Source organism: Pelodiscus sinensis, chromosome 9, assembly GCF_052426305.1.
Source record: "Pelodiscus sinensis isolate ZL-2025 chromosome 9, ASM5242630v1, whole genome shotgun sequence".
NCBI classification, from domain to species: Eukaryota; Metazoa; Chordata; order Testudines; family Trionychidae; genus Pelodiscus; species Pelodiscus sinensis.
Genome location: NC_143060.1, coordinates 28,932,112 through 29,004,200, shown reverse-complemented (window position 1 = coordinate 29,004,200; position 72,089 = coordinate 28,932,112).

Sequence of the window (72,089 nt, the reverse complement as noted above, 5' to 3'; positions counted from 1 at the left end):
TGCTCATGCTGACCATTAGACTCTGGCCGGGATAAGAATGGTAAAAACGGTCCCCACGGAGAGTTTGGGGCATATGAGGGTAGCAGGATTAACCTGCTGGTGACTAATACACCTTTGTGTGAGGATTGATACCACATACTGATTAATTTGTTACTAAATATGGACAGATGGAATAATTTATCATATAAGGAGAGACATTTTTAATTGAGCTGCTTGGTCCTGTTTTCCACATGAAGGAAACTTGATTGCATTTCAAATTCTACTGCAGCAGAAAGATGCACTGTTTTTTAACAAACAGTTCAATCCCACAAATCTGCATGGGAAGAAAAAAAAAAACTTAAAAAAACATTGCAAGTGATCTACTTATTCAGGGACTGTTTGCTGACCTTCTTATCAGACTAGAAATACTGATATTGATTACTCCAGAGGTTTTTTTTAAATATTCCCTTAAAATCCTTTTATGTTTTAGAGTTTTTATTGTCCTGGCCTGGATGAAAATATTATTAATAGATAGTATGCCACATAGGAATGTAACTTTTCAATGCATTTTTCTGACATAGCTTTTAGCTTCTTAACAGTTATTTTAATCTACATATTCAGTGCCAAGGTCAGTCCATTACTCAGTAAAATAGACAGGGATTATCAGTGACTTAGTCATATTATTGGGATCTGTACTACATCATAGATCTTTATAAAGAGGTTTGACCCAATAAAATATTACATTATTTTTTGGGTTCATATATAATGGACTCATGGAGAGTGAACTTTTCCCCCCTTTTCCTCCAACAACCTCTATGCATTCAGCTACTCAGCCTCTGAAGTAGTACGCTGGAGCAAGCAAATATCTTTTTTATTTCAAATAAGGCCTGACATTAGATCCCTTATTTTACTTCCCACTGACATGGACATTTTAGATGTCATTGAAAGAACTGCCTGAAGAAAAAAATGCTGAGATTTTCTGAATATATTCGGAAATGTACAGATTTAGAATTTTCCCATCCCCTGATAACCATAAAACTATTCTAATATTTTCTAACATGCACATTTCTGCCTGCTAGTACACACAAGCTTTCAGTGCCAGTGCAGCTGCTCCAGCCAGACATTTGCTCCTAGAAAATCAATAGGACTCTGCATAGTGAGGCAGGTAGGGATCTGCTAGCATAATTGAGGCCCGTAAAACCAATCAAGAACTGCCCACAGCCATACCTCATGGGAGACATAATCCAGATGTACACCCTTGTCCATGGAGGAGAAAGGGATAGGAGGTAACCAAATTATAAGTTCCATGTGGTACCACAGGAACATGGCCAATTCAAAATATTCCATTGTTTGGCTGAAATGATTTTAGTTTAACCAAACTTCTAATGTTTGGGGGAGGGGTTGTTTGTTTTGTTTCTTTTCCAGAAAGCAGGCACTTCTCACAAAAATGGTGACAAACTAATTGTTTATCAATAAAAAGTCTGTATGTGAAATTTTCAGCCAGCCTTGACAGAAATACCTTTATATAAAGGAATAATATGTTGTCAACTAAATTCCATATTCTCCCACCATGCAATATTCTCAATCAGTGTTTACATTCAGGCCAATCAATGAAGGAGAGGGGGAACAAAGGGAACAACTGCCCTAGGGTCCAGCAATTCAAAAGGGTCTCAAGCTCCTAGCCGCTGCTACTGCTAATTCAGCAGCAGTAGTATCTAGAGCCCCAGGCCCTTTAAATTGTCACTGGAATTCTGCATAGTGCACTCTGGGTGGTTCTAAGGGCTGGGGGGCATGCCACAGTTGAGGTGGCACTGTGACCTGGCTGCCACAGCTTGCCCCTTCTGCCCAAAGCCATGTCCCTTCTTGTAGCACAGAGTCACTCCCCCAACCTTGCCCAGGGGTCTGGTGAGCCTGTCAGCAACCATGTTTACTCTGTAAGGGTGTGTCTAAACAGAACTCTGAATTCAAAATAAGATACACAATTTGCACGATGTAATTTGCGTATCTTATTTTGATTCTATTTCAAAATAGCTTATTTAAAAAATTGGCACATCTACACAGTGCCAAATTTCTAAATAATGCACTATTTCTAGAGATCCCTTAACCCTCGTGGAACGAGGTTTACAGGATTGCTGAAATATCGTGCCCTTTATTTTAAAAAATATTGTTAAGATGTGGGGTAGCTATTCCTGGATACCTCTGGTACCCCAAAATAGCTTTGCTATGTAGACGTACTCTAAACTCTGAAGGGTAGAAGTATCTTGCTTCTCTTCTATAAAGCACTGACACGTTGCCTGGCCAGGAACGTTTCTTGTTATTTATTAATGCTTTGATATGGAATGTTTTCCAATGAACAGCAGAAATTCTGTGCCTCATCCTGAACTTTTTTACTCAGGTATAAATCAAGAGTAACCTGCTAAAGTTAATAGAGTTATACCAGTGTAAAGCAAGCATGAGATCAGAATCTGCATATTTGGCTCTGCTCTTTCTTGTTGCCAAGACTGTATCTGAAACCACCATGTAAATTAATAATGTAAATTGATTCTGAATAGATTAATCTACTGTCTCATGTCAGATTTTCATGTAAACTATTTATTAGCAAGAGATCTATTATAGCACTAAGTGCATCACATGGTAATGCTGAACTTCTTAAAAAAGGAGCTTCCTTTTTAAAGAATATTCCACCCATATGGGCATATCCTGCTCAAGTTACTCAAGTGAAGGAAGTAGACTACAGTCCCTGTAGCTGTAAAAAAGAACAAGATTTGGCTTACAAATAAATAGGTTATGTGGAAATCACTTGCTGATGGCAGAGTGCATAGTAAATATCAGTATAAGGATGCAGTTGGCACTGGGGACTTGAACTAAGGTAATGCTATTTTATTCCAGGCTGTGATACTGCTTCATTCAGTGCACTTGAGCAAGTCACTTGTCCACAGATCAGCTTTCCTATCTGTAAAATTGGTATAATAACTCTAAATATTTGTATTAAGTACTTTGAAACCTATGGATGAAAAGCACTTTTTGAGTCTTAGGTAATATCAAGTGCTAAGTCACTCTCAGTTTGGTTGCATTATTTCTTTAAGTTTATAAGTTTGCAAAATCTTAGTGTTATTGAAATGAATGTTATTTGTTTTGCCAGAAGAGAAACATCATGGTATGTTAATAAATCAAGTAGGATGTTTAGCTTTCCTAAAAGCACTGGTTAATTGAGAATAGAATTTGGGTGTTCTGCAGCTGTATACCATCATAATATTTACTGGTAACATATGGTTGGCTTTTATTCTCTGCATTAATTTTATCAGTGTAAGATAGCAAATGATTAAGGCAACTAACTCAAAACTGTGCTGGAAAGTCAACATTTTAGCATAACTTTTGACTGACCTCATAAACAAAGCAGCATTTCTCCCTGGGTAGAGCATGAGCACATTTCCCTTCAATCTGAGGCTGTTGATCACTACAAAAATCTTTTACTTTCATTGTTTATTTCAATCAAGAAGTTAAGATGCAAAGGATTCCTATGGGAGACAAGTTTGAGGGACAACATTCACTTTAAAATATTCCTAAAGGGTATCAGATCACCCAGAGGGGCATGTGCCACTCCTCACTCATCCCAAGGGAAATCTACTTAGAAGATAATACTATTTAGAATCATAGAACTGTAGGGTTAGAAGAGACCCCAAGGGTCATCTAGTCTAATCCCGCATTAGGATTTTATGTAAGGGGATCTGTGAGCTCCCCTATCCCCTTCCCTTTTACCAATGAATTCCAGGGGCAAGTCTGGCAATAGATTTTTTGTCAGCCCAGCTGCCATTGGAACATTGATGAAGTAGCAAAGGTGCCTGGAGTATGAAGATGCTCTGCTTTCAGTTCGGTTGGCACATAAATGGGGCTTGGAGATTGAACATACTTGGGAGTATGTAGGTAGTAACATCCTCTTCATCTATGTCCCTGAGGGTATGTCTACACTATCCCCCTAGATCAATCTAGGGAGGCTAATGAGGGCGACCAAAATTGCAAATCAAGCCCAGGATTTAAATATCCTGTGCTTGATTTGCATGTTCCCGGCTGATCGCCATATTTAGAAATTGACTACCCCGAAGTAACTGCTCGCATCTACACGCGGCAGTGAAATGGGATTCCGATTTAAAGCCCCTAAATCCAATTAGCTGGTAAATCTCATTGCAGGAGGAATACCAGCTAATTCGAGTTAGGGCTTTAAATCGGAATCCCGTTTCGCTGCCGTGTGTAGACGTGGGCAATTACTTCGGGCTAGTCAATTTCTAAAATGGCGAACGGCCGAGAACATGCAAATCATGGGATATTTAAATCACGGGCTTGATTCGCAATTTTGGTCACCCTAAGGGGATAGTGTAGACGTACCCTGACTGGGGAAATGAGCTGGAGAAACTCCCCAAGTCAAGAGACTCTCCCGGGATTTCCCTCTCTCTGACTCTCTCTGGGTATAACTCCATCCCACAGATTCTCTGCATCAGAGCAGGTAGCTCTGTTACATAAAATATATTTACTGTACAGCTTACCCTTTATTTATCTATAATAAAAAGACAGCACAAAGTGTGATTATCATTGATTTTGCTCAGAATCTAAATAAACTAATCCTTTCAATAACCAATCAGGGTAAATTTAAACAAGAAGTAACATATAAAGGGAGTTAAACAAATAACAAACATTCCCCAGGTTTTTACTTCTATTCATGTGTAATTAAAATCAAACAATAGTTCAAGAATAATTTTACAATATTATACTATGTAACTCTGGAGAATCCCTGGGGGGAGTTATAAATATTTCCAGCAAACAAAATAAAGAGAAACATTAGTCAGTTTCAAGCCTCATTTACCCAATGATGGGAGGTAACAATGCCATAAATCACTAGTTACCTTAAGTCATATGATCTTTTGTGCCATAGGCTTTTCAATAATCTTTACATTTACCATCATGAGATATTTGACAAATATTTAGCATCCCAAACACACTTTGTATGCTAGGCCATTTTTGTAAACAGCCTTGAAAAATGACCCAAGCACATAAGGGACCCTCAGTGAAATAACATTTACTATGGAAATATTTATCCAATAATTTTTTTCATACACTGGATGTATGAGTTGACATGTCTATCTTAAAAGTGTTTAAGATGTTTACTACAATGACTTAAAGCTCATGTCAATATTTTGACAGTGCAGTGCACCTGTTGTTTAGATAAGGAATGTTTTATAATGCAGTTGATTAAGACCATACACCCAGTTCACTCTTTAAAAATGACATTCCCTTTACCAGTGCTGTGGCTGGAGAACTCTGGAGGAACTGGAGCATTGAACTGACTCCGTCCAACTTGTTGGCAAGCAGCTGGGGGGCAGTCTGTGGCCACTAATGCAGCCTAAACAATCAATGAAGAGACATAGGAATTATTTTCTTAATATCCCCAAATATTTACATGGCAGGAAGCGTCATTTTAATTCTCAGGTAATTTCAGAGCATAGTACAGTTCAAGGGATTTGATTATAAACTCTTTACTCTGCCAAAACTGCCACTAAAATGGTATGAGCTTTTGCCTTAGTAAGGAATGGCAGATCAGACTCACACTAATAATTACCAGCATCCTAAATTATCTTACCTATACCCAGGGCTTGACAAATAATACAATCTACTCACCTGTGGCAAGTAGATTGCAACCCAGAAGAGCTGGGTTCGGGCAATCTGTGCATGTGCAGAACGATCTGCGCATGCGCAGATCGCAGGACAGCGCAGCAGGCAAGTGGGGCTCGCTGCAGTTCGGCGAGCCCTGCCTATACCTATAAAAAAAGTTTTTCCGTGGGATGATAGAGTGACGTCATCATGTCACTCTGTGTCCTGCAGCCTCTCCCCCCAGCCACCTGGTCTCCTCTCTTTCTCCTCCCTGCTGCTAACCCCATAATGGGGTTGGCAACTTGTCTTGGGAGATTTCTAAATATGGCTCTTCGAATCCTCAACAGCAGCACTCACCTTCCTTGTACCTTGAAAGTAAGCTGCTGCTGAGCTTGGTGTGTCTAGACTACAGGGTTTTAGACAAAACTATACCTGCGTCTACACTAGCGCCGAGTTCTGTCGACATAATGTTGACAGAACTCGGCAGTTTTGTCAATGGCGGTAAACCTCATTCTACGAGGAATAACTCTTTTTGTCGACAGAGTTCTGTCAACAGAAAGCGTTATTGCATCTATACTGTCCATTGCGTTTACACTCTCATGTCGACAAAGCGCCTTGCTTTGTCGACAGAACTGGATATAGTCTAGACACTCTTTATCGACGGAAGCTTTGTCAACAGTATCTGTCGACAAAGACTCTGCCAACAAAAGCCTGTAGTCTAGATGTACCCCTTGTGGAGGAAAGCTGGGGGGCAGGACTACTTGGAAAGTGGGTGAACAGTGATAAGGCCCATGGGGTGGGGTCGGACCTGGGGTACACCTCGGCCCCAAGCTGCTGCAAGGCAGCTGGCTGAAGGTCTGGCAGGCACCATGTGGAAGGCAACTCCTGGTGGTTTAAAAACAGCTACTCTGTTGTGCTGGTGGCAAGTCCCACATAATGGTGGGCGTGTGGGGGGAGAGGGAGAAAATACCTGGCTGATGGAAGGGGAAAGGAAGAAGGGACCAGTGGCCAAGGGGAGAGCCAGGATTGCCTATTCCCCATGATGGGGGGAGGTGTAGGCAAGTGGAGTGGGGAGGAATAATGGGCCCGGGCTGGTGCTGCCACAGTCTGGCCCTCCCTAGTGAATGCTTAAATAGGTATGAGATCAACTGTAACCATGCCCTCTGAGTGGCTCTGTTAGCTGGATAGATATTTTTTCACCCAAGCCCCAGTGCAGAACTATCTAATTCAGAGCCCAGAGTTTGGTTTATTGATTCATAGAAAGATTTAGATCTCAGGGCTTAATTTGATTTACTTGGATGGGAGAATCTAACCTCAACTCTATGTTTTGGGAATTCTAGAGACATTTTATGTACATTCGGTTCTGTCCTATGTGGGAAAAGTTATGACATTTCATAACCCTGCAGTGTTTATAGGTACATTCCAAATGACATCAGAAACAATATCGAAACTGGATCTCAGAAATGGTAAACTAATTTTGTTTTTTTCTGTGACACTTGTATGCAGTCAGAAGAGAAATATTGATGTTTAACAAAGAAATATTTTATTTATATATATATATTCTAGAAAACTCCAGATTAAACTTGTAGACCAGTGTTTCTTAAACTTTTTCAGATCAAGGAGCACCAAACAATAATTTTTTTTTAATGAGGAACACCAAGGAATTTTGTCGAGCAAAAAAAGAAAGGGGGAAGGGAGTTATTGACCGCCCCCCAAAAAAGGGTCATGGGGAAAGTTATTGAGCGAAAAAAAATGTCACCTGCCCCCTTAAAGGACCACCATTTTGAACTCTGTTAGTCTCCGCAGTACCCCTATGACTGCCTCACGGCACACCGGTGTGCCGTGGAACACAATTTAAGAAACACTGTTGTAGACTGTGAAGCACCACAAACTAAAAGTCAGACACAAAGATGAAATACCAGATTACCCATGGCATATTCATGGAACAGACTTGTTCATTTAGGCTTAGTCTACACTGCAGAGTTTTTGTGCAATAAGCCTTTTGCAGAAGAGATCTTCCTCAAAAACTTCTTGTGCAAAAGAATGTCCAGACATCGAAGCGCATCACAAAAGCAATGTGCTTTTGCGCAAGAGAGCGTCCACACTGCATGGACACTCGTGTGCAAGAAAGCTCCGATGCTTTGGCCAATAAGGGTTTCTGGAGTGTCCACACCTGCCTTTTTTTGTTCAAGAGCTGTAGCGCAAAAAGTAGTTAATCCTCGTGGGGAGAGGAGTAACTCTACCAGCAAAAGCCCTCTGATCTGCCAATTTACTTGCACCAAAACATGCTTGAGGTATGGAAGCTCTGTCTGTTTTTGCGCAAAAACAACTGTTTTTGAGCAAAAACCTTATAGTGTAGACGTAGCCATAGAGTGGGAATACAGCATTATGATAGGATAGGCCATGTTTTACTGGCATCAGGTGAATTCTGAGACATGAGACCACAGGCTGTTACTGAAGACATTTGATATAAAACAGCTTTGGAAAAATTAAACCACAATAAACCCTAATATAGTTCTCTGTTCCCCTACAACCTGGAACTGGCTTTATCAGCTGTGGAAGTAGCTATTTGTCCTGCCCCCTCTCAGCAATGTGCAGAAATGAAGGAAGAAACAAAAGGTATGTTCAAAGCAGGAAAGTATTGTACTAAGCATATGTTACATAAATTGGGGTATAAAGGGAAAACACAAATATATTATTAAGCAAAAGTTCAAACAGTGACTGCAGCAAAGGAGCTTGAAGTTCAGGTTCAGAATACCCAGGATCTTCTACCATTGGTAGAAGTGATAGCCTCTGGACCTGGAACTGCTTTGGATGGACACTCAGGATACTTGCATGGCAGGTAAATGGAGGGTATTAGTAGCTGGTATCACAGGATTCTTCAGTTCTTGATGTGAGGACCACGCAAAACCTGTCTGCACACTTGTGCCTCCTGAATGGACAGCCCAGCATAATGTCATCCAGTCCCTTATAAAGATTCCATGCTGGGCAATTCTGAGGTGGTGGCAGCTTATTTTGAAATTTGGCACTATTTACACAGCTCCCAATTTCATAATAAAGCACTGTTCCGACAAGTCCCTTAACCCTTGTGGAACAAGGATTACAGGGACATCGGAATAGTGCACTCATTATTTTGAATTGCTATTTTGGGACCTTAAAAATGGACACTAAAATAATGATTGAGCAAAGCACTAAAATACATACTTCATTTTAAGCATGTCAGTAGCCCCATTTTGAAGGAATATTCATGTGTTTAAGCACTTTGTTGGATTGTGGCCAACAGTCAATATAGAAATGTGGCAGTAGTTTATACCTCCATTGTCACACTATACATACACAAAGCGTATGCTATTGGTGAATGCAGGCTTGGATAGATTCCCTCAGAGCTGATATACTTGTAATCAATCCTTCCTTTCCACTGGGAAGATACAGCTTCTATGTGTTTTGTGATGAATGACCAGAACTACCCAACTCACTTTGATAAAACAATTTATAGTAAATACTAGCTCTCTTGAAATCATTTCATCCAAAATATCCTTCCCCCTTCTGTTTGCCATTCTGTATGAATAGCTAACATAAGAAAAGGTTGGTTTTGTCCATAAGTGACAAAACCAATGTGTCACTAATGAAAGAACCCTTTAGTCACATTTCACCCCCTCAAATAGTGTTTTTGCTTGACAGTAGTGAAGATGAAATCATGGACTAGTTCTCAGTCCTAGATCATGCAGTCCAATTTATGTGTAGGATCACTGGGACCTTTGGGAAACATCACCGACTTCTGCAGATTTTTTAAAAGAAAGAATATTTTAAACAAATTAAATCAAAACTGATTTAAAAATGAAAATACACCATGCTCACAGACACACACCTACTTAAACACTAAAGTAAGTGCTGTCAACTCCAGCAACTTTATCATGAGTCACACAATAGGCCATATTTTGTTTAAATTTCTAGTTCCTGAAAACAAGCAGTAACTAAAATCCTCTCTCAGCTTTCATTCAGAGAACAGGGGGAAAAGTTTCCAGTCTCCATAGCTGCAGAGAAAAGACTGAAGAGCATGATTTCAGCAATACATCATATGAAAAACTGTCTTGCCTATAATGGTTTCATTTTTGTCAGACTGTTGCTGTCATCTTCCAAGTTCCCCTGGATCTCTGGATTCTTCAAAGGCTGCCTGTTATCATAATTCTCAGAAAACTTTCATGGGTGATATTCTAGGTTCACTGAGGGTGGCCTGAATCTCCTAGAAAACAATGAATATAGGCTACACTAAGGCTTTTTTCCTCCAAAAAATAATTAGCAGATACCCTCTGACAGATCAGTAATACAAGGCATAAGCCTTTGCCAAGCTGCTTTTACAGGAGTTTAATTGGGGTTGGGTGCATGGGCCTCCCCCTGAGGTTTGAAAGCAGGTTAAAATTCTCTTCTTCCCTGAGGTAGGGGCCACATCTGCATACCCTGTGGGCAAGGATTGTCCATGAGGAAAGGCTGGCTAGGTCCAGATGTTGTGAATTAAAAAATTCTTCCAGCATGCTCCCATGTATTATCAGAGTAAAGGGTGTTCAGTCATAGGTAGTGAAACTTCCTTCAGAGGCAAAGGAAATGCTAGCTGAAAAGGCTAATTGTATGGGATCTATAGAGCTACCCTCATAATTAGAACAGATTAGGAAAACAGGCTACAAATAACTTTTTGGGAACTCTCCATTCTGATTCTGACTCAGTTTTGACCAAGAAATAAAAGGCCAATTTATGTAAGTTGTTGAACTTCATATTGTGGTATAGGTTCCAGATTCTAGTTAACCTGAGTTGTCCTAACTTTTCCATCTCATTTTGCTGGAGTTAATTAAAAGCAAAAATTCTGTATGACAGTATGCCTGATTGGGGAAATTTTCATTCCCCCGAACATTTTCCAAAGAGAATCCTGTTTAATTGATTGCTCCTTCTAGAGAAATCTCAGCTAAATTAAAAATACCTTCTACCAACAAATAGCTTTTTTTATAAGAAGCTCCTCAGTAGGTGATGTTTTTCCCAAATTCTGCCTCTGACAGGAAATTAACAAGCACATTCCATTTATGCTCATGGACTTAAGTTTTCTCCTGAAAAGGTGTGTGTTTGGGGGGGAGGGGAATTTAATCTTCTGTATGCAGGTGGATACTGAACCAAAAGTCTCATTTGGTGAGTTATGTCACATCACATTAGGCTTAGTGCATCAACAAAGAAAATCAGACCACGATTAACACATCTCAGCACATTCCTTCATGATATGCTCCTTTAGCTCCTCCAATTCAACCCCTTGGCCTCCAAAGTCTGTATGTGGTCTCTGAGGGACAGGAGCTCCTCACACCAAATGCATATATACTCCACCTGTTCATGGGGTAGGTAATCATACATGCTACTTTGGGTGCAATAAACAGGAAAACCTTCACTTTGCTGCTGGGCTTCTGCTTGCATTCTCTCCTATAGATAATTAGATTCTTGATAGGGTTTTTATTTAAATTACGCAGTTTTGATTTTAGTATAAAGAATGTCAAGTGTATCTAGCCTCCCTTCAAACTTCCCCTCTAAACTAATTCATTAAACTCCCTGTTTACTGCTCCTGTTCACTAAGGTCCCCCCAGTCACTTACTAGTGTGTTTTATATATACTCGCCTTCCTGACAGCCCTGCCCCTGGCTAAGGCTTGACCAATGAACAAAGGATTATGCTTTCAAGCCTCATTAAGAAGCTTACAGCTTCCAACTGCTAGCCTCAGCACGTGGTCCTTCAAACAAACAGCTTAGCACATGGACCTCCTAACAGACAAACACAAGCTCATCACATAGCATCTTTCAGGCAACCAGCAAGTACCCCCCAAATACACACACTACGGACAACCACTTACCCAAAGGATCCCGTAATCACTCCTCCTTAGCTGGGGAATTCCCTCATGAAACTCCATTAGCTGCGCCTGTTCACTAAGCTCTCAGATAAGCACTATGAAATTTAAACATTGTTTCCTTTTCATAGCTTAGAGCCTACACAGGAATCATCTATAAGTGAAGCTCTTTCAAGGATCATAGAAAGTTGGCTCTTGGGAAAGGAAGGAAGTATGAGGAGAAGGACTTATGGGTTAAAGGTGAAGGGACTGAACAGGAAGGGGTGAACTAAACTAGAGAACAAAGATTGAAGGATAGGTTGTGAGCAGGGATTGATTTTAAGAAAAGGCTGGAAACAGTGGATGGGAGAAGCTTGGATCAATGAATGAACAGAAAAAAAAGGGAAGGGAGAATGGAATGGAATCTGCAGGAATAACTAAAACTCAACACATTGGCCTCTAGGAGCAAACAATTACATGGTGGAGACCCCTAATCCTGTGTCCAGACAGTTTTGGACTTTTCAAAGTCCCAGGCTGACAAGGTGAGACTAAGAAGGGTATGAACAAAATAAATATTTGAAAAAAAATCTACAGAAATCATGACTATTACATATATTCATACATAATCTCAGTCACTTATTTTGTATGATGCTTCCCTCCCATGCACTCTCACAATGTATTAGCTGACATTTATCAACCTAGCTCTCTTTCATCTCTACTGCTTTCTCTGCTCCATTTACTACTCATAATTTAAATTACTTTCCCCAGATGTATTACACTTTATATTTTTCTCTAGTTGATTTTGTTGATTTCTATCTATGTCAAATATTTCCTCTATATTGCTAGGCGTTATTTCTCTTCCCTCATTCATGTTTGCAATGGCATCTAACTTAGCATCATGTACAAATCTCATCATTATGCTAGGTATCCTTCTTTCAGATTGTGAGGGGGTCACTCACCACCGTAGCGGGGGTCCGTCATCTGTCCCCGGAATCAGTCCATTCCGCCCGCACAGGCCTCCGCTCACGGGGCGTTTCCCCTCTGGAATCTTCTAGTCGCGTTGCTCTCTTCGCCACACTGCCCTCCGGCAGTGCCCAAGTCACTCGCTCTGAGCCCCCCCTTCCGGGGGATTGGTGTCTCTCCAGCAGGCCTGTCCACAGGCCTAGCAGGCTGGCTGGCTGGCTGGCTGTCTGTCTGTCTGTCCGAGCGTCCTGGCCCAGCCTGACTCTCTAGCCCTGCCCTAGCTCCAGAGAGCGTCCTGCTCCCTCGGCAGCCAGGCTCACACTGCCTTGGCTGAAGCAGCCCTGCCCTTTTATAGCCCCCAGCTGGGCCTTAATTGGCCAATGCCGCCCACCTGGGCTGAACTCCCCGGGCCTGCTCCAGGCTGGGGTTTGGCTCTTAAGGGGCCAGTACAGGGCAGCTGCCCTGTTACACAGATAATTAAAGATAGTGTTAATTAAGATGGGAACTACTACCCATTTCTAGCTGGGCACTTCCTTCCAGCTCAACATCTTAATTCTTTTCTTTTTTTGACCCCTTACTTAGTTCTATAGCCAGTTTTCAGTTCATGTGAACTTTACTATCCAAGCCAATTTGAATTAATTTTTGAGTGTAAGGTTTAGTGACACTGCATTAAATAATATAAATTACTTCTACAGTCTTTCCTTCACATACTAATTTGAGAATTTTATCCACAAAAGCAAGATTTGATCTTTATGAACCTATGTACCTTATTACTTATAGCTAGAATAGACTCCTTTTGCTTTCTTGATGTCCTTATTTTTCCATAAAAGCCTTAGCTGACTTTTTATTCTTGACTGGTTCCTTTCCTCTGGTTAGATTATATATTTTCTAATTCATGATTTTTAAGCTGTAACCTAGGAATTTCTTTGATAAAGCATTTTTAGACGCAGTTATGACCCAATACATATATGACTTCTTAAATTTACGCATTGGTACAGTATCCTGTAATGTATGTTCAACAACCTGAGTGTTGATGCAGAAATCTTTGTGGGGTCCTCATCTCCTTTGGCCCTATATTAGCTACATTGCTTTTTTGTTTCCTTCAGTTTTCAATTTTTGTATCCCAAACTAAAAGAATGTCACTATTTCAATGCTGAATTGAAGTTTTCTTATCTTTTGATTTAAAATACCACTCAATTGTAAATAGAACATTTTAAACCTTTGGGACTGGGAAAATTTCATAAGGTATGACTACACTAGAGCATTAATTTGAGTTATCTTAAATCGAAATAGTTCATTCAAATTAAGCTAATTTGAATTAACGCCTTTACACACAAAATGCAGTTTGAATTAGCATTTTGCTAATTCAAAATACTGCATCCACACTTACTGGACACAGACTTGGATTTAAGGCCAGCCAGACCCAGGTCAGGCAGGGCATCAGGTAAGGAGTGTCTGTGTGTGGGGGGCTGCTGCCTGAGGCTATCTGATGCCTGTGCTTAAAGGGACACCACCCTGCCCCCCACTCCCTGGGCAGCCGGTTCTCAGGTGACCCTGCTTGCTTACCTGCCTTGATGAGGGACAGAAAAGCATTTGTGTCTCTGTGTGCTCTGGTTGAACCTCACTTGGAACATCATAGCACTCTGCAACACAGAGCCAGAGCTGCCCCTGGGCACTCTGATGCTTCTTGTAGATATGTTGCTCCGAGCTTGGCTGCACTTTCTGAAGGCTGCCATCCCGGAGGTCCATCGGGGGGCTGTCAGTATCTAGGAGACCCTGCAGGACAGCATCCACCCTGAGGAGCACTAACAGCCTCCCTAGTGTGCCCCACTGGGGGCTTGTGCCTCATTCTTCCCTCCTTCCACTTACCCCTCCCTAACCCCCCTTCCTGATGTCACATAAAAACACATTTCTTGCCAAAAACAAACTTTCTTTATTAACCAAAACTAGGGTGGGAATGAGGGTGGGAGAGGGGAAGGGGAAACCTGGGAGGAGGAAGATGGAAGGGGGAGGCAAGGGGAGGAAAGGGGACGAAAGGAGAGGAGAAGCTCAGGGTTGGGAGTCTTGCCAGACCAACTTGATTTTCATGCAAACCTGCTCCTGGGTTTGCATGTGGCCTTTGGTGGCCAGGCTGGCAGCTTTCCTGCCATAGACGGCTGTGTTCCTCTGTCTAGTGTGGAGATCATGGACTTTGGGGGTATCCAAACCTGAGTATGGTCCACCCTGATCTTCACCCTGGACCAGGAAGATGTCTGCCTTCTCCAGGTCCTGGCAGGCTCCAGGGAGCTGGCAGACTGCTCCTGGGTCACAGTGGAGGGCTGGCTGCCAGTGGCTTGCTGGCTCATGCTTTGGGGTCACTGGGTCGGGGCAGTGACTGTTGGCTCTGGGCTGGCAGACTTGGACCTGGAACAGGCACTGTGGCCAGAGTCTGCTCCTTTAACGGCTCTGGGGCTAGTGGGAGGGAGAAGAGTTTTCCTGGTTTGGATCAGAATGGCCACCAGGGGAAACTGGGAAGGCTGGAGGCCTGCTAATTCAGAATAAGCATCTACACAGCACTCATTCTGAATTAGCTAATTCAAGTTTGACATTACTCCTCGTAGAATCAGGTTTACCAAACTCGAATTAAGCGCCCCGCTATTTTGAATTTAATTCGAAATAGTGGTTTGCTTGTGTAGATACTATGGAAGTTAATTCGGAATAATGGCTGTTATTCCAAATTAACTTTGCAGTGTAGACATACTCATATAGAATAATGTGGTTTTATTGACAATTAAAATTTGTTCAAGGAAAATTTCAAACTTTACAAAAGATACTTTATAGGAAATTTTGAAAACAAAATAAAGAAGCATTTCATTTAGTAATGAATTGCATTTTTCATTTTGGTTTAGTTTTTTAAAAACCAAAACAATATTTTGTATACGATTTGAAAATTTTATTCTAGTAAAGGATACTTTAAACAATCTCTAATTATATCCCAGTAATTCACAGCCATTTAGTAACATGTGATTCCTATATTCCTTTTATTTGTACAGATATTTCAGCACATTAGTTCTTCTCTTATTCTTCATATTCATATAAAATATTTCCAACTCTTGTTTGAAGCAATTGGCAGCTTTTTAAAGTTAAATAAACTGCACATTTTCAATTTGAAGTACTAATTTACATGAAGAACACTTGTTTCCAATGTGCGCATATTTATATTGATTTGAGATTTATGGTTTCCCGAATAAAAGTTTATGAAACAGCACTGTACAAAGTGCAGGAAAGCAGTTTTTACATCCAAATAGCTCATCTTCCCTTTCCCAGTGACCCCTTTATGTGGACTTTGTTACATGAATCACTTTGAGAACTTACATTTTTCTCTGCTACTTGGAACTATTTGTCAACAATGAAATTCATTTTTAGCCCATACATCATGTTTCATTGCAGCCTTCAAAATGTTATTTCAATAGAGAATGTTCATTCACTCTGTTAAATATTTTCCTTATAATTTTCAGATAACAAAAACAGGCATTAAAAAGGATTCTGGTGTGCTTATTTTAGAAAATACATAAAAAGCAATTAATCAGAAAAAGGAGTTATCTTTGAAATAATAACAAAATAAAATTATTATTAAGTATCTACTTGCCTTGTTTCCATGGTTTATTGTGGTCTTCTTGCAAACAAAGTCTTTCCATAGGTCTATGGTCTTAGTTGGAGATTTATATGATGAAAGATAGTGAAATGCCCTTCTCCATCACCAAGACGGACTATGTATCCTCTGTAATGTGTCAAAGACATAAATACAATACACTTATGGTTCTCAATAGACAATTACTATTTTAACATACATTGGAATGAATCCTTTAGAAAACTTCTCAGCATAGATGCACTTTTAAAACATAAGAACTATAGTCAGTTAGTTAAGCTGTTTTTAAGGCCTTGATCCAGACAAACTGAAGAACTATAGTCAGTTAGTTAAGCTGTTTTTAAGGCCTTGATCCAGACAAACTGACCTTCTACAGATGCTGAGCTGCAGATATTCCACACATTTTCAGCACTTGACATCTGAAGGTTGCATCCCATTTCTAGTCCACTTTCCTAACAAGTGGTTGAATACTGGGGTGCAAACTAGATCAAATCACATTATCCTGAAAACTAAATAAGGGTAGTGTGGCAGCCATTTACCACCAGGAGAGCATTGGAAACAAGGTTAGATTGAGCAATGTCAGTACTGAAGAGTCCCTGACGATTAAAGACTCCAGGATTACCAACATTATTTATGGACAATCTGATTCCATCTTTTTTTCTGTCTATTTTTTGTGGGCATAAGGGGTCCTGGGAGCTTATTTTCCATTGCTCTGCATTTTGTATAGTTTATATCAATGCCAAGTGAGAAAAAATGCTATCATATTAGAATAAAGTAATTTTGCAATGAAGTAAATGAATGTACAAAGTGTGGTCGGTAGAGAATCTTTTTCTATTGTATTATGGACCTAAAGAATGACTCACTCTATCACAGCCAAAGACCTTTATAAAGAAAAAGTTATGCTTTTCTCTTTTTCTTTATCTACCTACCTAGGAAAAACATGATGATGGCTTTGATTAATAGTACTTTTGTGGGCTATTAGGCTCTCATAGAAAATACTTTATAACACACGCGGATGTCTGCTAACCTTCCATTATCCTATAACTGCAAAGGTGTTTATTGCTTACTTTCTTTAAAATGGTCTCCTTCAACATATAAGAATAATCCCTTATGCTTAACAATGTGTCCGCCTTGTACTTATCTTGGATACTCAAGTTTCTTACTTCAGACTTGAAGAAGAACTCTGTGAAAGTTGAAAGTTGGTCCAATAAAAGATATTACCTCACCTACTTTCTATGTCTTAGAAAAGACTACATTGCTTTTGACTCTCAGGAACAAAACTTTTTCTCTTGAGTTGTTTCTCTACAGAAACAGCCCTGAAGAAGCTGTTATCACATGACCACAAAAACATAATGCTAGAAGGAAATTTGGGATGTCATTAGTCTTGTGCCTTGTGCTGCAATGAGACGAATGAACTTAAACCATCCATGGCAGATGTTTTTTCAACATGTTCTTAAAACCCTCCAATGATGGCAATTCCACAGTCTTTCTTAGAAGGTAATTTCAGATCTTAATTTCCCTTATAGTTTAGAAAGTTTTTCCTAATGTAGCATCTCTCTGGTTTCAGATTAAGCCTGTTTCTTCTTGTTCTACCCTTCATGAACCTGAGGAACAATTTATTACCATCCTCTTTACTAAGCCCATTACATATTTGAAGACTTATCAGCTGTCCCCACTTCCGTCTATCCCCTACATCCTTGGACTTCTTTTATCAAGATTGGATATGCCCAGAATTAGGTACATTTTTGTAAACTTTTTTATCATTTTTATTGGTGTTTTCAGAGCTCTCTATTCGATCCACATTTTCCCTATAGTGGGGGTGAGGAACCTTTTTTGGGTCAGGGGTCACTGACCCACAGAAAAATCAGTCACGGGCTGGGGACTGTGGGGAAGTGGTAGGGGTTCTGGAGTGCCAGTGTGGCCTTCACAATGCTGGGGAAGGCCTTAAGTCTCAGGGGCCAGATCCCAGCAATTCAATGGCCACTTCTGGCCCCAGAGGCCTTAGGTTCTGCACCCCTGCCATAAAGCATAGTGCTTAAATGCAGTACTTCAACTGAGGCCACCAAGTAGAGAGATACAACTACTTCCCATGTCTTGCATATTGATGTCCTGTTAAAACACCCCAAAATATTAGCCATTTTTGCAAATTTTTCCCACTGTTGACCAATATTCGATTTGTGATCTAATATCACCCCAGATCTTTTACATCATTCCTACTACCCCTTTTTGAAGTCTTACATCTGATTTTTTCTTCCTAAGTGAAGTACTTTGCACTTGTTTTTAATTAAATTTCATATTGCTGATTTCAGACCAATTCTCTAATTTGTCAATGTCATTTGTGAATTCTAATTCTGTTCTCCACAGTTCTTGTATTCCCTCCCAGCTTGCTGTCATCCCCCATTTTATAAGTATACTCTCCACTCCATTATTCAAGTCATAAATGACACTACTGACTAATACTGGACCCAAGATTGAGCCTTATAGGAGCCTACTACACATGCCATCCCAGTCTGAGGGCAAATCGCTGATAAGTACTCTGAGCATGGACTTTCAACTAGGTTTGCAACCATTTTACAATAATTGCATGTAGACCACATACCCCTAGTTTCCTTATGAAAATATTACATAGAATGGTTTTGAAAGTCTTACTAATATGTAAGCAGGGGCTGAACTGCTGCTTGCTATCAGCCAGCTAAAAGGAGGGGTGGGTGTGCCCACTACAGTTGTTTAGATCTGCAAGGTAATTAACTGTTAACTGTTGACATGTAAATACTGCTCAGGAGAGAATCCGAGGTGTGGCTATGTAAATCCCAATCAGCCAGGGCTGATGGAAGGTCAGTGTTGGAATGGAATGTGGAGAATTGTATATAATTTGGGCCTGTTGTGGGGGTCACTAATCATGCTACCCCTAAATGTGGGAACTGTAAAACATGCCACCAGTGCTTGCAGGAGAGACACCACCATCATGGTAAAAGGTCTCGGAAGAACAAGCCTCCCCCCTTCCAGAGTTGAGTGAACAGAGCTGGGGGAAAGGGTTAAAGGACTTGAATCAGCCTACTTCACACCTGCCAGGAGTGAGCTATAAGACTGGCCCAGCCTGCCACTTTCCCCCTTTGTTTTAAGGACAGACCTAAAGCAGACTCCCTGGGGAGTCTTTTCTTTTGCTAGTCTAGTGAAAGCTGGATTCATTTGCCAGTCCAGCTGGTGGCTAAAGAGTTGAAATCACTGAGGGTATGTCTACACTACCACCCTAGTTTGAACTAGGGTGGTTAATGTAGTCAATCGAAGTTGCAAATGAAGCCCGGGATTTAAATATCCCGGGCTTCATTTGCATCTTGCCGGGCGCCGCCATTTTTAAATCCCCGGTAGTTCGGACTCCGTGCCCGTAGCTACACGTGGCACGGAGTAGGTAGTTCAAATTAGGCTTTCTAATTCGAACTACTGTTACTTCTCGTTGAATGAGGTGAATCCAGGCAAATGAATCAAGCTCCTCATGGAACGAGGTGTAACAGTAGTTTGAATTAGAAAGCCTAATTTGAACTACCTACTCTGTGCCACGTGTAGCCGCGGGCACGGAGTCCAAACTACTGGGGATTTTAAAATGGCGGTACCCGGCAAGATGCAAATGAAGCCCGGGGTATTTAAATCCCAGGCTTCATTTGCAACTTTGATTGACTACATTAACCACCCTAGTTCAAACTAGGGTGGTAGTATAGACATACCCTTAGTGATTTCAACTCTTTAGCCACCAGCTGGACTGGCAAATGAATCCAGCTTTCAAAGTTAGAATGACTAGTCTGTAGTTTCCTGAATCATGTTTAAAAAGGAGATCAGAAAGAAGTCCAGATTGCACCTCTAAAATCTAGGACTCTCTGGTGGTCCGGTAGGACCAGGTATATTACTGGACCAGAGAGCCCTGGCTGGCCTAGTGCAGAAGTACAGCCAGGACTGGACTGGTGGCACGATTGAAAGCATGGCTCTGGTTGGGGCTTGGGTTGGGGAGTGCAGCCCCAGCCTGGGCTGGAAGTAGCAGGGGTGGCAACTGGGCTTACAGCCCCAGCCAGGGCTGGAGGCAGCGGGGCAGGATCCTGGCCAGGGCTGGCACAGTGAGGGGCTTGAGGTAATGGCAGGGAGTGCAGCCTTGGCCAGGAGCAGAGCCTACAGCCAGGTGGAGGGCCTTGACCTCCCCTGTTCTGGCAAACTCTGTAGTTGAGGATCACTCAGGTCCCAAGGGTACCAGACCAGGGAAGTCCCACCTATACAATGTGTGACTTTCTCCCGCCTTCTGGGTCCTTACCCATTCTCTACTAGTTCTCTAATAAAATAGCTAATGGTTCTTAATTTGCTTCAGTTTGTTCCTTAAGTAGCTAGGATGAATTTTAATAAGCCCTGTTAACCTGAATACACCTGAATTCTCTAAATATTGTTTATCCTGTTCTTTCCCATTTTTGCTTTGATTCCTTCCTCTTGTTATTATGTATGTTTAGCATTTTGTTAGTGAAGGCAATAAAAATGTTAGGTACCAATAAAATAGACCACATTCTATGCAATGTCAAACAGGATTCCGTTACATAACCTTCCCCCCTTGACATGATTATTATTAACTAGGATACAATACCTAAATTTCTGGTTAAGATCAAAACATTGCCATAAAGTCCAAATTATCTGCATATCTTCTGTTTCTAGCCAAAATGTTATTAAGTTATAAGGATTGCTAGAAATCAAGAGGTTAGGTGCCTTAGAAGTATCTCAGATGGGTATATATAACTTCCATCATATAGTATGCAAAATAGATCTAGTGGAATCAGCTGCTTGATGGAATCAAAAGCTGACATATGATCATCTGCTGTTACCAGTAAAGGAGATGACTCAGAAATGGAACTTTTTTTGACACAAAAGTGCTTCTCCATATATTCACAGGCTGAAATATTTGACATGATTCATCTAGTGAGGTGGTCATACATGCTGCTTAAACTGACTAACGTGTGTCTGCCATATGAAACTACTTCCCACCTAGTAACCCATTTAGCTCTTGAGCATAGTTAATACCAGCTGACTTGGTTCAAAAATTCTGTTTTTGACTCATATCCCTTATTTTATCTGTGTTTATACATTCTATTTTATGTATCTATTTCCATTTCTAAAATAAATATGGGAAGCTTTCATCTCGAGCTCTAGGCACCTATATAATATGTATCACTCACTATAATAAAAATTACATTATGCTGAGTAAATACACTGGTAGTTGTCCATAGAGCCATAATCTAATCAAACCCCACAATTTAATTATAAATAATTGAGAAATTCCCTTCCAACTCTGACACTGTTAAAATGCCACAAGTATCTTCACTGAGGGTTTTCTCTGACCATCAGAGTGTATGATGTAGAACCACAAGCTGTCTTTCAAGTAATTAAGTACATGTATACAATCTTCTGGGTGAAGAACATCAGCCTTGTTTCTTTGCTTGACAATAATCTTTCTGGCAAATCACTGATGAGGAACATGGTACAATGATGATTTAATATGACACAAAGCATTCAGCTTCTAATGAATGAGGTCCATCCTCACTTACTACCACTTCTGTCAGATTTTGATAGATTAAAATTCTGTGCAGTTGCTGGAACGTATGTTCAAGTAGATCTGGAGGTTAACACACAGATCTCCAGCTACTTAGAGTACAGATAAATTACCTCCAAGGATATATGTCCTTCAGAGGTACCAAAAAAAGCCATACAATGCCGTGCCAAGAATTCTAAGGCAATATTCATGGAAATACAGGTGACAGATATATTCGTCATACTCAGACACAAGAACAGTGTATATAACTTAAAATATAACTGATAAGTTAAATAATTTCAATACTCAGCCAGTGGCAGATTTAGAGTTAGTGGGGCCTTGTGCTCAGCTTCCCTTTTGGGGACCTCTTGGGGACCCAGCCAAGAAAAAGAACATTCACTCTTCCTGCCCTTCCCAGTTTTCGTTCTTTTTTCTTCATCTTCCTTCTATATTATAACTAAGAAGAAGATCACTTAATGATCTTTCCAAATATTGTTTGTACCATTAGCCAACTACTATAAAGTGCTTTGGATACAAGTGCTTTATTAAAAAAAAAACCATAATCTCCATGGCTGCAGAGGACAGCTTCAGGTGCCCCAGTATCCCTGTATTGGCTGGCCTTGAGAAGTGGGCAGAGACCCACATGTGCTTTACCTAAAGGTGAGGAGGGAGCACAGTTCCATCAGCCCCCTTTGCCACCCCGGGATCTCCATCCCCCAGCTGCTATCTCCCTTGCCTGCGGGCAGCCACCACTCACCAGGTGGCAGCCAAAAGCAGCACAAACAATGGTTGGAAGATCTCAGAAGAGCACTGGGTAGCTGCACAACTGGCTGCTGGAGAGAAGTGGCACTTTTCCGCTTCAAAGCACTGCTTTTCTCCAGCCAGCTGTGCAGCTGCCCCATGCTCCTATGAATTCTTCCAGCCCATGTGTGCACTGCTCACTGCCTCCTGATGGCTCATCTGAGGCTGCAGACTGCAGATAACCCTCCCTGCTTTCCTGCATTCCCCAGCCCTCTTTGCAGAGGGACTGTCCCCCCTGCAGAGCGGCCACTCCCTGCACGAGGGTGGGGGTGTGTGTTGAACCCGGTGCTGGACTGCCCGGGCCCATGTCATTGTGGGAGTGGTGCCAGGGCACAGTATGTTTCATTGTAAATCTACCTGTATATTAAGCAATTATTTAACATTAAAAAAATCCTGTAAGTAAGTAACATATACCAAAGTTATAGGCAACAATAAATCTTAAACATTTTGTGTTTGTCTACAGACATTTTTGTACTGCTTAATGTGCAGTAAACTAGTTTAAAATTGGTATGGCTACAGCAGTATAACTCCATAGTGTAAATTAAGTTATATTGGCATAAATGTGTTTGTACGGTGTGTTATTTTCATAAGATTAGGGGAATATACAATATTAACACAATACATTTACACTAGGGGTACGTCTACACTACATGCCTCTGTCGGCAGAGGCATGTAGATTTGTTTGTTCAGCAAAGGTAAATGAAGCCGCGATTTAAATGATCGCGGCTTCATTTACATTTACATGGCTGCTGCGCTGAGCCGACAAACAGCTGATCAGCTGTTTGTCGGCTCGCCGCTAGTCTGGACGTTCCCCCTGTCGACATCAAAGCCCTTTGTCGGCAGCCCCGGTAAACCTCATTCCATGAGGAATAACGGGGCTGTCAACAAAGGGCTTTGATGTCGACAGGGGGAACGTCCAGACTAGCGGCAAGCCGACAAACAGCTAATCAGCTGTTTGTCGGCTCAGCGCTGCAGCCATGTAAATGTAAATGAAGCCGCGATCATTTAAATCGCGGCTTCATTTACCTTTGCCTACAACCTTAATCTACATGCCTCTGCCGACAGAGGCATGTAGTGTAGACACAGCCTAGGAGTTGCTTCAATTTAATTATTTCAGTAAACTGAACTGATACAGTTAAACTGATACAAAATCCACATGTAGATCAGACCTTGTGTTTTGCTTGTCTGGCTAAAACCTAGCTAAAACACATGACTATAGTGAATGGTTGATTACAACTATGCCAAATCTTTTCTTTTTCTGTCATTAACCTTCCTCCCAAAATGGTCTATTTATAAATAAAAAGTACCATAATTATTGCTTAACAGAATTTTGAGAGCATGCAAACTTAATAAAAAAAATTATTTGAAAAAAGCACTTTATAAGTTTTTGGTTCCTTCTTATACTGTTAGTGGTAAAGTAATCTAATAGTTTTAAATGGCTCAATTTACAGTTTTTACCTCTTCTAGTGGTAATGTGTCAGAGTAATTACAATGCAACTACTGTAATTTAAACAACAGATTGTGGCATTAGCAGACTATTAATAATCTCGGCCACAATTATTATATCCAAGAAAAAAATAAGTTGTTTTTCCAGGCATCTGATTATTTTAAAAAAAAATACAGTTATCCAGTGCTACTAACTTTACTAATGAACACCTTTAATGCAGTTAAATGAATGTTTTAACACAAACAAAGCAATTCAACAAGTATTATAAATTTGCATCTAGGCTGAATGGGCAAAGTTAATTTAAACTAAGGAATGTAAAGGAATATAAAGCACTTGTAAATACCTAAATGAGAGAACTGATCAGCAGACCCGGACATATCTCACATATATCTATAACAGATTGTTTTCTGAGTGTGAATGTGCTAGAAACAGAACATTCATTTCTTAATTAGAATCTAGTTCCTCTTTGCTGCCATTTATTGTCCTTTACATAGAAACAGCATTATGAAAGATGTGAATTATGTAAATGTCTCGAAAATATAAATAATCAATTAACCTGCCTTCTTTTCTAATGGGACCACTTACTTTTTTATGTCGCTTTTCACATTGTACCTTGTTCTCAGATTACTGCATGGTCAAATTTCAGGGTATAATTATAAACAAAGCTTTCTTTGATAAATTTTAATCATTTTTTTTCATTAGCCTGAGTCCTCAGAATAATAAATAACATACTACCAGTAAGATTAGCCTAGTACTGTATATAATCTGGGCTTACTATATACATGAAAGTACATTCAGCAGGATTATCATCATGGCTATCTTCTCTCATTCATCAAACTCTTGTCAACAATAGAAGAGAAAAACATCATCAAAAAAATTTGACGCACTTGCGCTCACACACATTTCTGCCAGTCAAGGTAATCCTACAGATAAGTGCAGCAGTAAGAAGGGACCCAATTTCTTTATTCACTACTAATTCATCATACTTTAACAGCAGGATCTCAAGAGAGATGACACTGTGTTGACCTTTAAATCCTAGCTGGACTACATTTGATACTAGCTCTCACAGGTAAAGCCAATCTTTCTCCTTACCCTTTTCCCATAATTTGACTTTGATTTATCTTTTAAGTATCAGCAGTCAACATTAGCACATTGAGCTGTGGGTGTGAAAATCAAGTATGGAACATTATCAGACCTGTAATCATTTATGTCTATTCAATACAGCTCTATTAACATTGAGGCAAAATGCAAACTGATTTCATTGATTTAACAGCAGAATACATTTGCACAGTTAGTTATAACAACAAGAGATAACTATCTCTGCCTTGGATTTCTGTTCTGCCATCTTTTAAACATGTGAACAGGTTTGCATGGACCCAAATAGTTCAGAATAACTTCAGCTGGCACTGTTTTTTAAAATGCCTCTATTCCTTTTACGCTAGAGCTCTCACAATTGCTACTGTTAAAACAAAAGGGAAAACTATGTAGTACTTTAAAGATTAACAAGACGGTTTAATAGGCGATGAGCTTTTGTGGGCCAGACCCACTTCCTCAGGTCATATTCTGGAAGAGAATTGGCACGACCATATATACCAAAGAACAGGACTGTGTAGCACTTTAAAGACTAATAAGTTGGTTTATTAGGTGATGAGCTTTCGTGGGTCAGACATCTTTTTAGTCTTTAAAGTGCTACACAGTCCTGTTTTTTGTTCCAGCTACGCCAGACTAACACGGCTACATTTCTATCACTATATATACCAAAAGAATACAATGAACACATTATTAAACTGACAAATCAGATTTAGCACAGAAGGTGGGGTAAGGGAGAGGAAGGAAGGGAATAGCTATTTATGAGTCAATGAATAGCTAATCAGGGGTGATAAGTGGGGAAGCTATCTTTGTAATGGGTAAGGTAATTATCATCTTTGTTAAGGCCCATTCGTAAAGTGTCAAAAATTTAAGCATGAATGAAAGTTCTGAAGTTTCCCTCTGTAATCTGGTGTTAAAGTCTCTCTGAAGTAAAATGCATGTAGTAAGGTCATTAAGACTATGGCCAGGTAGAGTGAAGGGAAAATCTACTGGTTTTTCCTCGTGAAGATGTCTGATGTCTGATTTGTGGGCATTAATTCTTTGGCGAAGTGTCTGAGAAGTCTGTCCAATATACATAGCAGAAGGACAGTGTTGGCACATGATGGAATGAATTATATTTCTGGATGAACATGAATATGTGTTCTTGATCATATAACCTGTTCATCCAGAAATATAATTTATGTCATCATGTGCCTTTCCCATTACAAAGATAGCTTCCCCACTTATCACCCCTGATTAGCCATTCATTGACTCATAAATACTATTTCCTCCCTTCCTCTCCCTCACCCCGCCTTCTGTACTAAATCTGATTTGTCAGTTTAATAATGTGTTCACTTTTTTCATTGTATTCCTTTGGTGTATATGGTCATACTAATTCTCTTCCAGAATATGATCTGAGGAAGTGGGTCTGGCCCACGAAAACTCATCACCTATTAAACCATCTTGTTAGTCTTTAAAGTGCTACATAGTTTTCCCTTTTGTTTTAGCAAGAGCAGACTAACACGGCTACCTCTCTATTACAATTGCTACTATTGGTGGAGTTACTTTACACACAGCCTTAGTGAACAAGTTATGGACATAGGAAATAGCTGCTCTTTAGCATTTGCCTATATGAGAGGAAAACCTTTTCTATACCTGTGAGAATACTTATGGCATTCCAGGGCAAATGATGTGTTCAATATATCTGTTTTATGTTTTTATTATCCTATAATTAAGGGCTCCAAATATATTAAATACAGATCTTCAAAGGAGTTCAATGATCTTTAATAGGCCAAAATCATTATAAAAATGGCCAGATTTGTAATTATTTTCTTTAGAGGCATTATTCTTGGCAATAGAAACAATTTGGATCTATATATAAGATTCTATTTACTCATTATCAATCATTTAATCCAAGCTAACTAATAAAACTGAATACGTGCTCTACTGAATATAGGAACAGTAATGTTGTTTTGTCTTAGAAGATATAGTATCTTCCAGCTCAGGATCTCCAAGTACATTTCTGACAAGGATGAATCTTTCCTAAAACCCTCCTCTGAGGCAGAAAAGAATTGTTACCACCAAGAACTGACAGATGGGAAAACTGAGAAATAAAGTGATAATGATAATCCCAGCCCTTCGTGTCCTAAATCCTGCCTTGCCCTTACCTGACTTCAGTAGTATTACTCTAATGCTTAAATTTAAGCACTGAATGCTTCTTTGCAAAATCAGAACACAAGTTTGTATCAGAATTGTAATAAGGAACCAACCTTTCTGTCCTGACACCTAGTCCTATGCCTTATCCACAAGATCACTTTTTCTGTAATAATTTAATGAAATTCATAAGGTTTAAATAAGGCCTATACTATTTTATAATTTTCACATTACACATAATAGAGGTTTGTTTTATTAATTATATTTTCAGGAAAAAAATTAACTTTTCTGTGTTACAGACCTATGTAAATAAGTTTACAATGGTTCTTAATATTTATGAAACTGTGAGACTGCAATGGGCCAAACTGTGAGCAGAAAGTCAAACGTTTGATCTTGTATATATAGGAAGAGGACTGGATGGATCAGAGGTTTAGTAATGGTAAAAGAGAAGCTTTGTATACAGATCCAAATCCTCCGATGGAGAAAATCAGCGTAGCTCTGTGGACATCAATATAGCTGAGCTGATATAATCTTGCCAAGGATCTGTCCCACAGAGACTATGTCTATATTGGCAAGATCTTGCCACCTGTCTGCACTGGCCATGAGTACTTGCGCAAGAACACTGATGTTCTAATGTATAAAATCAGTGCTTCTTGTGCAAATACTCTGACGCTCCCGCTCAGAGATAAGCCCTCTTGCGCAACTGTTTTTGCTCAAGAGGCCAGTGTAGATAAGCAACATCAATTTCTTGCGCAAGAAAGCCTGATGTTTAAAATGGCCATTGGAGCTTTCTTGCACAAGAGAGCATCTACACTGGTATGGATGCTCTTGCGTAAAAGAACATGACAGTGTAGATGCTCCCTTACTCAAATACTCTAACGCAAAAACTCTTGCATTAAAGAGTATTTGCGCAAAATCTTCCCAATATAGATGTAGCCAGAATGTATGTATTTTTTCAGCCTTAACAATGAGGTGCTGTTTTACAAAGGTTAAAAAAATAGTCTGGTTTAGATGCAATGGGATGTTTAAAATGACTGCTTCTGCTTTCCAGAACATAGACAGGCTCTGAGAATCAAATAGATAGATAGATTCCCTATTTATTTATCTATCTATCAGGAGAGAAACCAAACTGTTGTGCCTTTCTCCTCTAGATTATCTTTTTTGGTGCCCCTTTGTAACATTACATGGTTTCAATCCATTTCATAGTTGGCAAAGAGCCACAAACCAAAATGTACAATCAGATTTGGCAATAGTCATCATTCTGATTATTAGTCCCAGCAGGGAAGCCAAAAAATTACTGGCTGCAGAGATTGACCTGACCTATAGGTATTTATTCCTACCATGTCAGAGAGATCAATAGCATATCTGCTTTATGACAAAATAGAGGAGCTCTTTCCCTGAGCCTACCAGGCATCATTCAGGACTACTACATTTATTTCTAATATAATACGTTAAAAGTAAGCTACGTATCAGATGAAGAATTGTTTTAATTACAATGATTTATATTCATAATGCACATTTTATCGAGAAAGATCTCAAAGCACTCTACTAAGGTAGTATGGAGAGATTGTTAATTCCATAGTTCAAATTATGTTGACTGACTTGTTCTTATCACAGGAAGTCAGTCTATTATATAATCTTCCCCCAGATCACTAGACTTCTATTCTCAGAATATAGAATGGATTTGCTGTGAAATCTGTTAGTTTTAGTAAATGTTTATTTGATATAGGCCCTTTACAAAAAGTTATGTTAAGACTGTTTTTTTTTATGCCTCTAGCTAACAAATGTTCAGCAAAAGCTCTTGGATAGAACTATATACTATTTTACTTTGTAAGACATTTGAAATTAAAAAAAAGTTATTCATGAATATAGCTAAATCAAGGCCAGGCCAATAGTTGAAGTCATTCTTAAGTAGCGTCATCAGAGATTCCCCCCTCTCCATGTTGCATATTGAAAGTCTTTTGATTGACAGGATGGGAGGGTAATTTACCATCCAAGAGTTCTCATTAGTAGATTACTTGGTTATCTAGACATATACCAAAAAGAGTGTCTCCTTGCTTCTGTTTGTTTTGGTGAGCCATTTGTATATATGTATGATGTACACGGTGCCATGAAAAATCTGCCATCTATACGTTGTTATTCACTTGTTTATGAATAGTGTGTTTGGCTTTATTTAATATTTTAAAATTAGGATTTTGACACTTTGAGTGGATAGTGTCTGTACCTGAATAATCTTAACTGCTATACAACGTAGTGCTTTTGTTTTGGAATACATATATGGAATCATAGAATCACATAACTGGAAGGAACCTCCAGAGATCATCAAGTCCTGCACTCATGGTTCCCTTACTCATGGTTGGACAACATCTAGACCATCCTTGACAGATGTTTGTCTAACCTGCCCTTAAAAGTCTCCAGTGATAGAGATTCAACAACCTCCCTAAGCTATTTATTCCAGTGCTTATGTAAAAAATAAGTAAGTCATTATTTGTATGTATATTTAAGAATTACTAATCTTTTACTCCTCCAGGAAAAAGAACGAGACAGCTTCTTCAAAAGGCAAATCATTACTATGCAGTGGTTTAGGACAGGAAGTGAAGAATGCTTAATCCAGCTCATAATGTTGAGAGTTTTTTGTATGGAGAATGTTAAATTTAAAGTGGCATTGATGAGTTATTGCATCTCTATTCTTTCTCTATACCTGTCATGTTTATTTATGCTTTGTGGCATGCTCCCTTCATATTCAACCAACGCACCTGCAACATGTATTATTGTCTCATGGGAAAATTCAGACAGATGGAGCAATAAAGTAACCTCTGAATTACAGAGGGAGGCCTGCTGTGGTGTTTGAAAAATCTGTATGAAAGGTAAGAGCTTTCTTAATCAGTAGATTCATTCTATTAGTCATATAAAATGCAGGAAAAAATTGAAGGTAACAATAAAAATTTTATTGTGTGCAAAAGAATCAATTACCTGTGAACACATACCACCCCTGTTGCTATGTAGAAACATTGGTATTGAGAATATAATTCCAGCAAGGATTAGCATTGATTACTGGAAAAATAATTGCCTGTCATCCACAAAGGCAATTTTTTAGCTCAGTTAGTATTATTTGAACTTGAACCAATGATCCAATGATTTGGTTTGGTTTTCAGTACAGATATTCCCTTTGACTGCCTTTTTTTGTTGTATAATTAATTGTATATGACATTTCAATTAGTAAACACTAGGTTCAGTGCAGAATGGAAAAGTAAATTACATTGTCTGTACCATTTACTTCTCTTTAGAATCAAGCAATAAGTCATCACACAAGACATTATTTGAAAAAAATGGTATGTATATATGCATGTATGTATATACTGAGCCATAGACTGATTTCATCTTCTATGATACTGCTGGTGAGCAACTAAGCCAATCCTTGATCGGCAAATCTAATTACAGCTGTCGCATAAAAATACTCCATCTGTGGATGTTGTACACCTTTTAGGGGCCTACACTTTTCTTGTAATGTCTGGATATAGAATACTAGAATCATAGAATACTAGAACTGGAAGGGACCATGAGAGATCATCAAGTCCATTCCTCTGCCCACATAGCAGGACAAAGTATAGTCTATATCATCACAGATAGATGTCTTTCTAACCTGCTCTTAAATAGCTCCAGTGATGGAGATTCTACAACCTCCCTAGTCAATTTATTCCAGTGTTTAACCACCCTGACAGTTAAAAAGTTTTTCCTAATGTCCAACCTAAGCCTCCCTTGCAGCAGTTTAAGCCCGTTGCTTCTTGTCCTATCCTCAGAGGCCAAAAAGAACAATTTTCTCCTTCCTCCTTATAACACCAGGGGAGTCCAAACTTTTTTCAAAGAGGGCCAGATTTGATGAAGTGAACATGCGTGAGGGCCGATCATTTTGCCTGACATTCTTTGAACCATTAATATTAAATACAAATTAACTATTTTATGCAAAGTTTATTGCAAACGGCATACTTTTCATTTCGTCACATGGATCACAAATCTAAACAGGTATTAAATCACTCTGCCTTTCATATCTGAAGGCCAGATGAAAAAAAAATCCAGGAAGCTGAAATATATGTCAGGAACATTGTAAAGTACATTACATATTATTGGTAATAAAGGTTGTCTGTCAACTTTTAAGTTAAAAAAATATGAACAGGAACATAACACCAAGTATACATGTTGTGTCCAAATATATTTATAACTGATTTAGACCAACTGACATTAACTGAGATTTTACAATGTATTCATCTCAATACATTTGGATTTGTTGGGGGCCTTAAAAGATAGATATTGCCAAATTACCTGTGGGGCCGTATTAAACTGGAACACGGGCCGCAATTGGCCCGCACGCCAGACTTTGGACATGCCTGTTATAACACCCTTTTAGATACCTGAAAATCACTATCATGTCCCCTCTCATTGTTCTCTTTTCCAAACTAACCAACCCTAGTTCCTTCAGCCTTCCCTCCATAGCTCATGTTTTCTAGACCTTTAATCATTTTTGTTGCTCTTCTCTGCACCTTCTCAAATTTCTCCACATTTTTCTTGAAATGTGGTGCTTGGAACTGGACACAATACTCCAACTGAGGCCTAATCAGCACAGAGTAGAGTGGAAGAATGACTTCTCACGTCTTGCTCACATCATCCCTGTTAATACATCCCAGAATCATGTTTGTTTCTTTTGCAAGTGTCACACTAATGATTCATAATATTTAGCAAGTGGTCCACTATGACCCCTAGATCCATTTCTGCAGTACTCCTTCCTAGACAGTCACTTCCAATTCTGTATATGTGAAATGGATTGTTCCTCCCTAAGTGGCGTACTTTGCATTTGTCCTTATTAAACTTCATCCTATTTACATCAGATCATTTCTCTAATTTGTCAAGATCATTTTGAATTATGACCCTATCCTCCAAAGCAGTAGCAAATCCTTCCCAGCTTGGTATCATCTGCAAACTTAATAAGCGTATTCTCTATGCCATCATCTAAAGCACTGATGAAGATGTTGAACAGAGCTGGTCCCAAAACTGACACTTGCGGAACCCCACTTGTTATGCCCTTCCAGCAGGATTGTGAACTGTTAATAAATACTCTGAGAACAGTTTTCCAGCCAGTTCTGTGCCCACCTTATAGTAGCCTCATCTAGATTGTATTTTATTTGCCTAGTTTATTGATAAAAAGGTCATGCAAGACAGTATCAAATGCTTTACCAAAGTCTAAGTATGTCACATCTACCACTTCTCCCTTATTCACAAGACTTGTTATCCTATCGAAGAAAGCTGTCAGATTGGTTTGGCATGATTTGTTCTTTACAAATCCATGTTGGCTGTTACCTATCACTTTATTTTCTTCCAGATGTTTGCAGATGAATTCCTTAATTATCTGCTCCATTATCTTTCCTAGCAGAGAATTTAAACACAATTTTCTGTAGTTTCCTGTGTTGTTCTTGGAGAATTTGAGTGCCTGTATAATAGTTTTGCCACCAGAACAATGTGCTGAGCTATGATTTCCAGGGCACTGTCAGATATGCTATATGGCTACGTCTAGACTGGCATGATTTTGCGCATCTAGATTGGTACAGATGCTTTTGCGCAAAAAGTGCTTTTGCGCAAAAGCATCCGTGGTAAGTCTAGACACGATTTTGCGCAAGAAAGCCCCAATCGCCATTTTAGCCATCGGGGCTTTTTTGCGCAAAACAGTTCTTCCCTGTCTACACTGGCCCTCTTGAGCAAGTATTCTTGCACAAGAGGGCTTTTTCCTGAGCAGGAGCATGAAAGTATTTGCACAAGAAGCACTGACTTTGTAATGTACAAAGTCAGTGCTCTTGCACAAATTCAGGAGGTCAGTGTAGACAGCTGGCAAATTTTTGCACAAAATCTTGCCAGTCTAGATGTACCCTATGACTTCACGTTGGTCTTAACGATATCTTTATAATGCTTATACTGAACACCAATAGAGTACTTTCTGTTCACAAACTGGCTCAGAAGATCATCTTTGGTATCCATGTATCATCTATCCTCATAACATGACCAATGCGGTGCAACTGTTTGTTCATAAGCATTGCTTCCATGACCATGACTCCATACATGTTAAGGGCATCAGTGTTAGGATTTTTGTCCCACTAATTCACATGGGAAATCTTTCTGAGGCAGCGCATGTGGAATTGATCAAGTTTCAAAATGTGACAGTGATATATGGACCATGACTCCAAACCATATAGCAGGATATTCCAGACAACTGCCTGATACGCTTTACATGAAGGTAACAGTTTAACACCATGGTCATTCTATAAGTGCTTGGTCAATTTTCCAAAGGTAGTACTAGCTTTGGCTAGTCAAGCAGATACTTCATCATCACCAGCATTTATTCCAGGTGATGGATAGTTGCAGTGATCATTTTGGTGAAAGCCTGATGTCTTCAGAGGTTTAAAATGCTACCATCAATTTGGAGCTCAATAAGAATGTGCAATCCTTGAAAACTACTAATAGCATCATGAAAAAGTAGATGCTGAACAGGAGAGGAGCAAGGACACATCCTTGCTTTGTACCAAGGAAGAAGGCCAAAGTGCAATTGGAATTGCAGCTAGCAAAGGATGTGAAGGGTCACAAGAGAGGTTTCTACAGGCATGTTAGCAAGAAGAGGTTGATCAGGGAATATGTGGGACTGTTACAGCATGAGGGAGATAACCTTGTGACAGATGACGTGGGAAAAGAAGTACTCAATTCTTTTTTTGCCTCTGTCTTAATAGCTAAGGTCAGCTCCCACACTGCTGTATTAGGCGACACAGTATGGCAAGGAGGTGAGTAGCTCTTGGTGGAGAAAGAACAGGTGGAGAAAGATCAATGGGTCTGGATTTGATACATCCAAGGATGCTGAGGGAGTTGGCAGATGTCATTGCAGAGCCATTGGCCATTATCTTTGAAAACTCATGTAGATCAGGGGAGGTCCTTGATTGGAAAAAGGCAAATGTAATGTTCTTCTTAAAAAAAGGGAAAAAGGACAATCCAGGGAATTACAGACTGGTCAGCCTCACCTCAGTCCCCAGAAAAATCATGGAAGGGATTCTTAAGGAATCCATTTTGAAGCACTTGGAAGAGAGGAAAGTGATCAGGAATAGTCAACATAGATTCACCAAGGACAAGTCAGAGAATCTTAAGGCAGTAAGAGACCTCAGGAGGTCATCGAGTCTAGCCCCCTCCCCAAAGCAGGAGCAACCCTAAGTCAATCATCCCAGCCAGGACTTAGTCAAATTGGGACTTAAAATCCTGATGTTGCTCTCTACATTTTTTTTGGTTCTGCTTGACTGAATATCATGTTGGCAATGCCTCAACTAGCACAAAATCCACACTGGCTTTCAGCAGTGATGCCATTTGTGAGCATATGAAATGATAGGAGGTTGTAGAGGATATAGGCCAGGATCTTACCAGCTAAAGACAGCAGTGGCCATCACAGCATGCACAATCTCTTTTTCTCTTGTATTTATACCATCTGCAGCAGGAGAAATGTTGAATATACATTAACAAGTATTAGATGCTATCCTTGCCTGTCTAAGATTTTCAGTCATGAGGCAAGGACTGATGGCATGTGGCTGGGATTCAAGTTGGGAAACTAGTGACATCTTGATGGCGAAGCCAATTCCCACTTGTCTTGAATCCACTCAAGATAGCCCACACAATAATATGGATAGCCTCCTCCAACCTATGTGAACTATGTGGTACCAGAGATGTGTGTTTCACTTAAGGCTGTGACATTGATCTTATAATGTGCAAGGTTGATGGCAATCATTGGTGGCAACAAGTGTGCACACAAGTGTCTGTTTAGTCATTGATTTTCTCTTGTGACCACAAAATTGGATATCCAGTTGGTTGTGGTTAACTGACAGGAATCAGCTGGAACAAGCAGTGTTTAGGGATTGTTTACTCTCCTCTTCTTTTGAAGAAAGCAGCACTGGGCTTCTAAATAGGGCTGCATTGTCATCCGGGCAGGATACAGGAACTGCTTCTGTTCCAGTTCAGCAAGCAGACAACCATCACACTCGAGCCACCTATGTGTGGGTTTGTGGCTATATGTTTCCAGTGGTATCCCCTACCCGCATTCAATGTCACTTGCCCATCGTTGTAGGACTTTTATTATCAAGAAGTAAATCTTCAATGTCAAGAGATAAACCTTCACATATGAATGGATTTAAGTGAGGCTGGTTTGTGAGTTCCAACTCTACTCTCTCTTCTCATACCAACCATCATACACAGACACACAATTGTGACATGTACATTGGAGGGAAAGAGGGCAGGATTGAGATCAGAGTTGCCTTCTCCTAAACCAGTGTTTCTCAAACTGTGCTCCACGGAGCCCCAGGGCTCTGCAAGACATCTTCAGGGGCTCCTCAAGGTTGACAAACTGGAAACATTGATAGGTACAACATATACAATCAGTGGACTGCTGGGGCTTGACATAAATTTTTACATATGTAAAGGGCTCTGGAGCCCAAAAAGTTTGAGAACCGCTGTCCTAGATAGATATACCTAAAAAAACTTAGGCTATGTCTAGACTGCAAGCCTCTTTCGAAAGAGGCTTTTTCGAAAGTATCTTTCAAAAAAGCTTCTTTCGAAAAAGAGCGTCTAGACTGCAAGCAGTACTTTCGAAAAAGCAAGCCGCTTTTTCGAAAGAAAGCAGCGAGTGAGTCTGGATGCTCTCTTTCTAAAAAGCCCTGTTGGCATTCAAAAACGCCTTTTTTCGAAAGAGCACTTTCGAAAAAAGGCGTTCTTCCTCGTGAAATGAGGTTTACCGCCATCGAAAGAAAAGCTGCGTTCTTTCAATTTAATTTCGAAAGAACATGGCTGCAGTCTAGACGCAGGTGATGTTTTTTCGAAAAAAGGCTACATTTTTTGAAAAAAACCCTGAGTCTGGACACAGCCTTAGTGAGTTCTATATGCCCCAGTTTGAAATGAGTTTCCTTTCTCCTAGATACTGTTCACTACACCTTATTCCATAATATTTGGTTCAACCCATCGAAGTCACTCCATGCAGGGCTTCCTCAATTCACCACCCTGAGAACGCACCTTCTGCCTCTGTGTGTGAGGAAAAGAAGCTACAGGATGATGAATCAGGGTTTCTTTTTCTTTTGGAAGGATCCTCAATTTAAAAAAAAATTAAATACATTTTTGAATTAACAACTGTCAAAATACAATACAAATAGTTCAATGAAGAGCTTTTCTAAATTCCATGCATATACTAATGATTTAATACTATTTAATACTTACTTTTGTTTATCATACTCCCGCAGAACCCTTAATCAGCTTGAAAATATGTAAAAATTCCAGCTGGCAACTTAGCTCAATAATTAGATCAGAAACCCAAGGATGTCTAATGTTTTACATTACTTTAGAAACTTTCCAAGCTGTTCTGGAGATTTTGCAAAACATTTTCTAGCTGCAAAGTTATTTTGCTTCTCCTACAGCAGTGGATCTCCAACATTTTATAATCATGCACTACTTTATATCAAAGGAAATGAATTAATGTATGTATTAGTGGCCAGTAAATGGAGTATGGTTTTCACAAATACTGGCATGGAAAAATGGGGGTTTTTTTTTCATCAGAATTGTGAATTACACAAATTTCCAATGATTCCATTAATAAAACTAGAATTGCAGTCAAACCTGCCACATTGCAATGATATAGAGGAGCTTGTTACTGAGCACATAGTGGAGAAAATTGAGCCCTAGGTACAAAGCCCTCCTTAACAGGTGCAATTCCAGGTTGTATCTAGACCTTGGTTCCATCTCTGTCACCTCAGACATGTTACTTTATCCTTGTGTCCAAGTTCTTCATCAGTACAGTGGTGATAACAATGCTCCTGTTGTCTTGTCTATTTAAACAGTTAATTTTTTGTTGCAAAAAAAAATTTGTACAGCACTTAGCACCCTGATGTCAGCAAGTGGCTTAAATGCTTCCACAATAAAATTTGAATATAATATAAAATAATAATAGTAAATATATTTGCGATCCATAGTCTTTAATGGAAGACAGCTGTACAGTTAGACCACAGGACTACATACATTTAAAAACCAAACTAAAGGGCTTTTAAACTTATCCATACTCAAGTAGCGGTCACTCAGGTTTGTGAATTTCTGATTCCATGATTCTTGATAATGTCAATGCTGAAAAATGGGTGAATAAAAAATCAAGATGATATTAAAACAGGATGGAGAACTGCATTTCTTGTACTATTTTAGGAACCATCATATTTTAGGAGATTATGAGGTTAAACTCAATGCTGACAGATAAGGGAAGCAGAAATTGTGAGATGCTGCATACATGGGTCCCCACTGAACACAATGAGGGCCAATGGTGCCAACTCCACCCTAAAATCTATGTCCTTGATCCATACTTTGTGGCCTATCTTAATCATCTTTCTTCTGCAAACTCTAGTGCATTGATTCCTCTCTTTCTTTCTTACAATTCTCTCTGCTTATATCAACCTCTCAGTCTAAAACTCCTTTCTCCTCTGAGCCTGTGTCTCGCTGGACACTAGATCTTATCGATCCATTCTGTCAGTTCCTGTTGGTCTAGGGTTGTTATTTCTAGGATAGGGGATCTCACTTTCCTGATCCTCAACCATCTGTGTGACTAATTGCCTTGGATAAAGTACACCTATTTTAAATTCTGCCAGCTGCCAATGGCTACTATGGGCTGATCCATCATAAAGGCACAAGAGGCCTCTTGGCATATGTCATTTTTCACAACCACAATAGTAGTTGGCTGAGGGAAGAGGATGTGCCATGGCCAGCTTATCAGCCTCAGGACTGCCTTGCATTGGTGTGGAAACAATGAGCATCACTGCAGCCCAGAATCTTGGCCATTTGTGGAGTAGATAAATGGAGTCTCAAATTTAAACATGTCGAACCCACAACACCAAAATGGCTTCTCCCTAAAATTTCCTCATGTGTCTTTTTCCTTTCAGATGACATTCCCCCCAGTAGTGCTTACATATGTAGCTGATTGCCATTCCTAGCCTAGGCACCTGCAATGGATACACAGCTTTGTTTATTCTGTGTCACAAATCTGTAACATCCCTGTTTTCAGAAGTGCACTTGTTTTGTTATAGTCCAAATTCTAGACAATAGGCTGTATCCCTCACAAAGCACAGAAAGGCAAACCCGAGACTGAAAAGACATGAATTAAGCAGGTTCAGATTAAGGTAAGATATGTGCATGCCTTTGTGACCAGACTGGGCTGGATGTGATCATTATATTGCATTCCTTAAGGAAGGACAGAAATGTTATTTTATTTCACCTCTTCCCACCCCTATTTTTCTATTTTATTTAATTTCAGCTGAATATTCTGCAAGCTTTACAAACTTGAGATCATAAAATAAAAAACACAGAGAAGCACACCATCTTTCTAGAAGCTAGCAACTCAAATTTACACTGCATCGAGTCAGAGATAGTGGGCAGATGGTACCATTCAATGTGGCTGAAGGAAATGACACACTTACCCTTAATGCCAAGTTTTCTCTGTCCAGCTTGGCACCAGTTGAAAAAATGACATCTTACTGTAATGCCATCTTTTATTAAATGACTCACTTCTGCAGAGCTCCAGCTGAAATGTCAAGTTAGCTAAAATCAATTGTTGAAAGTTCTAAGTTGCTAAAACCCACCATAGATTTCCATTCCACTACCTATAAAGAAAGAAAACATTTAGAATTGGAATTCTAACTGGAATTAAAGGACAAGTTATCTCACACGGTGCAACTCTTTACATTCCCATCCTATTGTTATTTTTTACATAAACTGTCTGTAACTGTGCTAGTGTATACTAAAACTGAGAAGTTATTAAGATACAACAAAGGGAATAAGTACAAACTTATGGTGTTTTTCTTCAACTTTATATGAAATAATTGTATTGAAGAGTTACCTTTTCAGTTGTTCACTTCATTTCTTTGGGCATTTTAGAAAACTACTTTTTAATGTAATTTACAGGAAAAATGCTTCCTACATTTATATTAAATCTTTGCTACTCTTCAGTCATGCCTTTTTCCTGTTAAAATGTTCACTGAAATAGTATATTATTGCTTAATTGTTCGCACTATTTATTGGACAAACTAAAGTTCAGAACTGCTTGTATTAACCGATTAGCGAACACAAATCTTGTGTGCCCATTATGGACTGAACAAAAGCTAAATTATGAGGGCAGTAGTAACAGGATACTACAATTGTATTGCATTACACAGAGCTGTGAACAATTTAAAATATTTTATAATTGTACAATATTGTATCCCATTTGCTCATTTTCCTAACCTTGAAAAAATCCCTTATTAATATGTAGAGACTTTTATCTCAATTTTGCAATGTAACCATTCAAAAGTGGTTATACTCTCTCTATTGCAAAAGTTACTTGCATCTTCATGTATTATTCCATTTAAAACACACTGGCAATGTAAGTTACATATGTAAGCCCTGGTTCTGCAAATCCTATTCTTGCAAGTAACTTTGAATCCAATCCAAGACTTACTGAGATTACTCACTTGGATGAAAAAATCAACATGGAGTCCAGTGGCTCCTTAAAGTCTAACACATGTATTAGGGCATAAGTTTTTTGTGCGATATAAGTCACATCCTCAGATGAGGAGAAAGAAAAGCCCTAATAAATATGTTGGTCTTTAAGGTGCCACCTGACTCCTTGTTGGTTTTGCTGGAACATACTAACCCAGTTACCTTTCTGAAACCTATCACCTGCATGAAGTTAATCAAATGGATAAAGGGTAAATATTTGTCAAATCAAACCTTAACTTGGAGCTACAGTCCTTTGGAAATTTGAGCATTATTTGTTAACAATTAAGGATTACAAGGTTCAAGATTATGAATGTAATCTTTTATTAAAAAATGAATTTTTATTTGTTTATATGATACCTATAATCATTTCTGGAAACAACAAATCGAACCTTTGAACTGTATCTCTATTTCAATAAACATTTTTCTTTTCATTCTTTAATCAGCAGCTTCAGGTTGAACCTCTCTAATCTGGCACTCTCTTGTCCAGCAACATCTGTTGTCTGGCATGATTTTAGTTAGATGTCCACTTATCATGGGTATGGTCAAATTTCCGGTCCCAGAAGGTTTGTTTATAGCCACCAGTTCTGGTTCTCAGTATTCTGTGCTGTTATTTAGCTCTAATTTATCCCTAAATGTCTTCTAATACAGGCAGTCCCCGGGTTACGTACAAGATAGGGACTGTAGGATTGTTCTTAAGTTGAATTTGTATGTAAGTCGGAACTGGTCCATATTGTAGGGGAAACTCTAGCCAAACATTTCTCCAGAGCTCAGTTTTATTCTCCCACACCTCACTTCTCTCAGTCCTTTATTCTCAAGCTGAGGTGTCTGCTGAGAAAAGCCGCTCCACGCAATCTTGGGACCTGACCTGCCCCGAATGAGGGAATTTGCCAGATCTGAGGAGGTTCCCTGCCACCAGCCTCCCAGGACGTTCTCCCTTCCTGTGGCTGGCTCCACTCTGGCCTCATTGCCACTGGGCGCCAGCCTGCAGAGCTTGGATTTGGTTCAAGCTCACTGGGGCATCCCAGGGATGAGGCTCCCCAACTGTCATGGCCCCATTTCTCTCCTGCCTGACCAGAAATCCCCAGGGACAGGGCTTGTCAGCTGCCCTGCTTTGCAGCACTCTGCCAGGGATCCCCAGGGATGGGGCTTGCCAGTTCCACTGCTGTCCTGCCCAACTGGGGCTCCCTGGGGATGGGACTCCCTACTGGTTCACTCTCCCGGGTGTTGGATCAGAGTCCCAGATTTCAGAGGTTCAACCTATACCAATGACTTACCTGAAAAAATTATTTTTTGTCAGTTTAAAAAAACTTCAGTTTACATCTCAGAGGAGTTTTGGTTCATCTCCCCAAAATTGTCCCCTGAAAGGACTAGAGATTAAATTCCAGGAGACGATGTATTTTGTCTTGGGGTAACAAAGAGATTTATTAGCAAAGTGTCACCAAGACTGTCACTGTATTAATCAATATGTGAAGTACTGCATTATGATAATCCTATAACACACAAAAAGCTGTATATTCATATTAATATTGATGTTTCATTGCAGTATTCTATCATCCGTATCCCATAGCTCATTCTATTTCAATAACACTACAGTCATATAGTAACAAAAATAGGAATTTTACTGTGAATTAATGTAGCAATAAAATGCCTGCTATACAAGAGATTGGAGCATAATGCTTTCCCTCTTGCTTGAAATTAAGTCTTATAATAATTTGGATAATGGGTTAATCTACTAAATCTGTGGCAGTCTAATAGGGTTGAGGCATGATGACCACTAGCATTAACGATACACTTCTCTCTAGTTAAATATTAGAAAAACATTTAGGGATCAGAAATGGACACATGATGTGTAGTAATGTTGTACAATCTAGATGAATTAATCCTTTACAAACTTTTTGTAACAGAACTCTGCAAACACTGCCAGTGCAGCTCTGGCCATAGAGTGATCTTGAAGTGACAGATTTCTCTCACTGAAGCTTTTTTTGTTTTTTTGTTTTGCCATTTGAATCAAAGTAATTAGTAATAGATAAAGAAGCAGTATTCTGACCTAATTGGGTATGTGTGTGTGTGTGCATATATATATATATATATATATATATATATATATATATATATATATATATATAATGGTTTGGGGGTTAAATCATGAGACAACATATAATAAACAGACTTAAAATGAATTAGCAATGGTGGGTTTTGTCACGTTTCACATACACCTAAAATGAGCAGAAAAAAATCATAATATTAGAACCAGAATGATAAAATATACCATCCCTGAACATGTCCTGGCTTTAAATTTTATGCACCTTATTGACATTTTGAACTTGCAGCTCAATATCATAGTGAATGAACTTTTACTTGTGAGGAGACTGTTATTGATCCCACCAACATCTAAAGCTATTTTGATCTTTAAAAAGTCTTTTTTTTTATTTACTTTCCCCTCCTTAATACATATTAAATCCTTCACTATTCTCTGATGCACTAAACACACCTAACTGTAATACTAGTCTTATGGTGGATAATGCTTTTCTGCTTGACTAAACTGTCTAAATTTATGAGCACAGCTGGTGTCCCTCCCGATTGCTTTATGGTGCTTTCTTGTGGGTTTCTCTGTGATAATATCTCAGCCTTATATATCAGAAGGAAATCTGAACATTAATCACAAGAAAAATAGAAAACTGTGCTTCTGTGTTAAAGCTCTAAGAGTTTTTAAGAAGGTAAATCTTTTTGGTTGAAATGTGTATGTGCATATATATCTATACAGTATTCTCCTATGAACACCTGTGAACAGTTGAGTTTAATTAAACTGCAGCTGGTGCTGATTATAAGTAAAGATTTACTGAATAATTTGCTGTCTTTACATTTTGTTTCATTGAGTGTTTTTTTCCCATTCCCTTTTAGCATTTGTTGTTGTTTTAAATGCTTAAGGTAGTTTGAACAGTAACTATCAAATTAAAGACTTAAAAATCAGTGTAGTATACAAAGGAATTTGTCTAATGTGCAAGTTACAATATTTCTCAGATGAAGACCTTACAGTATGCATTTACAAATTATGTCTGTTTACTGAGCACCTTGAAGGCAAAATTGTTGATCATGAGACAATTGGGAAAATATAGAGTATTCATAGATAAATTCATTCATGCTACAGCACCATCCTACTATGTGATGAAATACCAAATACATCATTTCCTTTTAATAAAAATAAAAAGCAGAAGTAATAGAAAAGTTTCAGATACAAATGTAGAGAATAGGAGGAAGTTAGGGAAGGATGAGAACAAGCATGGAGGGAACTGAAGGAGACATTATGAAATGTTCTTTATTTCCAGTACTAATACAACTAGCAGAATAAATTACTTGCTTTATTCTGTAAATTAATGGAAATTGAATTACATTATTCTTGTGTGAATTAAACATTTACTGGATGAGAAGCGGGAAATAAAAACTTCACTTTAAAAATGAAGTTCAGAATGAGATTGAGAACAGTTGTGATAACGTTTGCTTTGTCTTCTGTATAAGGGTCAAAGACAATCAGTGTTAGGTATAAGACATTTCTGGAATTTTTTTATATACTATCATTTCAGTGAAGGATCATGTGCTGTGCAAATTGTAAACTGTGAGACGTGACAGTGTTAGCAGTCAAGGATCTCCTAGAAGGTGCTTACGTCCTTAGGTGGTCCATAGTCTTTTGTATGTAATTCATTAGAATGCCTTCTTTCTCTTAAATATTAAGTAAAAATTTATATTTTCTGTCAGATGTTTCGCTCTAGAATTACAACACTGATTCTGTTAAATTAAAAATATTTTAATTTCTTAAACCCTGTTTTTAAATAGATTTTTAACAATTTTGTCTCATAGTAGCTAAAGCAGTAAAACAGCAGATTATTTCATGTCCAAATAGCAAATACTGTCTGCTATTAAAAGTTGATGTACTTGCTACACAGTGGCATTTGTGATACTGCAATATTTTGTTATATTTATCATCTGTTGTTAATAACAATAAGATTAAAGTGTTTCATTTTTATTCTCTCCAAATATTTTGTTTCCATTTGTGAGGCTGCTCACCTGCTTTTGTTCACATCTCATATATTCATAATGTGCCATATATTGCTCAAAATGTTCTTATTTTACTTTAGATACTGTAATATACAGTCAGATTTAAGCATAAAGACATACAATCATCCTTGTATCTATGAGTTTATGCTCCAATTCAGCAAATTATTTAGGGTATGTCTACACTTGTACCCTCTTTCGAGAGCGGGATGCAAATGAAGACATTTGAAATTGCAAATGAAGCTGAGATTTAAATAACATTTGCATATTCGTATTATGGCGCTATTTTGAAATAACGCTATTTCGAAATAACAGATGCTGTTAAGATGCAGTTATTTCAAGAGAAAACCCTTCTCTCTAAATAACTGTTATTCCTCATACAATGAGGTTTACCAGTTATTTCGAGAGAAGGGTTTTCTCTTAAAATAACTGCGTCTTAACAGCATCTGTTATTTCTAAATAGCGCTATTTCGAAAAATCCCAGCTTCATTTGCAATTTCAAATGTCTTCATTTGCATCCCTCTCTCGAAAGGGGGTGTAAGTGGAGACATACCCTTATACACATAATTAACTTTAAGCCTTTGCTTAAGTTCATCTCCAATCAGCAAACCACTTGCGGCATAGACTTAGGTCCCACTGAAATGAATGGACATTGAGCACGTTTAAGTGCTTTGTTGAATTAGGCACTCATAAAATAATTGCCTCGAAATTCATAGCAATGCCCAAAGCACCATTTATTGTGCTTGCATGGCTGGGATTAATACCTCTACAAGTATGTATCCTTTGAAGTTTTCTTTTGTGCTTGCCATTAATTTAGTTTCGTATAGCATACAGTAGGGTTAATACAGTTAGCTGTTCCCACTAGAGTCCCCTTTCCTCAGATTACCTCTCAAAGGGAAAATGTATTTTCCCAAATGGACCAATCAGGATTCTCCACTTTGTTTAACCTTGATTTGACCAGCAAAGAAAGAATTGAATCAGTTTCCTAGATTCAAGAGAAATCTGCATAATGAGCATGTTCTATAGAATACTGAACCATTACTCTAGGTACCTTTTTAATATAATAACCCAGCACACTTTTTAGATGAAGTAATCTTTTATTTGCAAATTGTATTAACTAAAAGCTTGAATAAAGTCACACCATTAACAGTAGAAAATAAATTGGCTGGTCACTCTCAGCTTTTGACACCTGTTTTTGCCCTTTTGTCTTTTGATCTATTATAATTTATCTAATGAGCCAAGCTCCCATACCGTTTTTTATGAAAAACTAGACATTTTGAGTTTTACATATTTTACATCTAGCTTTGCTAGCTAGGGAGCTCATTAGCAGTTACTTCTTGTGGTGAATAAAATGCCACCTGAGAATATGAGAACTCCCTAATTCACAAGTTCACATTCTTCTAAGAGGTCACTTAACCTTTAAGTCAACTGTAGCATATTATCATGAAGCTGTTTTCAGCAGATAACAGGTTATACCATTGTATTGGAATTCCCAGGGTTATACTACTGTATTGGAATGTAACTATTTAAAATAGTACCAGACATGAAGTTTTTATAATTAATGTCTGTGCAACCTTTTGAAAATGTATGGTTAAATATGTTTTGAATGAGATGAAAGCTTGGAGAGGAAATATGTCACAGTTATTATGACTACTGTAACACAAATAATCAATATCCTATCTTGAACTAGGGATAGAATCTCAAATAGAAATGAAATGAACATTCTAAAGAAGTTATTTTTTATTTTTACCATTTAAAGAAATGTAGTTTGTGCAGAATGGCAAATGGACAACCAACCTTGGAAACTGAAGTCCTCCTTTTAATAGCAGAACAGCTAAGAGGAATTTCTCATTTCCTCAAGCTACTCAGTAAACCTTAATGAAATGTTCTAGTTGCATGGAAACAATACTAAGGTTTGAATTGTACCTTAAAGACAGTAGTGTTTGGAGAGAATGCTGTTTAGTGAACTAACCGTAGAAGCATTTTTCAAACGTTTTCTTTTAATCTGTATATACACCAGGTCCACCAGGCCAGTACTCAGAACATGGGATAAGTCATCCTATGGGTAGCTGAAATGAATTTCTTCTGTTTCTCTGATTGGCCACTCAAGGTATAAGCTCAAGAGAAGATATTTACATTTTTTTGAGAGGTAGCAGGGAGACTGCATTTTGAGTTTTCTTTTGAGTTTTCTTTCTCTTGCTTAAAAAAATAGCAGAAATGTTCTCTTTTCCTAGTATGCTTGACCAGCTGTGGCAAATGACCCAGGTTTCTGTTCCATTTGGTAATTACTGCAATGCCTAGGCACTGTCTCCCTATTTTAAAAGTTGGCTCATATAATAATTGTGTGTTTTAGAAAGAGAAATTTGATTACTTGAAATCACAGCTGTACTGTTGCATCCCAGCAAGGCCTTAGTTCCAGTCCTGAGCTAGATGAATCAGTGATTCTGGCATTATCTCATGTAAATGGACATGAATCCATTAAATCCAAATTTTGCCATTGGGCTCAAATCAGTTGACCCTGGGACAGTTTGATTTACAGAAATCAACTTTTTGGCTTCTAGATCAGTGAAGCTCAGAGCTCCAGCTGAACTCCCCCTTATGGATGCTCACCAACCTGCTGTTTTGGACTCAGCCTTTGAATCCTACAAGCTTAATGTGTAATGAGTCTCAGCAGTGTTTGGTTCCTATCTCTGTATCTGACCTTTTAGGAATATTCCCAGGATAGCAACTCTAAATCTGGCATCCCTTCTCAGAATATGGGACTGTGCAGGCCAGCTAACCTAAGCCCCATACTCAATGCTGACCCTGTCAAGTCTTACTAGTAGCTGATACATGCTCTCTATGGACCTACATCACCTTTGGTATAATCCTCAGGAATATAGTTTAACTGTGTGACAATTAAAGCAAGTAACATCCAGACTGTTCATAGAAAGCTGAAATCATGCATGCTTTTCTCAAAGCACAAAAAATACACGTCTCAATAAAAAATAAACACCTGCCTGAAAGACCCTGCCTCAGTTGTCTCCCCTCTCCTGAGAGCCCACTGTATGTTAGTCAGTGTATTCCAGGAGTCTATTCTTCTACATCCCTATTATTTCCTATTAAGTCTCGACTTCTGGCTCTTGACTGCCTCCCCTGCTGGAAGGAATCTCCCTAGGTATGTCTACACTACAGCACTAATTCGAACTAACTTAATTGGAATTAGTTAATTCGAACTAAGCTAATTCGAACTAGTGCATCTAGACTTAAAAACTAGTTCGAATTAGCATTTTGCTAATTCGAACTAGCATGTCCACATTGAGTGGACCCTGAACCGAGGTTAAGGCTGGCCAGAACCAGTGCAGGCAGGGCAACAGATTAGAACTTAGAGCGTGGAGCTGCTGCCTCAGGCTAGCTGAGGGCTGTGCTTAAAGGGACCCGACCTGAACCCCGGACAGACAGTTCTCAGGGGTTCCTCGCTTGCAAAGCAGTCCTGGCTTGGAGTGCCCTGAGTGCCCACACTTGGCTCATCACAGCACTCGGCCATCAGCCCGGCTGCACTTGCCGCAGGCTGCCATCCGGGGAGAGGGGTTCACCGGGGGGCTGCAGGACAGCCACCCCAGTCCTCCCCATCAGGGGCTCATACCCCATTCCTCCCTCACCTCCTTCCACTTACCCCTCCCTAACCCCCCTTCCTGATGTACAAAATAAGGGACATGTGTGTTCAAAAATAGAAACTCTCTTTATTGAACAAAACTGGGGGGGAGGGGAGATTAACCTCTGGGGAGACTGGAAAAAGGAAGTGTGAGAGGGGAAGAGAGAGGGTGGGAGAGGGGAGGGAAACTAAAATGATCAGGGGTTTGGAACAGGTCCCATATGAAGAGAGGATAAAGAGACTGGGACTTTTCAGCTTAGAAAAGAGGAGACTGAGAGGAGATATGATAGAGGTCTATAAAAGCACGAGTAGTGTGGAGAGGGTGCATAAAGAAAAGTTCTTCATTAGTTCCCATAATAGAAGGACTAGAGGACACCAAATGAAATGAATGGGTAGCAGGTTTCAAACTAATAACAGAAAGTTCTTCTTCATAAAGCAAATAGTCAACCTGTGGAACTCCTTGCTGCAGGAGGCTGTGAAGGCTACAACTAGAACAGAGTTTAAAGGGAAGTTAGATGAATTCATGGAGGTTGGGTCCATGGAGTGCTATTAGCCAGGGGGTAGAAATGGTGTCCCTGGCCTCTGTTTGTGGAAGGCTGGAGATGGCATGAGACAAATGGCTTGGTCATTGTCTTCGGTCCATCCCCTCCAGGGTCCCTAGTGTTGACCGCTGTCGGCAGTCAGGCTACTGGGCTAGATGGACCTTTGGTCTGACCCAGTACGGCCATTCTAAGCTCAGGGCTCAGGGTCGGGGGTCTCCCTGGACCACCCTGATTTTCATGCAAACCTGCTCCTGGGTAGCCAGGCTGGCAGCTATCCTGCCCTAGACAGCCACTTTCCTGTGCCTAGTGAGGAGGTCATGGATGAGGTCCACGATATCCGCACTAGAGCAGGTGGGTGCCCGCCTCTTGCGGACCTGGGCAGGCTCCCGGGAGCCGCCAGCCTGGTCCTGGGAAGAGGCAGAGGGCTGGGTGGCAGCGGGTGGCTGGTTCATACCATGCCAGTTGCAGGGTCTGCTGGCTGGGTGCTGGCAGGCTTGTACCTGGCACGGGCACTGTAGCCAGACCGTGCCCCTTTAAGGGCTTCGGGGCCGGGAGGGGGGAAGATGAGTTTCCCTGGTGGTGCCCAGAGTGTCCACCAGGGCAAGCTGGGAAGGGCTAGCCTCCCACTAGTTCGAATTAAGTGGCTACACAGCCCTTAATTCGAACTACTTAATTCGAACTAGGTGTTAGTCCTCGTAGAATGAGGTTTACCTCGTTCAAATTAAGTGCTCTGCTAGTTTGAATTAAGTTCGAACTAGCGGTTTGCCTGTGTAGCGCCTATCAAAGTTAATTCGAACTAACGTCTGTTCAAGTTAACTTTGTAGTGTAGACATACCCCCTTTTATAAAGTTCCAGGCCCTATATCATGGATAAACCACTTGAATGGTTTTAACTCTCTCATTAGGTAATTTGTTGCTTAGTACCTGATGTGATGACTGATGAATGGAAGACTATCCAGGTTGATATCCTACGGTTGAATGGAAGACTATCCAGGTTGATAACTCCTGATTATTATTCTTTGTAAACTCTGCTAGGTTCAAGGATTTCTCCTGACACCTTCTGAGGGGTTTTTTTTCTGCTCATGGTGGAGGCTGCAGTGCCAAAAGAAAAGCATAGCATGGTTTTACAGTCAAAATGATGTTCATGAAATAGAATTGGATACATAGATTGATATAGACATATATTAATACATCACATTAGGCAAACTGGATTTTACACAAAGTTCCCTGGGTAATGAATACAAGAGTGTTTGCAGTCCACCTAATGGCTGTGTCTACATTGGCATGATTTTGCGCATCAGCACCCGCTTTTGCACAAAAACATGCTGCCTGTCTACACTGGTGGGGAATTCTTGCACAAGAACACTAACGTTCTAATGTGTGAAATCAGTGCTTCTTGCGCAAGTACCATGATGCTCCCGCTCAGGATTAAGCCCTCTTGCGCAACTGTTCTTGCACAAGAGGCCAGTGTAGACAGGCAACATAAATTTCTTGTGCAAGAAAACCCAATGGCTAAAATGGCCATCGGAGCTTTCTTGCGCAAGAAAGCGTCTACACTGGCACGGATGCTTTTGTGCAAAGGACATCTGTCAGCCGAAATGGTCAGGGCAGTGTGTGCGTGTGTTTTACACCCAAGTCTTCAACTGCTAAGACGCAAAGTTTCGTTGCAGTGGACAACCTAGGAGGCTGGAGGGTGCCCTGAAAAATAGTTTAATGTTTGTGACTTTACTGCTAGGACCGGGGTCCCGTCGCAGAGGGCAGCCAACAGGCTCTCAGACGTCCCGGTGTGTGTGTGCGTTATATACCCGAGACTTCAACTGCTGAGACTGGGGTCCCTTGCAGCGGGCAACCTGGAGGAGGTTGACGGGCACCCCAATAAGTTTACAGGGAGAGCTTATAACACCTTAGATTTTAGCTGCGAGGATACAGAAATCCCTTCGCAGCGGGCAGCCTGGGGAGGCTGAGAGGTGCCCCAACGGATCCGTCCCCTGGAAGCGACACGATCCAAAATGCCCAAGCTCTCCCTATATCTGTCCCTTTTGACCGGCTGAAGTTCTTTTGTTTTGTGTTCAGTTCGGGTACAGCAGCACGGGTTCAAGTCAGAAGCTCGACACTCACTGGCTTATTTATAGGAGAAAGAAAGAGAAAATAAAATAAAGAAACTTGGTTCAGTATTTATATATCTACAAGTGAATGTGGGCACCCCACTTATTCCCAAAGTTTATAGCTAAATCACCTTACCAAAGGCAGTTTACAATAGAAATGAAGCAGTTTGCCTTAAGAAACTATAATAAAGTAACTAAACTTATAACAGAGTATCAATTAAAGTGTACACATAAAGAAACACATTGCAGGTACAATTCTCACCCCTGCGTTCCAGACTTGGCGTGGCCAGTGTCTTTCTCTCAATCCCTCGGGAAGAAGTAGGGCGAGGTTGGGCATTCCACGGACCTCGGGAGACAAACAATACCTGCCAGCAGGTGTAGGTGATCGGAGCTCAAATGGGGTGGGCTACTAAACCCCTTTTGATACCCCTTGGGTCATGTAGGCTTCTTCCTGGTCTCAAGTGGCCAATTAGGGAAAATGGCTTTGAACACCAAGTTTCCCACAAAGGGTGCAAAGCATAATTCACACCTGGGAAAATGCAGACAATGGGCACCTCTGGTATGTGATGGGCGAAGATTCCTCTCCTGAGACAGTGCAGGCATGTCAATTACTGATACTAGCCATCACGGCGACGGGAGGTTAGCTAGCCCATTTACTGTCTTGTTTCTGTTTATGGTAGAGTCAGGGACAGGCACCATAGATTTGCAGGCATAACAGGCTGAAACATGTCTGTCCTATGGTAAAAACATCATCCCTTCCTACTGAGAATATTTGTAAGAAAGTTAATGCAATGAAACACATGAAGTGTCTGTCTCCAACATGTTTTCCTTATCATATATTTAAAATATATTTTTTTTCTGCCCACTTGGTTTTATGCTATGGGCAGGTAAACATTTTGCTCCCATGAGACACCTGACAATATGTACAGCTATTTTGTGCTGCATTTTTTTTCTTAAATGGGGATACTCCTATATAAGTTGTGGCAAATGATTCCTCATTTCCAGACTTCATTAAACTAATCACATTTCATAGGACTAGAAAGGCAATAGGAGGTGACCATAGTGAGATTTTTTTTCAATCATCTATGCCAAAGTTTGTCATGTCTGTTTTGGAAATAAATCCTTAGCTAGTGCTAAGCTGAAAAAATGGTATTATTCCTGATTTGTACATGTTCGATATCTGAGTCAGTCTCTTGATATTGAAGCATTAATATTGGCATCATTGAACTAATTTGCCAAAAATACATTATTATCAATATTTGGCAGGAGATTTTTATTATAATAAGTCACTGACTTCTCTTTTTCTCTACTAAAATTATTCATAAGATCATAAGGGCCAGAGCAGGAATCAGGCACAGAGTGATTAAGTGTGTTTCCCAAGGCCCCCTAGTAGGTCAGTGGCAGAAACTGGAATTTACCCAAGTTACCCGATGCTCGTCCCATGCCCTATCTTCAGAACCATGTGTATCAGTATACATTCAACTAATTAACTTTTATTTTGCAGTTTTAACAAGAGAACTGGTAATGTACCCAGGGCCCTCTCATTTTGAATCTAATTTAAGGCTGTTGTTAAGAAAAAAGGAGAGGTACAAACAAAAGTAGGTACAATATTAAAACTATACAGTTTCTTAAGCTCTGATAGTTTATATCTCTAACACATACAGATAAGTCACAAAAGCAAGCAATCTAGTAGATCAGTGTGACTGTCCACAGGCCAAAATGTACAGTACAGTTTAAAAAAAAATCACAACTTTTTAACAAAAGTTGGAACATGATTAAAGTGTAGATATTTTTTAAAAAACAGAGAGTTCATGAAAAAGAAATCTCAAAAGCTAAGGTGAATGTCAAATCAATGTCCAAGTCTAATTGATCTTCACTGTGTTTGGATTTTGCATTGGTCTTGTACAGCAAATCCATCACTGATTTTAAGTTCTCCAGATATGAACCATTGGAGATACACTAGATATACAACCATGTGTCTGAAAACCGAAGTTAGCCCTAAGTCTTTTTTGTATGTCAGAGATTTAACTGAACAAGGCAGAGCAGTGTGGAAAGGGCACTTTGCAGTGACAGTCAGATGTGTCTGTTTGCTTGGGTATTTAAAGGGGAAAGAAATCAATTTGATTATATTTTGACATGACCTTTGCTCCTTTTCTTCAGTGTTTATCTCAGAGGATCACCATCTAGAATTTGCTGCCCTAAGTATACTCACAGTTCTGACCCCTCCTCCTTCCTTTTAGAAGGCTTCATCCTTTAACGTCATGGATATAATTTGATTTCCCAACATTTTGATGGAGTTACAAAGTATTTTGTTATCTTTGACAGCAATGGTTGCAAGTGATAACACACATTCTAATTTGCTCCCTCAGAATTTCTTGGCAGGCTATCCGTATGTTTGAAATGTCTTACTACCTGCACATCTTTTTGCTCCATAGGCTGTCACTGACTGCATTTTTCATCCAAGGAGATAATAGCTGCCTGGACCCTGTCAGATTTAGCATTCAGTTTAAGAACAAGCAGTGAAAAGTTTACCATTTTGCTTCTGAGGGCCTAAGGAAGTTGATGGATCTTCTATGTTGGCAAATAAACCTGTTTTTTGTGGTCTGTAGGTCTATAAGATCAGCAGCCTCTTAATTAGGCAAAGGTCTAGCAGAAGAACTTTATTTTTGTTTTTTGGGCATCTCAGTTTCCTTCAGTGACCTGAAAAATGATCTATCCTATGCCAAGGCAGAAAACAAAAAGATTGAATAGTAAGAAAAACAAAGGGAAACCAGTTTATGTAGCTGTATTCTCAATTATACCCACTCAAAAATGTGCACTGCCACTAATAAATGACCTTTCCTGAAGCAGGTAACATTCTCAATAATATAAACTAGCTGTTAAAAATGTTGTCTGTGGTGTAACAAGCTGTAAAATATCTCAGCACTACATAGAATGAAATGTGCTCATTCTTCCTGTTTTAATAACTTAACCTGGATATAAATCCCAACATCAACTTTTACAGGCATAGGCCAGATGTTAAATGTATTTGTACACCCACAATTTTTACATATACTAATGTCAGCTACTAAAAGTGCCATTTGAATGGAAACTTTTTTTTTACAGATTTCTGACCATCATTACTAGGAGGCCTATCTAGCTAGTTATTTATGACACAGGTACCTACCATTTTCATGCAACAAATAAAGAAAGAATGTCATGAAGCTCTCACTCAAAAACATATAGAAGAGGCAAACTAATAGCAGATGTGAGGGCATGCCACCGGTTTAGAGAAGGCCATGTCAGTAGCTACAATAGTCCCACTGCTTCAGGCATGACCTGAGAGAGGCTTGGTTGTGCTCCATGGCCTGAGGGAAGCTTCCATTCCCACCTGGCCTCTGTGGAGCTATGCTGAGCCAAAGCAAGCCATGCTGTACAGCCTTGGAGGTTTTTACAGTGGGATAACTAAGACACATTAGCTTTTCTGCTACACAATCTTAGCAGAGACAAGACCCATCTAGTTTTTGCTACAAGGTAGCTAGGCATTGTCAACACTAAAGCTGAGGAGGAAGTGGAATATTCATTCATATTTTTGGGAAATGAAATAACTTTCCTGTAGAATGGATATTTTTGAAAAGTTTTGGCTTTCTGGCCAACTCGCGGACTTCCCAGCTGAGGGTGGCCAACTCCCAGGGAGTCTGGTAGGAAGGTAGGAGCCTAAGGGGCTCTTACTTCTGGTGGTTATTAGGTGGGCAGTCTGGCAGGAAACCAGGCAGTCAGACTTGCGGTTCCTACCCTGCTTACCTGTTTTTTGTCAAAAGATTTTATGGAGTTAAGATGTTGCCATCTAGTTACACAAGATAATTTGGGAATGTTATCTGCACACGTAAGCTGTGCAAAGCAACCAGAGAGCTAGTGAAACATTTTCCATTACATTTTGCACAAAACCTCTTAGTGTTTCATTTGGGGCCACTTAACCCCTTTATTTTGTTTCACAAAAATTAATGAAATGTCTACTTTCTAACTATATATTGCCATTGAATAACTTATTTGGGTGATTTTTGTTGTTGTAGTTGACCAACTCTCTAGCAGATGAATACTATTAACTGAATAATAGTATTTGTCACCCAGTACCTATTTGCAAACAGGTTTTTACATTATTTTATTGACTTAAACCTTAACCTCTGTAGAGCATTAGTTAGTTCTTTTTGTTTTACTACAAATATGAAAATAGTTAAACTAAATACATTTATCTAATAATGATAATCCTCTAAAATCATTCTCTCTAAAATGATGACCAATTAGAGTTTTCACAAACCTTCCAGATAAACATTTCAGTATTCGCAATACACAGAGTTCATTAAGTTTAACGTCAGAAAAGACTATTTAGTAGACCATATCTTCTAACCTTCTGTATATCACAGACCAACTTATTTTACCCCATCACCGGTGTACTGAACTCAATAACTTGACCCTGACTCAAGCATAATTTATGATTTGGCTAAATCATTCTTCAGCAAAGCATCCAGTATTGATATGGTAACATTAAACAATGGAGAGCCACCACTTCCAAGGGTATGGTGTAGCAGTGACTCATCAAACTCACTATGAACAAAATGTTTGCATAATTTCTAATTTTAAATTAGCTTAATCTTCCAGCCATTATTATACTTTTCTCTGCTAAATTAAGGAATTGGTTAGCAGCCTTCTGAAGGTACTTGTGCACTGTAATCAAATCACCTCAAAATCTTATTTTTATAAACTAAATATGCTGAGCTTCACATCTCTCACTGAGAGACTTTTTACTCTAGTTCTCAAATAATTTCAATGGCTCCTTTCTGACTTTTCTCCAATTTTCCAACATCCTTTGAAAGTGCACGCCAGGACACATTAGTTTGAACCAAACCCCTTGGTTTAAACTAACATTACTCCTCAAAAAATGAGGAATAACTAACGCAGCTGGGCGCACACTTTCACTTTCGAAATAGCTGTTGATCGGAGTAACGCTCCGGCAAGATCATGCTAAATGAGGCATGGGATATTTAAATCCCCGCTTCATTGACTATTTTAAATGCCTACATTTGCATCCATAGTTCGAACTAGGGTGCAAGTGTAGACATATCCTTACAGAATAGTAACTGATATTGTATTTTCCCCCTTCTCTGTTTTCAAATTGATCCATTAGTGTTAATACATCTGTTTATTGAGATCTGGTTTGGAAAACTTCATTATGCTAATCAGTATTATAAGTAGGCTTGAAAGGATTAGATTTTTAGAACTGAATGTTGATAAATGCCTCTCAGTACACACACAAACTTCTGAACGGATCTTTCCATCCATAATTGTTAAAATAAGCAAAATGCTACTTACAAACTTATTAGTAAGGCTATTTAGCGTGTATATTTTGACATATATTGACTTCTTTTAGTGGCTATAAAGTATTACTTTTTGAATTTCATCTTCTATTGTCATTAAATAATTATTGTTTTACCTTTCCCATTATTTGAGCATTCATAATTTCACATCTGTGAACATTTAATTGAATAAGTATTAAAAAATGCTTAAAACCTGTAATTTAATGAAAATGTGAAAATTTAAATAGGTAAAAATATAATAACAATAGCATATTATACATCATATTCAGAATAACAAGTGTTTGCCGGAAATAACTGTGGGGACATAGGGATCTAGTTGCAGATTCCTAGAACAATCACTGGAATTCTACAAACCAAAGTAACTTCAAACTGTTTGTGCAATCATATCTTGTAAGATTTCCAAGTATGATTTAAAAAAAATACTCTCAAGGGAGACTTTTACAATGAAAACTCTGTCAAATATTTAAGCCATCACTCTGAGTGGTGCTGTGCACCTGCAATGCCTAGCAAGCTGAAATTAGGTTGCAGATTAAGAGTTACTTAGATGAGTTATTCACTTTCAAGTCAGCAGTTCCTGATGAAAACATCCTAGATTACTTAAGAAACTGTCTGAAGAGATTACTCAGTCATTAGTAATTATCTTTGAGAAATTGTGGAAGATGAGAGATTCTAGACAACTGGAAAAGGTCAAATATAGCATCTCTCTAATAAAAGAGAATTATAGACCAGTCATCTTAACTTTGGTTTACAGAATAATAATGGAGCAAATATTCGAACAATCAGTTTGTAGCTAGAAGATAATATGATAAATAATGGCATACATGAATTTGTCAAGAACCATCATGTCAAACCAACCTGATAACCTTATTTGACAGAGTAATGAGCCTTTTAGACAGGGGAACCAATAAATGGGATACAACTCAACTTTAGTAAGGCTTTAGATGCTGTCTCACATGACCATCTCATGAGAAAACTAGGGGCAATAGTTTTTAGAGGGGCAACCACTCCACAAATTTTGATAAGTCATCATGAGCCAGCTCTGAGCCCCCAAAAGGCCTAAGGCAGAACGTGCAGGCTTGGGGCTAGAGAAAGAGACTCTTTGTGTGTGAGAGGGAGATAAAGACTTTGTGGCACAGATTGTACGTGTGTGTGGCACAGATACCCAACGAGTATGTGTGGCATAGTATGTGTGTATGGCACAGAGATAGGCTGTGGCACAGTCTGGGGGTGTGAACCAGACTAGGTGTGTAAGAAACTGTGTAGGTGGGTTTGTGACACAGAGAGTGTGCATTCTGACTGCTGCTGGGCAATGTTCCTTCTAATCTTTTCCATCGATATGTGGACTTTTCCCCATTCATTTGAAGAATATGCACCACCAGTAGAAACAACAACAACAACAACAACAAAACTAGCTGTGCGTACTCTAATTGATGATGCTGGGGAAGTTTCTAAAAGAAGCCATGCATTGTCTCTTTAAGACAGGGAAAGCTGTCTTGTGTTGTTTCTCCCCTCCCCTTTTAGCAGAGATGGGGTATATAAAGCAGGGAAGACAGAGAGAGTGCTGGTTACTGGAGAAATCTTGGGAACAGTGCATTGCCTCTTAAGACAGTCACTCAGGGTACGTCTAGACTACAGGGTTTTGTCGACAGAAGTTTTGTCGACAGAAACTGTCGACATAGCTTCTGTCAACAAAGAGCGTCTAGACTACATCCAGTTCTGTCAACAAAGCAAGCCGCTTTGTCGACATAACAGTGTGGATGCAAAGGACAGTGTAGATGCAAAAATGCCTTCTGTTGACAAAACTATGTCGACAAAAGGTGTTATTCCTCGGAATTAGGTTTACATATGTCGACAAAACTGCTGAGTTTTGTTGATGTTATGTCGACATAACTCAAAGGCAGTGTGGACGCAGGTATAGTTTTGTCGACAAAATTCTGTAGTCTAGACACACCCTTAGTTACTCACTGTCCATATTTCAGACAGAACAGCACCAAGCACACCACAGACCCATAATGCTTATACGAGCATTGTTTCTGAAACTCAATGAGCTCATATGGCAACTGGACCCTTTTGCATAGTATAGGGTGGGTGGGCATGATTTGACATTTCGTTGTTTAGTGTCTATGGCTATGTATACACCACAGAATTTTTTCAGACAAACGGCCATTTTTCCAAAAAAACTTCACTTACGTCCACACTGCAGTCATGTTCTTTTGGAAAAAAACTGAAAGAACAGAGGGTTTTTTCTGACATCGGTTAACCTCTTCCTATGAGGAAGAAGCCTTTTTCTGAAAGAGCTCTTTTGGAAAAAGGTGTGTGTGGACAGGGAAGAGGGAGTTCTTTCAAAAGAAGAAGAAAGAGGAAAAAATACAGGTGCCCAGGTGGCCACTCCATCCATAGTAATCACAGCTGAAATGCAAGAGAGTGTCCATTCAGTGTGGACGCTATATTTCAAAAAAGCAGATTGCTTTTTCGACATGCTTTAGCAGTGTGGGTGCTCTTTCAGAAGAAGTTTTTTTGGAAGATCTCTTCCAGAAAAGCTTTTTCCAAAAGTAGCCTGAAGTCTAGGAATAGCCTATTAGCTTATTGTTGAAGTAGAGAAATGGGATTCAGGGGACTATTATTTTATTCCAGTTCATCTGCTGATTTTCTATTGAGTCTTGGTAAGTCATTCAAACCATCTCTGTGCTTTAGTTTACTCACTTCCCTACCTTATTCTACCATGGATTTTTATAGAGCATTCTGAGATGCTTTCATGAACGATTGAATCCTAACTTCTTAGAATAGGACAACAAGCAATGGATTTAAATTGCAACAAGGAAGATTTAGGCTGGCCATTAGGAAAAGCTATCTAACCATCAGGGTATTTAAGAACTGGAATAAATTGCCTATGGAGTTTGTAGAATCGCTGCCATTGGAGATTTTTAAGAGCAGGTTTGACAAACACCTGTCAGAGATGGTCTAAATGATGCTTGGTAATCTCATGAGGTCAGCAGACTAGACTTGATTATCTTTAGCGGTTCCTTCCAGTTCTAGTATTCTTTGATTCTGTGATTGTGTAGAAGCAAGGTAGCATTGTCAGCTGGATAATTACTCCAAAAATCAGCAGCTTGTTTCTATTATCTTAAATCATTCTTCTAAGATATTTTAATATACACATATTTTATATTCAAAGTGCATATTTTCTCTGGCATAAACTATAGTTTTTTAGCTTAGTGTTTGGTTTTAAAGGGGAATTTTAGTATAGAAACACCATCAACTTACAGGCCTATTGCCTCCCAAAAAGCTGCCATTAGGAAGCACAATTGGAATTGCAGCTAGCAAGAAATATGAAGGGTTACAAGAAAGGTTTCTATAGGCATGCTAGCAATAAGTGGGTGATCAGGGAGGTCATGGGACCCTTACTGGATGAGGGAGGTAACCTAGTGACAGATGATGTGGGAAAAGCTGAATTATTCAATGCTTTATTCTTCACAGACAAGGTCAAAACACAGAAGGCAACACAGTATGGGAAGGAGATGGGTAACCTTCAGTGGAGAAAGAACAAATTAAGAATTATTTAGAAAAGTTGGACATACACAAATCCCTGGGACCGGGTTTAATGCGTCCGAGGGTGCTGAGGGAGTTGGCAGATATCATTGCAGAGCCTTTGGCCATTATCTTTGAATACTTGTGGAGATTGTGGGAGGTCCTGGATGATTGGAAAAAGGCAAATGTACTGCCCATCTTTTAAAAACAGGAACAAGGACAATCCAAGGAACCACAGAGCAGTCAGCCTCACCTCAGTCCCTGGAAAAATCATTGAGGGGATTCTTACGGAATCTATTTTGAAACACTTGGAAGAGAGGAAAGTGATAAAGAATTGTCAACATGGATTCACCAAGGGCAAATCTTGCCTGACCAACCTGATTGCCTTGTATGACAAGGTAACTGGCTCTATGGATGTGGGGAAGTCAGCGAATGTAATATACCTTGACTTCAGCACAGCTTTTGATATGGTCTCCCACATAATTCTTTACAGAGAGTTAAGGAAGTATGGATAGGATAAATGGACTGTAAGGTGGATAAAAAGCTGGCTAGATTGTTGGGCTCAAAGGGTAGTAATCAATGGCTCTGTGACGGGTTGTGAGCAACCCGCACGTTAACACGCAGGGTGGGGCTGGAGGAAGCCACGGCCCCGGAGGTGATGCCGGGACGCTGCAGTCTTGCTGGGAGTGGGCGGTGCTGGCAGAACCTTCCCCCGTGCCTGCGCAGCCAAGCGACAGCTGGCCCCACCCCCTGCGTGTGTCCGCGAGGGGCAGATGCGTGGATTGACGGGTGGGAAGAGGCAGGGGATCCCGCCACGCCCCGAGGGGGGCGGGGCCCCGAGGTCACGTCACAACCGGCGGGCCATTTCAAAAAGGCCAGCTGGCAGCGAGGGATAGGGCAGCCTCCAGGGTCATCCGCAGGAAAGCCCTGGGCTGGGTTTGGGACAGCGCCGCCCCTAAGGGTGGTTGGCAGCCAAACGCATCCTCACGGAGGCCTAGTGTCCCCGCAGATGCCTCCTGCCCATGGTCCCGGGATCAGACGCTGAGCGGAAACGTCCACAAAACCGGACATCAGAATCACGGTAGGCCCCGGGGACCTCCCAGGCGGGGTACAGGAACACACAGAGGGGAGGAAGCAGCCTGGGGTGGGGTCCTTCTTGCGCCCGTGGACAGACGTGTTTAGGGAACACATCCCATGTCTGTCGTGTAGGGAACGAGTGGATCCTTGCACTTAGGGCCCCGAGCTGGGACCCAGAGGAGAGGGTGGTCCCGGGTCTCCCTCCCTCTCCTCCTCCCACATCGCTTCGGGGGTCGGTGCCACCCCGGCCCCACAAGAGAGAATCGATCCATTGGGACTAAACACAAAGGCCCCTTCTGAGGGGGGTGGCTATTTGGTTTGCAGATCCCCCAGACTCATGGGAGCGGAGTGATCGCACCCGATGGCGCTGGCCTGGGCCCAGACCCGGCAACCGGCGCTGTAGAGTTGGATGACGGGGTTCGCCGAGCCCCCCTGCCAACCGACAGGGGGCGATCGTACCCCAAAACTCATCCACAGGCTCAATGTCTGGTTGGTGGTCGGTTTCAAGTAGAGTGCCCCAAAGACCACAGTTCTAGGGCCGGTTTTGGTCAACATCTTTATTAATGACCTGGAAGAGGGGATGGACCTTCAGCAAGTTTGCAAATGACACTAAGATAGGGGAAGAGGTAGATACATTGGAGGGCAGGAATAGGGTCCAGAGTGACCTAGACAGATTAGAGGATTGGCCAGAAGAAATCTGATGAGGTTCAACAAGGACAAGTGTAGAGTCCTGAACTTGGGACAGAAGAATCTCAAGCATTGTTACAGGCTGGGGACTGACTGGCTAAGCAGCATTTTGGCAGAAAAAGACCTGGGGACTACAGTGAATGAGAAGCTGGATATGAGTCAACAGTGTGCCCTTGTAGCCAAGAAGGCTAATGGCATATTAGGGTGCAATGGGAAGAGCATTGATGGAGATCTAGAAAAGTGATTATTACCTTTTATTCAGTGCTGGTGAGGCCACATCTGGAGTATTATGTGTATTTTGGGCCCTCCACTACAGAAAGCATCTGACAAAGTCTTTGCCCACGAAAGCTTGTGCTCCAATAAATCTGTTAGACTATAAAGTGCCACAGGACTCCTCATCACTTTTACAGAAAGGATGTGGACCCACTGGGGAGGGTTCAGCACAGGGCAGCGAAAATGATTAGGGAGCTGGAGCACATGACCTATGAGGAAAAGCTGAGGGATTTGAGCTTGTTTAGTCTACAGAAGAGAAGAGTGAGGGGGGATTTGATAGCAGCCTTTAACCACCGGAAGGGAAGTTCCAAAGAAAATAGAGAGAGGCTGTTCTTAGTAGTGACGGATGGCAGAACAAGGAGCAGTGGTCTCAAGTTGCAATGGGGGAGATCTAGGTTGAATTTTAGGAAAAACTATTTTACTAGGAGGGTGGTGAAACACTGGAATGAGTTACCTAGGGAAATGGTAGAATCTCCATCCCTCGAGATTTTTAAGTCCCAGCTTGACAAAGTCCTGGTTGGGATGATTTAGCTGGAGTTGGTCCTGCTTTGGGCTTGATGAGCTCCTGAGGTCTCTTCCAACCCTATGATTCTATTATTCTAAGTTTGTACTGCAAATAACCTAATGACCAGTTAGAAGCGCTCATTAACATTTCTCTAGGGCCAGCAATAGCTTGCCATTTGGAAGACAAAAACCTCTAATTAAAAATTAATTTAAATGTATAATAATGTAGTCTAACACCCAGTACATTTTCATTGTTTAAGGAATTAGTCTGTAAAAATCAGCAGATTAATACATATTTAAATTCCTGAAACCCAGACTAAAGGATTTTACCTAATGTGCTTTGCATTTCATACAGCGGGCTAAACTCACCTTGCTGGAAAAGATACAAACCGTGTATTTCATGGGGTTCTGGAACTTCAAGAAGCCACTGAACCCTGCAGGGATTTCACTTTCATGGAAGCATTTCCATGGCTTCTACTCTTGGAGGCTCTTCTGTGGGGGGCAGCTTTCATCATCACTGAGATCTCTATGAAAACTTTGGTGGTATATGTTGCCCTAGGGATGCACTTTACTAGCTGCCCAGAAAACAGACTTTCTCATGCAGCACCACTCTCCTTTTCAAGATCTATTAGTGCCATATATGATCCTTGGCATAATGGAAGCTGCAGCCACCTTCCTCCAGAGCAACCTCTTAATAAACTTGGAGTCAAACTGGCCAATTGCTCTTTGAAGCATGTAGTAGCTAACATATTTGAAATCCTGGCACCTAGCAGTTAAAATCTGGCATCTGAGGCTAGAATATACATTTATCATCTTAAAGTGTCAGGAAAATGGTTTTATATTGTGATTTTTCTGTTGTTGTAATAATCTTGGCCCAAGTAATGGACTCAGAATGTGCACTTTACTGTTACCCTTATGACCTTGGGCTCAAAAATGAGGCACCATTGCTAATGTCGGGAAATGCTAACACAGTGTTAGTGTTAGCCTGGGGAATAGCATGCATTTATAATCTACAGGAGAAGCTTAGAATCTTGCTTCCCATATTCTGTATTTTTTTTACCTGACTGTCTATTTTTTGTCTTGCAGGTTACTGAGGTTATATAAACATGCAAGATTGTGAATAGAGTCGCAGACAGGGTATGAATCAGCCTGAACAGCTCTTAGGAGGTCAGAGGAGTTGTGGCCTTTCTGTCTCAAGGACACCCATCCCCTGCAGCATTTCAGCGCCGGTATAGTTTACAATTACCTTTCTCACAATATCGGATGCCACAGAATTCTCATATCATGTGTTTCTAAAAAGATGGTTATTAAGAGAAATGGCCTTAAATAATTGCCCTGTTATGATAAAGAGGGTAAAAATGCTGAAAACCTTACAAACTCAGTCCTTTATCATTGTTACAAGTGGAATATTGCAGTGGCCACTTTGAAAACAAGTATACTGATATTTACAGAAGTCCAAGAAAAGATGGAATTGGAGCCAGTGGAGAATAGTTGGAATTAAAACTATTATTTCTCAGAAAGGAAATTAAAATGGAGGCTGAGTATTGCAGCAGCTTCCTGAGAAAAAGGACTTTAGAGTCAGAAATAACTGAATAATGGTGCAAAACACATGCCAATGTATTTTGTTGTCATTTTCTGGAAAAAAAATCTAATGTTAATATGAAAATTCAAACAATTTCAACCAGCTCTGTTCTGAGCACATTTTTATGGTCAGTCAGGTATTGGGAGGCTGCTTGGCATTGGCTGGGAATCTCTATTACAGGTCATTGTTTTGTATAGCAGGAAGAAGAGACCCTATAAGCAAAGCGGGGGGGGGGGGGGTGAGAGGGGGGAAAGAGCTATATATGACTAAGCCCGAAGTGTATAAACCAGTAACTGATATAGTTTTAATAAAAACTCCTTTGGATCCTAATGTACTAAAAATTGGATTCCCTTTCCCCAGGGTATTCTTCAAATTAAGCTTGAATTCTAGGGCAGAAGGTGATGGCAGCGGTGATGGGTATTTCATGGGCTATTATACAATTCAGGATGGTTGTTTTATGGGACACCTTAATAGAGCTGCTGTCAGCTATTCAGGAGAAGTTGTTTTTTAGCTGTGGAAAACAAACCCCTCCAAGCTTGCAAACACCTTGTTGTCTGCCCCTTAGGCACATCTGGCAGAGAGAATGCTGCTGCTGACATGAACGCTCAAGTCTGATCCCACTGCTTCCAGGATGAAACAGTTAGGTGAAACTGATGTGAAAGAGCAGAAGACAGCTTGAAGCACAAGGAGAAATTGTCTTTTTCTATGAAATATTTCTATGAACTGAAAGGGGGAAAGGGAGATTGGATAAGTTGTTTTTTTTTTTACAGCAGGGACCAATGCGTTGACTTTTCCTCCCTTTCATCCTTTATTTTTCTCTTTGACAAGATCTGGAAATATGTCAAATGATACCAGTAAGTCATCCACACACAACTCATCCAAAAAGGTCAAGGGGAAAAAGGTCCATACAACACTTTCATATTAATATCATCAGCATTATTCTTATGATTTATTTTCTTTATTATGCCTCTTTTTAGAAATCGTTTCTTCCCTGAAAAAGTCTCTCTTTTGGTTCTTTCCCCAAGCTAAAGGATACTTCAAACATAGTTTCTTAAATATAAAAATCACATCATTTATGCAATTTAAAAAAGACAATGTGTTAGATGAAAAAGGGATATGTCCTATCCCGAAATATACAATCACAACATTGATACAAAAGGGAGAGAAAACATCTTTCAAAAAGTCTTGAGAAGGGAGTTTTATTCCACATGTTCTCGATACATAGTTATTTCAAGAGAAATCAGACTTTCACTCTAAAATTAACATGTATCATATTTTATACAAATTTTCTTTTTAAAGATATTGGACAAAAACTTATCAAACATGACTGACTCTAGGGGAATTACAACAGCTATCAGTTTAACCATTTATTTTGAAGCCCCCTCACTTTCAAGATTAAAAAAAAATTATAAAAAATCACCACACCCAGGACATGTCTACTCTAGGAAATTATTCCGAAATAACTTATTTTGAAATAACTCCCAAAATAACTATTTCAAAATAAGCATTATTCCTTTTGGAAAGTAGGAGTTACTATTTTGAAATACCAGGCTTGGTAGTGTGGATGCTCCGCTTGTTATTTTGAAATAACTCCCTATTGTAGACCAGGGCCCAGAATTTGTGCAATGCATATGAAGGGATGGAAGAGTGAATAAGAGTGAAATTCTTTCATCAACACGGAGCAAGGATAGAAAATAGCCCTCCAGGCAGTACACAATTCCCTTACCTGTTTTGACACGAAATGCACATTGCAGTCACACACCAGAGGCCATAGTTACACAGAAGTTGCAGGTCAATAAAGATCACTTACACTTCCAATGAGTCTTTTTATCCTCTCTTCCTCATGGGGGAGGCAGGACCTCAGAAAGGAAAGAAATAAATGCCACAGATCCCTTTGCTCCCTACCCTTCTGTTACCTTGCCTTAAGGAAAGTGGCCTTTCTCTCTTGGCCTCCTTCACCCCCATGGAGTTCTTCATCCCTTCAAGAAGTTGGTCAATGACTTATTTCTCTTATGATTAACAAGAAAGTAGAAGAGATTAGTCAGTACTCTTTTAAAATTATCTCTTACAAGTAAGCCAATAAAATGATCTCCAATGTATCACAGTTCAAAATATTTGACATCTGTTCTGCAATATAATTCATTTCATACATATGCTTCTTCAAGCTCATACATATGCTTCAACAAGCATTCCCAGGCTGCTCTTCTGAGCCATTTTGGTAATACATCCATATGATGCTGATACCGGTATTTAAATGGGCATCTTTTCCTGGCACTTCTGCCTTGTTGACTTCTGTGAGCAATGGTGCTTGGTGAAGATATTACCATAAACTTCTTTAGTGAAGCTGGGTGAATGCCACAAGCATTTGCTTGCATATAAAAATGAGTTTGTGGGGGATCATGCTTGAACCCTTTTTTGGATGTGCTTTCCACAAACCTTAGAGCAATGATGTGTAGCTCTCACAATTGCCTGTGGCAACTGAGTGATTGCTTGATGCAGGAAGGGAAGGATTCCCAAACCATCTTCCCTGAGACCCAGCACAGTAGACATGAAATGACAAGAATCTGACTGCATCCATCATCACTAATACACTTTGTATTCCTGATATTGGTGATATCATTAAACTGCAGACTTGAAATTGCGGTAATACACTTGGTAAAATTTATATGGGATGGATGCTGATTAACACAGTGGGACTTCTCATACGCCTCCTGGCAGATATAGCCAGCCTTAAAGCCACCTCCATGCCTTTTCCCACATCCTCACACATGAGATGCACTAGCTACAAGAGGACCTAAGGAGCTGGACCTACATTTGATGAGTCAGTTATTTGCTGTGAATTACATCCTTTGTTCTACTCATTATACCTTGGATCTGTGATAATGACAATGATTGCAGTAATGTTTGCAGCAACCATCCCATTTCCTTTTACTTATCCTTATGATGCGTAGTTAGTCTAAGGACCTCTTGAGGGTGGCGGGTTCCTAGATAGGGACTCCATACACCTTTGCTGCTGCTTCATTAGCTTTACTTTACAAAGCACATTAATTGTATAGAATTGATACCAATCTTCCCTTCTATTGTTCTCCTAATTAAATTCAGCACTCCTGATTAGAGGTAAAGGTAAAACAAGTGCTCTAGCTAGCTAGCTAGCTATCAGGATTAATGGATACAAATCAGACACCAGGAATGGTAGCACACATAAACTTGTAGGGCAGGGGTTCCCAAACTGGAGTATGTGTACCTCCAGGGGGTACAAGAAGCTTGTCAAGAGGGTATGGGGAATATTTGGTAAATAACTAGATTATCCTAATTGAAATATTCCAAAAGTAGTAGTGTTAGTGAAAAAAGTTGTGGATTGTAGAGTCTAGAATTTGTTTCCTTTCATATTGGATAGGGGGTATGGAAAGGATCAATGAAAGCCAAGGGGGTACGGGAACCAAAAAAGGTTGGGAACCCCTGCTGTAGGGGAACAGCTTTACCTGCCCAGACATTCAATAATGAATTTAAATGTAGCCATTTTTCAGCAAAGGATTTTTAGTACCCAATTACAGAAGGAGACTGCTGAAATGGAATTAATTTAGAAATTTGACACTATCAACTTGGCTTAACTAAATATATTAATTGGTTAATGCACTACAAAGGCAATTTTCCCTACCTTTAATATTCACATTTACATATCAAAAGCTCTGATTGGGACACATCCATCCTGACTCAATTAGCATCATTAACACTGGTCCTAAATTGACAGGTAACTAATTTGGTGTTACGTATACTCTGGATGCTATAATTTCCATTCCAATTCATCTGATGAAGTGTGTTTTACCAATGAAAGCTCATGATATGTGTTAGTCACTAAGGTGCTACAGGACTGTTCCTTGTGCCTAAAAGTGTGCGTGTGTTATATCTAGAGCCTTCCCAAATTCATGACCATGAAAAATTCATTACAGACCATGAATTCTGGCCTCCCCCCGGGGAAATCTGGTCAGTTAGTGTGCTTTTACCCTGTATTATATAGATTTCATGGGGGGAGATAAATGTTTCTCCAATTGGGGTCCTGACACAAAAGGGAGTTGCAGGAGGGGGAGCAGAGAATATTTAGGAGGGCTGTGGTATAGTTATCCTTCCTTCTATGCTGACTTGAGAACTGAGTGGCTGTGGAGTGGCAGCTGCTGGCCGTGGGCCTAGCTCTGCAGGCAGCAGCACACAAATAAGGTCTCCCCACAACTTCTTTTTGGGTTAGGATCCTTCAAATTACAATGACATGAAATTTTAGATTTAAAAGCTGAAGTCATGACATTTATAATTTATGATATCCTATGACCATGAAATTGACCAAAATGTACTGTGAAATTGGTAGAGCCTTAGTTACATCTATATCTATCTATATCTTTATATTTATATGTATGCTTGTATCTGTAACACACATACATGCTTACTTTTAGGCAGGCATTTATATCCCAGACAACTGTCACCAAAAGTACCAGTAGGAAATTAATCGCATTAATGGGTCATTTGTCAACTGAAAATACCTTATCACCAGCAGTTAATTTTGTCTCATATCAAGATTCAGATTGTAAATATGAACTCTGAAAGGCTGACCAAATGACTAGGATACATCACAGTGATGACACAGGACACTTATTGAGGTTGCTATACCAACTGTCAGCATCTGCCAACACTTACTACCCAGTGGTATGTTGGAATAGAAATATGTGTCATAACAATCTAAGATCTCTTAACAAATGCTGCCTTCTGTTGGCCACCATTGCAGTTCTTGAAGCATCCGCAATATTTCCACCCTTCCAGTGATGGAACAAAGACATATTTCATAGTGGGACACACATGGATTTGGGTATGGAAGAAGGTGCCTCCTGACAGGTGGCTCAACAAGGTAAAGAATTATTTCTGTGTTCCTTTCCAATGGGTTATGATAGGCCTAGTAGAACTAATAGGCTAAGGAGACATACTTGTAAAGCCTGAAAAAACATACTGATGGAACCGTTTTTTCCCAGAAAAGTCTCCTTCCTTTATTCTGAGCATGTGCATTTTACTGCCATTCCAGCTCATGATCTCATACTGCAATTAAATCAATGGGTATGTGCTCAAAAATGAAACAGGATACGAGAGTAGACAGAATCCTGAGATAGAATGGAAACTGTCAATAAATGAATAAACAAACGAAGGCAAGCAGAACATGTGGCTACAACAGATTGTAGCTCTGTTCTTAGGGATTAGGAAAAATATGAATGAGTCAGGAGTAATTTACTGGACCAGCCAGGATGCCTGTAGACAGGACCTCTCAACCCTGGTTGAACACATGTGCCCTACACTGGGATATACTGTCTTTGATTTTAGTCCAGAAAGTACAGTATAACTTTGATTATCCAAATCCCAATAACATTGTTATCCAAAACAAATCATGGTCTGCCATGTCTGTTTATTACACTGTTAATTTCCTTCAATTACCTGAAGACTGAAGTATCCAAAGGAAATGATACTGCATAATTCTGGAATGCAATTACCAATGTTAAAAGATTTGTTCAAAAAGATGATGATGCATTGTGAATTTGAAAATAGAATATGTCTTATGTAGGTCTACACAAGCATCTTATGTCAGTATAACTATGTCACTAGAGTGAAAATCCATTCCCTTGTGTGACACAGTGTGTGATTTACGTAACTCCCAATGTACACAGCACTATGTCAATGGAAAGGCTTCACTTGTCAACATAGCTACTGCCTCTTGGGGAGCTGGATTGCCTACACTGATGGGAGAAGACCTTCTTGTTGGCATAGATAACATCTTCACTGAAGTGCTTCAATGGCTCTGCAGCCTCTTAAGTATAGATAAGCCATTATTTTGATGTCTTGAGGAATCTCCACTAAGCAGGCAGTGCCTTCTACCACTAGGACTGTATCCTAGACTCTGACCCTTATAACATTGCCACAGGCCACAGCTCTGGCATAGGCTCACTAGGACATCCCAGTACCCTCCCCCTTAAGAGTTCAGGGTTAAGACAAAAACGTTTCCCAAATATGAGGCATAATTATATGATGTGCCCTCACTTGCCTTTTTGCTTAAAGACTCTTTCATGCTCACAAACCCACTCTGAGTTATTATTTCTCCTATTTTATGGATGGGAAGACTGAGACCACAGATATATGATTTCTCCAAGCCTTTGGAAGTCAGTGTTACAGAAGGACTTGAACTCCAGAGTACTGGGCCAGGCAATTACATCTGTCTCTCCTACATGTGTTCTCAGTTATATAGTCAAAAATCCAGAGTAACTCCATTGTAAACTTCTGTAACAAGGGTCAGAATCCATCCCATAAGTTTCTGAGCAGACCTTTACTTGAAATCGAATGAAATAACTTTTTTATAAAACGGTGTGACCCATTCCTAGGTCAGTTGATCAAGAGATTTAATTATATTTTCGCAGTTTTTTATTAGGCAAGAGCAAAAATTGAGAATGAGGAAACACCACTTAGACTGCATTATTCTTAGAATCATAGAATCATGGAATACTAGGACTGGAAGGGACCTTGAGAGGTCATCGAGTTCAGTCCCCTGCCCTCATGGCAGGACCAAATACTGTCTAGACCATCCCTGGTAGAGATGGGGATTCCACAACCTCCCTGGGCAATTTATTCCAGTGTTTAACTACCCTGATAGTTAGGAACTTTTTCCTAATGTCCAACCTAAACCTCCCTTGCTGCAGTTTAAGCCCATTGCTTCTTGTTCTATCCTCAGAGGCCAAGATGAACAAGTTTTCTCCCTCCGCCTTATGACACCCTTTTAGATACCTGAAAATGGCTATCATGTCCCCCCTCAGTCTTCTCTTTTCTAAACTAAACAAAGCCTTCCTTCATAGGTCATGTTCTCTAGACATTTAATCATTCTTGTTGCTCTTCTCTGGACCCTCTCCAATTTCTCCACATCTTTCTTGAAATGCAGTGCCCAGAACTGGACACAATACTCCAACTGAGGCCTAGACAGCATAGAGTAGAGTGGAAGAATGACTTCTCGTGTCTTGCTCACAACACACCTGTTAATGCATCCCAGAATCATGTTTGCTTTTTTTGCAACAGCATCACACTGCTGACTTATATTCAGCTTGTGGTCCACTATAACCCCTAGATCCCTTTCTGCCGTACTCCTTTCTAGACAGTCACTTTCCATTCTGTCTGTGTGAAACTGATTGTTCCTTCCTAAGTGGAGCACTTTACATTTGTTTTTATTAAACTTCATCCTGTTTATCTCAGACCATTTCTCCAATTTGTCCAGATCATTTTGGATAATGATCCTATCCTTCAGAGCAGTCGCAACCCCTTCCAGTTTGGTATCATCTGCAGACTTAATAAACGTACTTTCTATGCCAATATCTAAATTGTTGATAAAGATATTGAACAGAGTCGGTCCCAAAACAGAGTCCTGCAAAACCCCACTTGTTATACCTTTCCAGCAGGATTGTGACCCATTAATAACTTGTACTGATTTAATATCTGAAAGGTGTTTGCCTCGACAGAATATCTTGTAAGGACTTTGAGCAGTAATGTACAAACAATATACTTCATGGAACAGGTTTTCACACACATATTTTGAATGATTGATTGTGTCATAACTGGCAACCCTTGCTCCTAGCAGGACTTTTATGAGTAAAACAATTTATTTCAAGGCCTCCAACCACTGATCTATAAGTCATGGTACTATTGGTAATTTATGGTTATCATGCTTCAAGGGGTGTGGAGAATGAGATAAAAGGGTGGTAAGGGTAAGTGTACTTTTTGAACATCTTATTTTCATGACTTCAGAGCTTCCACTGACACACCAAAATCTTCAACTTCATTTTTAAAAATATAAATGCAAAGGCATCAGCATTACTTGCTAATTCATATAACAAACTTTAATGGAAACAGTTACACCCAACATATATTTTGTCAAGGGATCGAGAGACAGTACTGGATTACTTATCTACATTTAATATTCTAATTGCTCCCTGAGAGGTTTACCTGCCCCTTCTCACTACTCTTGGTTTTGGCTTCTGGGATTTTGAATTAAGGATGATCAGAATAGACAAACTCTGGTTAAGAACCCAAAAAGGGTTATTCATTGTTTTAAATCAGAAATGTATCAAACAGTGGTAATCCCCTTACCCTATCATTTTATACTTGATACAGGATCCCTCTTGAGAAGGGTTTGTATCCCAACATATTTGGAAACATTCCTTGACAGAATAAATTCTTTGAGGAAACACATCAAAAGTGCTTATCTCTATAGCTGCTCCCTTAAAACCTGTCAGTGCTAATAGCATCAGATTGTGGATTAAATAAGTCCTATGGAGAGACAATGCAGCCATTTTTATATTCAAAACACACACATATTATCCAAGGAACTCTACTGCAAGATTGGGAACAGACAAGGTGAGATTATAACAATGTTCTTTCAGTATATAGGAGACCGACTCAGGCACTTTCCCAGTGTGCTACTCAGCTCTTGTTGCAGACTCAAACATGTTTTCTTGAAAAATATAATTTTAAAAAAAGGAATGTCTTTCAGAGTGTTATGAATACAACCTGGCTGATATTTCATGTACATATGTAAGTACATTTCTGTTTTCCACAGAAATTGTGATTCGTGATATAACAAAGCAGAAAAAAATTACCTTTAAAATGATGAATAGTAACCCTGTCCATGTAGGTGATGATAATGAATACAAATTTTGCCTCCCTCCTGCCTTCTGGTTTTGCACTTCACAGATAAAGACATACTAAATTGCAGCTGTTTTTTAATACTTTATTTTTGAAAGAAACATGTTGAAGTTTGTATAGACAACACTGAAAACCGTCTATATTCATCATCTATAGTTTCATTTTAGAGATGACTGCTACATTACTTTCAGCAAGAATTGATTTTTTCACCTATTTCTCAATACTGTTGGCATTTATATTAACACTGTTATTGATAAAAAAACTTGTATTGTTATCTACCCAGGGTCTTATTGACCATGTTGAATCCTGAATAAAATGCAAACAAAGATTTTTGGACAGATTCTGCTCTCATTTAGACTAATGTAAATACAAGGTAACC